Source organism: Amblyraja radiata, chromosome 33, assembly GCF_010909765.2.
Source record: "Amblyraja radiata isolate CabotCenter1 chromosome 33, sAmbRad1.1.pri, whole genome shotgun sequence".
Taxonomy (NCBI): Eukaryota; Metazoa; Chordata; class Chondrichthyes; order Rajiformes; family Rajidae; genus Amblyraja; species Amblyraja radiata.
In genome coordinates this window covers 4,543,361-4,615,449 of record NC_045988.1, presented here as the reverse complement: position 1 = coordinate 4,615,449, position 72,089 = coordinate 4,543,361, and the positions used below count along the sequence as shown (strand labels likewise).

Here is a 72,089-nt window from a genome sequence, read left to right as displayed (position 1 = left end):
GTTATTAAACATAACTGGAGCCTACTTGTTTAAGGATAATGTGATGGCATAGATGGATGTTTGGTTATTTAGATAGAAAACCAAGAGTAGAAACTAATGGATCATTTTTACGAAGACACAAGATACTGCAGATCTGGAATCTTGAGTAAGTGACAATGTGTGTGAAGAACTCAGTGAGTCAAGGACCTGTCCCACTCGGTCGTCATTTGCAACGTCATTTACGCGTCACGACGCGCGCGTGGTGACTCGTACGTGATGCGTGCATGGTGCGCAGTGACGTAGGCAGTGACACGCAGTCGCACGCGGCGCCCCAGGATTTTGGGACGTAAAAAATCTTTGCGCGCAAATGACGCCCAAGTGGGGCAGGCCCTTCAGGCACCATCTGTGGAGAGAAATGGACAGATGATATTTCAGGTTGGGACCCGTCTTCAGAGAATCCCCACCGGAAGCATTTCCCTCCACAGATGCTGCCTGACCCAATGAGTTCCTCCAGCACTTTGTGTCTTTAAACTGAGTAGTTTTCAAGTTGGTAGGCTCTAAGAAGGGTGGCCGTTGTGGTAGTGGCTTTGCTTTGCCCAAAGATTCAGATGAGGGGACCAATGTAATATATCCAGGTTTGCTGATGATACAATGCTGGATGGCAGGATGGGCATCGAGGAGGATTCAGACAGCATTCAGGGGAATGTATGCAGATGGTGAGGTGGATGGAGTGAGGATTCTGGAGGGTGTAGAAAGGTGGAATGAAAAGGTGAGGAGATGCTGGTTGAAATATGGAACAATATGAAGTCATGTATATTTGCAAAATACAGGGTACCTTTCAAACGATGAGAGATGGGAGCGTGTTGGCTTACGATACGATACAATATGATACGATAGAACTTTATTTATCCCAGGAGGGAAATTGTGACTTAAGTGATTTCAGATCTGAGCATCCTGGTACACTATCAGTGAAAATAACCTCATAGGTTCAGCAAAACACAGAAGTGGCCCCATTGCAGAAACGTCCACGTTGCAGGGCTGGAAACTGGAAGTATCCTGAGCTAATTCTGCTACCACCATCATCTACTGTGACCAGTGACGGCTCCCACTGATTGTCGCCGGAAGCTTGCGTCCTTTTCAGGACGGACGATGACAGCGAGGCCAACATTTGTAACAAGATGGACACGAAAGGAGAAGAACACAAAAGTGCCGGTGGAACTCAGCAGGTCAGGCAGCATCTGTGGGGGAATGGAAAGGTGACGTTTTGGGTGGGGTCCCTTACTCACATTCCTTCATGTACAGCAAGCAAGTTGCAAGGAAAATGGTGTGTAGGCCATTACTGGAAGAGAATTTGTGTATTTATGTACAGGCCTGGTCACCATACCTATGGACAGATATTTCTGCAATTGAGAAAGAGATTCGTCAGATTGTCCGAAGAAGGCTTGCGACCCAAAGCGTCACCCATTCCTTCTCTTCAGAGATGCTGCTTGATCCGCTGAGTTACTTCAGCATTTTGCGTCAATCTTCCGTATAAACCAGCATCTGCAGTCCCTACGTACTCACCAGATTGGTTTGTGTGTTGAACGAGCTGTAGAATTATGCTCGTAGCAGAGACGAACAAACTGGGGCTGTACTCTCAAGGGTTAAGATGAACGAGAGCTGATCGCCCGGAAGCGCACAACATTTTTCTTACAGGGCTTGGTAGGAAAGATGCATGTTTCCCTTGACCCTGGTCTCTAAAGCCAGGAGTCAACAGTCCATTAATAAGGAGTCAATCAGAGGAGAAATGATTTCTTCAGCTATAGGGCAGTAAATCTTTGGAATTAACGACTCGTTGGCTCTGGGCTATGTCGCAGTGTTTCTTCAACGGAATGATGAATTTTTAACTTGCTGCAGCCCAGCAATGCAATAATATTAATAAATGCCAAATAATATATGAAACAATATACACACAGAACGTTAATTAAAAAAATACCGCGCAGATATAGGCCCTGCGGCCCACAATGCCTGTTCCAAATATGTTGCCAAGATAAACTAATCTCATCTGCCTGCACATGATCCATATTCCTCCTTTCCCTGCACATCCACCAGTGTTGATGGATGTTTAGATTTTCTACAAATCAGAGGAATTCGATTATTGCAGAAAAAAAAAAACTGTGGTCAAAATCGATGATGATATTGAATGGCAGATCAGGTATTGAATGGCAGGTCAGGGGCATAAGGTCTTCTCCCCTCTTTTGTTCTAACGTCCTTATTAAAGCAAATAGTTTCAGTTTACAATGCTGGAACTGGAAAGCAGCTGGGAATTTGGTGGTCAAAAGTACACTTAACGATTGCTCAATTAATAATCCCCTTAATGTTAACCCTTAGCAGTCGCCTTCAGTTCACCCGATGATCTAAATCGTTTGGTGATCGGCGTTTTCAACAGAAAAATATTTACATGGGTTTGAACAGGCTTTCATGAGGCTGCATATTCTTTGGCTGAGAAACAAACTAGGTAGCATTTGAAGAATGAGATGCGGAGTTATCAGCGACGCATCAGTGGATATTCTAGCACAGTTGTGAAACCTTCTCACCAGAAGGAAAAAGGGATCAATTTTCAGATGTGAAAATTAGGGAGAACTTTTGCAAAATGCAACGTAGACAACACCGACAAGCGAGTGCCATAACATCTATTCTCTTCCGTCATTCTGAGGATCTGCAATGTGTACTAAGGTAGCTGAGAGGTCGGGACTGAAGAGAATTGAATGGGAATGTGTGGAACCAGTTTAGCATTCATGGATTCAGTGTCGTGATGTCATATTGCAACGCTCACCTCCAGATTCAGGGACTCTTTCTCCAGGTAACTGAATCACCCGAACACAACTAGAGAGCAGTGCTCAATTACTATCTATACCATTGGTGACTCTCGGGCTGTCTTTGATCGGACCTTAGTGGCTTTACCTTGCACTAAACGTTATATCATGTATCTCTGCATCACGGTATTGCTCTCATTGTTGCAGATGCTGGTAGATAGACACAGAGTACTGGAGTTAAGGGGCTGTCCCACTTGGCTGATATAATTTGCGAGTTTAGATGTGTTTGAAAAAATGACACGTTGAAGACCTCCTTCGACTATGTTGAAGACCAGCTTTGTCTAGCTACGACTAGTTACGACTAGCTACGTCTAACTTCAGGAAAATTGGACACCGAATAGTGGAGAGTGAAGACGACCTCCTTCGACCTCCTTTGACCTCCCTTCGACTATGATGAAGACTATCTACGACTACCTTCGACTACCCTCCATTATCTACGACTAACATGCCGACCTACTACGACTAAACCTACGAGTAAAAAAAGTATCGATTTTTTACATGCCGACCTTTTTTTACTCGCGGGCATTTTTTAACGTATTGAAAAATCCGTCGCGACCTAGCTGAGGCCTCGAGTACACGGAGACCGCTCTCGAGCATGAAGGAGAGTTACAAAGACCTCCTATGACCTCGTGTCAACCATGCCGCGAGTATGAGTCGAGGGCAAATTCGCCAGAACTCGCGGATTAGGTCGCCCAAGTGGGACAGGTGAGCAACTCTGGAAAAAAAAGATGGCCGACGTTTCAGGCCAGGACCATTCTTCAAAGATTCGAATTCCCAATTTGAAACGTCACCTGTCCTTTTTCTCCAGAGATGCTGCCTGACCCGCTGAGTTACTCCAGCACTTTGTGTCTATCAGGAATAAACCTTACATTTCTATAGTGCCGTTTACATCCTCAACTCATCCTCTGGCCATTTATACTGACGAAGTACCTGTGAGCTAATCTAATGTAGGACACATGGGCATTTACACACAGCAAGATCCCATTAGCAGCCATAAACAAACTGGTGGAGGTCCTGATGCAGGGTCACAACCCAAAATATTGATCGTCCCTTTGCACCCACACATGCTGTTGAGTTCCTCACAGAGTTTTTATTGCTCTAGATTTCAACGCCTGCAGTCTCAGTGTCTCCAAAAAAAAACTGCTATCCCTCAGTAATGTATTTAACAAATGTTGCCTAAGGATTCTAATTAGTGAGTATACAGAAGCTATCCTAATGCTTGTCTGGAATTGTGGCACAGGGTCCATTATACAGGCAACTGAATCATCCTACCACAACTAGAGAGCGGTCCTGAACTACTATCTACCTCATTGGTGACTCTCAGACTATCCTTGATCGGACTTTGCTGGGTTAACCTTGCACTAAACGTTATTCCCTTATCATGCATCTATACACTGTAATAGGTCAATTGTAACCATGTATTGTCCTTCCGCAGACTGGATAGCACGCAACAAAAGCTTTTCACTGCACCTCGGCACACGCGATAATAAACTAAGCTAAAAAAAACCTTCGCTGAGAGGGACTACCTTGCCTTACTTTAAAGTCCGATTCAAAATTTGGATCAGATATTACACGTGGCTTACAGATAGCAACTTCACATCCCATTCACATCTGTTGAAGAGGAATACTTGATAACATAGGAAATATTCCTTTATAATCTGGAAGGGAAACAAATATTTTTGAAACAAATGTATAGACTAACTCTTCAAAACAGAAACCAAAGGACTAATTGTGCATTTGACTACCTTCCAACCATCTATAATGGTAATGCAAATTTCAGAAAATCAACTGATGGCAAGAATATTTGCATTTAAACAAATTGCAGTAGGTCAAACTACTCGCTGTGTTGTATTGGTTGAAATGGGAAATACATTTCTGCAGACCCACAGTGCATTTTGCAGGCTGCAATGTACTCGAAGTTCTGACAAAGTTGCTGGGAATTTTCACAAGCAGAATTGCTTCTTACAAAATAGAGAAAAAAGGAGCCAAATATCTTTTTGATCTTGCTTTGCAAGAATCCCACTATCTGGTCAGCACCATGGAAACTAGTAAGTATTATTCAACTTATTTTTGATAAGGTGCAATAATGCTTGTTAACTGGAGGCACAAGGAACTGCAGATGCTGGAACCTAGAGCAAAACACAAAGTGCTGGAGGAACTCAGATGCTGGCTAACCTACTGAGTTCCTCTGGTACTTTGTGTTTGGGTCGCTAAATGTTTGGAAGTGCAGACTTAGCAAAAAATTTGTTGCTTTTCCATACCAGCTATGTTTCATTCAGAATTTATTCAACTTTAATAACCCACGTGTTTGGTCATTCACTCTAAAGAAGATTGATTACTCAAGGTACGTAGCGTTTATTTATCCTCATTTCCACTTAGAGAAAATGACCCAGATCAAATCTTTAAAATCCCATCCTGAAAGAATGGAAGTATCAGGCTATGGTCTTCATCTGAGTTGACTAAATGGTCCAATCTAAAGCAATGCAGAAAACAATGAAGAAAAACCAACTTGCTTGACATGCAGCAACTATTTTGGCTTCAAACAACCGTAGGTCTTAACTAAGGGCAAAATGAGTCTGAAGACGGTCTCGACTTGAAATGTTGCCTGGCCATTCCCCTCCAGAGATGCTGCCTGACCTGCTGATTTTCACCAGTTTAGAGTTTTGTGTCTCACTCAGGATTCCAGCATCTGCATTTATTTGTGTCTCCATTGGAATAACCTGTTGGGTTGAATTCTGGAGCTACCTCTCGTTATGCCCAGGTGATTATGTGGATGATTAAAAGATATCAGTGGGTACTGACTGGTCGGTCGCGGCATGTTACACAGTAAGGAATTAATAATCCGTGGAAAAGAGTGAGGGGTGGATAGTTGAGAATGAAACTGAAGCAAGCAAACATAAAATAATATTTCATGTGTTTAAGAAGGAACTGCAGATGCTGGAAAATCGAAGGTACACAAAAATGCTGGAGAAACTCAGCGGGTGCAGCAGCATCTATGGAGCGAAGGAAATAGGCAACGTTTCGGGACGAAACGTTGCCTATTTCCTTCGCTCCATAGATGCTGCTGCACCCACTGAGTTTCTCCAGCATTTTTGTGAACCAAATAATATTTAATACCCAGTAAATGAAAAACTGTTATGAATTGTAACAACAGGGATTAAAAACACATGGGGCAGGTGAATTATCTCTCTGTACCCAAGGCTAGATCCTTATACATTTATCTTCTGGATCTCGTTGGTGAATGGGTGAAATTATTGTGAATAAATCTTACTGTAACAGAAAGTCTGTTCGTTGAAGAAAATTATTTCACTTGCTGTGTTCAAAATTCATCTGCATGAATGATCTCGGGCAACTGTTGTGTTCTAGGATGAGTTGACGGAAAAGTGATGTGTAGATGGCAACGAGCTCAGGGTTATTTATTTGGTATAAAACGTGCAATTGTTGAGTGTTGGGCCATAGCTAAGATTTTACTCCTCTAGTATCTTTGGTCCATAGTCACTGCTGCAGGACATATGGATTGTCTTCTGGCCAATCACAGACACCTGTGGTTATACAATCATAACGTGTATCAGAATTAGTTTACCATTAATTCAAAGCCGTTGAACTCAGCTGATCTGATTAATATTTAGCAACAACATTTCTAACCCTTTGCACTTTTAATTCAATGTTGGAGAATTTTGGGGTTTTATTCTGATCTAAATATCTTTGAGTTGGGAGTGCAGAAGTCTTGATCGTTTGGCCGTGGTTTAAAAAAAAGCAAGAATGAATTGAAGATAGACACAAAGTGATGGAGAAACTCGGCAGGTCAGGCAGCATCTGTGGAGAACATGGATAGGTGATGTTTTGGGTGGGGACCCTTCAGATTGATTGTAGGAGGGGGGAGGAGGGTGGGGGAAGCAAGGATTATTGCCTTCCATCAAAATTAAGCTGTTCTTTAGCGCGTTTTGGAATCCAGGCACTGTTTAGTCTGCTCCAACTATGTACTTGAGAACAGCTCACAATGGATCCAGCTCACCTGGATATGTTTTCCACTTCGGTTTGCCTATTCTAGTTCCGTGGGTCACCGACTATACCAGTCCAGTGGTTCATTCACAGATGAATACAGAATGATTGAAAGGGCACAAAGTGCTGGAGTAACTCAGCGGGGCCAGACAGCATCTCTGGAGAACATCGATAGGTGATATTTAGGGTCAGGACCCTCCTTCAGAAGACTCCCATCTGACCCGTTTGAAGAAGTCCCGATCCGAATGGAGCAGCTGGGCTTGTACACTCTGGAGTTTAGAAGGATGAGAGGGCATCTCATTGAAACATATAAGATTGTTAAGGGCTTGGACATGCTAGAGGCAGGAAACATGTTCCCGATGTTGGGGGAGTCCAGAACCAGGGGCCACACAGTTTAAGAATAAGGAGTAAGCCATTTAGAATGGAGATGGGGAAACACTATTTCTCACAGAGAGTGGTGAGTCTGTGGAATTCTCTGCCTCAGAGGGTGGTGGAGGCAGGTTCTCTGGATGCTTTCAAGAGAGAGCTAGATAGGGCTCTTAAAAATAGCGGAGTCAGGGGATATGGGGAGAAGGCAGGAACAGGGTACTGATTGGGGATGATCAGCCATGATCAGATTGATTGGCGGTGCTGGCTCGAAGGGCCGAATGGCCTACTCCTGCATCTATTGTCTATTGTCTATTGTCTATTGAATCCGAGTTCTCCAGAGATGCTGCCTAGCCTGTTGAGATGCTCCAGCACTTTGAGTGTTTTTGTGTATTAACTATCATCTGCAGCCCCTTTTTTCTACTCTATAGAATGACTACACTTTTGTACTAAAGTAGGGGAAACGATTCTCCCCTCAGTTCTCATTCCTTGGTTACTTCATGTCCAAAGGTGACTTCAATGATAAAGCCATCCTAGTGTGAAGTGAGGTGTTACTCAACCATCAGAGTTGTTGAAAACAATATTACCCCCTTGCAAGAACTCGTCGTGGGCAATATCATTGGTAATTATAAGAAGATACTACTAATTATAAGAAGAATACTACTACAGACTGAAGAAGGGTCTCGACCCGAAATGTCACCTATTCCTTCTCTTCGGAGATGCTGCCCGTCCTGCTGAGTTACTCCAGCTTTTTTTGTCTATCTTCAGTTTAAATCAGCATCTGCAGTTCCGCCCTACACATTATTGGTGATTATATTGTCTGCGGATCAGATTTATTTTCCTCGTTGGTAGATGGAACTATGCAGAAAATCACCGTACATTTGGGGACAATTTCACAAATCCACAGAACGAGGAAGACTGACTGGACTTTTGTCCCTTCCATCACGGCAGGAAATGCTAGTCCCACTGTGGTGGATGTTTTATGTTTGATGTTGAATTTCTGCTGTGTATTGTTATCTTTCTTCCTTGCTGGGAGAGGACTGCCCATCCACTCTGCTTACCCTTGAGTAAAACTGCATCATGATGGATGGCCAACACAGCACCACGGTTTCAGCCCCTGGTTATATTACATCAACTCTGGTCAGAGCAAGCACGCTAGCTGGGGACGGAAGAGAGTGGCAGGACATCATAAAGCAGATAGCACCACTCAACCTCAAGTTGGAGTGAAAGCCATAGATAGATAGATAGATAGATAGATAGATAGATAGATAGATAGATAGATAGATAGATAGATAGATAGATAGATAGATAGATAGATAGATAGATAGAAAGTAATTTACTAGGTGCAAAAAAATTCTCAAATCCAATTTCTTTATAATTTACATTATAATGTCTAAAGTTGCTCGATTATGTAAATATGGGGCTTCCAAAAATGCATAGATTTGTGAAGTTTATTGTGTCTAGTGAACGACTTTAATCTGAGTTGATACTGTACTTTAAGATGTGTGGAGTTAGACTGCTCAGAAAATGGTCCACTTGATCTCCTCATCTGATGTGAAACATTAAGTAAAAAACAAGTTTAAAATTTTCACTTGAAATTTAAAGTGCAGGTGTGATTCCCAGATAAATACCTCGGATTGGATCTGAATTGCTAGAGTAGGTAGACACAAAATGCTGGAGTAACTCAGCAGGACAGGCAGCATCTCTGGATAGAAGGAATGGTTGACGTTTCAGGTCGAGACCCTTCTTCGGACTGAGCTAGAGTAATCAATTCAAGATCAAAGGCAGAAAAAATGAAATGAGCAAAGGACAAAGGACATTTATTGTCACACACACCAATTGGTGCAGTGAAATTTGAGTTACCATGCAGCACACAAATAAGATAAACACAACACTATAGAATTTAACATAAAACATAAAACATCCCCCTACAGCAGATTTTTGCTAAAGAGATTCCCGCATCTGCAGTTTAAGGAAGCAACTGGAAAAGGAACATAGTGGTGATGGATTATAGACAATAGAAAATAGGTGCATGAGTAGGCCATTCAGCCCTTCGAGCCAGCACCGCCATTCAATGTGATCATGGCTGATCATCCAAAATCAGTACCCCGTTCCTGCCTTCTCCCCATATCCCCTGACTCCGCTATCTCGAAGAGCCCTATCCAGTTCTCTCTTGAAAGTATCCAGAGAACCGGCCTTCACCGCCCCCTGAGGCAGAGAATTCCACAGACTCACAACTCATTGGGCAGAAGCAAAGGGAAGGTCATCAAATTGCGTCACAAACTTTCTCCAAAATCTCCCAAAGTTCCTGAATCTTCATAATGAGCTAAATGGGCAGTAAGTTGCAATCCATCTGAAGAAGGGTCCCAAAACGTCGCCTATCCATGTTCTCCAAGGATGCTGCTTGACCTGCTGAGTTACTCCAGAACTTTGTGTCTTTCTTTTGTAAGCCAGCACTTTGTTTTTACATTTTATATAGTTCCTGCCAGTGATAGAGTCATAGAATGATACAGCATAGAAACAGGCCCTTCGGCCCAACAACACTAGTCCCACCTGCCTGCATTTGGCCCATATCCATCTAAACCCGTACTACTAAAGTACAGAATATTTCTTTCCCTCTCCTTTATATCTCTAATGGGCCTGTCCCACTTGGCGACTGTCATAGTCGTAGCAGGTCGCCGAAAAACCGGCGACAACCTACGTCATCCTGGCGACAACCTACGACAGCACCTACATCAGGAGAAGTCAAGCTACGTTCATTGGCGTCAAACCCACTGTCGACAAAAAAAATGTCAACATGTTGAAAATTTGGCGCCAACCAGAAAGACGCTACGACCTTTTGAGCGACTGTGGAGACTACTCCCGGCGACCATCGGTGAACATGTAGCGACAAACTAGTCGCCTGTAGTTGCCTAAAATAATCATCTAAGTGGGACAGCCCCTTAAACCTCACTGTCTCTCTGGCTGGTGTCTGAGGTTGAAGCAGAATGTTTGCAACTACCTTTATGTAGCTGGCTGGGCACAATAGCCTCTGATCACCCGATCTCCAAGTCTTCCTATTTTCATCTCCTCTCTACATTTAGTGGTGCATTTAGTAGAGTGGTTGCCTCAAGGCTTCAGTGATCCGGGTTCAATCCCGACCTCCAGTGCGGTCTATTTAGAATTTGCATGTGATCTCTGTCCATGTGGTTTTCCTCCAGGTGCTCAGTTTCCTCCCACATCCCAAAGTCATGCAGACTGGTAGGTTTATTCAAGGTTCAAGGTTCAAATGTATTTGTCACATGCACCCTAAGGTGCAGTGAAATGAATTTACCATGCAGCGTTACAATTCAAGAGTTGAATCAATTAGGTATCCCTTCATGAGATAAAATGCCCACGATATATAATAATAATAATGGATGGGATTTATTTAGCGCCTTTCTAATACTCAAGGCGCTTTAATATATATCACCAACTTGTTCTAAAAATCACAGCTAGCTCAACTATGCATTTCAGATAAATGACACCAGAGTCAGGAACAGCTTCTTCTCCGCTATATTCAGACATTTGAATGGATCTCTCATAAGCTAAGAATGTATTCCCAATCTCTCAATCTACCCTGTTCCAGCCCTTGCACTTTTCAAAATTTGCACTTTTTTAAGTTCATATATTCAGAGGAGCAGATGTAGGCCAGTCATCACATCGAATGTACTCCGCCTTTCAGTTATAGCTGATCTATCTTTCCCTCTCAACCCCCTTCTCCTGCCTTCTCCTCATAACCCCTGACACCCTTGAAGTATCAATGAAGTATCTGTCAATCTCCGCCTGAAAAAATACCCTTTCTCTTTAGACCGACACAAAATGCTGGAATAACTCAGTGGGACCGGCAGCTTCTCTGGAGAGAAGGAATGGGTGATGTTTCGGGTTGAGACCCTGATTCAGATTCCGAGTCTGAAGAAGGATCTCGACCTGAAACGTCACCCATTCCTTCCCTCCAGAGATGCTGCCTGTCCCGCTGAGTTGCTCCAGCATTTTGTGTCTATCTTCGGTGAAAACCAGCATCTGCAGTTCCTTCCGACACCCTTTCTCTTTAGCTGTAACATTCTATTCTGCACTTTGTTTCCTTCCTCTTCTTGCGTGTGCTGCTGTATTCGTGCATGGTCTCATTGGAATCATGTTTTGATGATTTACCTGCATTGCACTCAAAACAGAGTGTTTCACTGTACCCTCAGTACACAATAAACTAATAACTACTATTCCGATAAACATGTAGCAGGTTAAAAGATCGACACTAAATGTGCTCAGACCATTTAATTTTGTCAATGTGGCCATAATTCAGAAAAAACAACAGCTTCTGGTTTCCTCTTATAAACCATAGAAACATAGAATTTAGATGCAGGAGTAGGCCATTCGGCCCTTCGAGCCTGCACCGCCATTCAATATGATCATGGCTGATCATCCAACTCAGTATCCTGTACCTCTCCATACCCCCTGATCCCTTTAGCCACAAGGGCCACATCTAACTCCCTCTTAAATATAGCAAAGATATATTCCAGACATAACGATGGTAAATCAAAAGAGATGATATATTTTACACAGAGAGCGTAAATCCAATAGATACTAGTGTGGCAACAAAATGAAAATGAACCTCCGTATATGTGACAATAAACTGAAGTGAAGTGAGCATTTTGCCAGGTACATGGATAAGATAGGTTTAGAGGGAGATGGGCCAAAAGTAGGCAGGTGGGTCTAGTGCCAATGGGGCATGTTAGTCGGCGTGGGTGGCTTGGGCCGAACGACCTGTTTACACACTGTATGACTCTATGACTCCAAGTTGCTGATTGCATATCTCACAAAAGCCTGAAGCTGTTGCAGCCGGCAATGAATTTCTTTTGAAAGAGAAGTCATTTTCCTTGTAGCCCAGAAGGAGTTATGGATAGGAGTGGGCAATATGTATCAATGTTTTAGAAGGTTAGGAGGTCAATTGCATTTGTAGTCAGAGTTATGGCATAATGTAGCAGAAAAACAGGCCCTTCATGCCAACCAAGATGCCCATCTACGCTAGTCCCATCTGCCTGCGTTTGGCTCACATCCCTCTAAACCTGTCCAAATATCTTTTAAATGTCATTATAGTACCTACAGTATGTCAACTACCTCCTCTGGCAGCTCGTTCCATACACCCACCCCCTTCCATGTGGAAAAGAAATGGCAATCAATAATGTTAGAAATGTGAAATAAGAATAGATAATGTAAGAAATACCGAGCGGGTCAGGCAGCATCCGTGGAGAGAAGAATAGAATCCGTGGAGAGAACAGCTAAAAAGAGCTCTTAAAAATAGTGGAGTCAGGGGATATGGGGAGAAGGCAGGAACGGGGTACTGATTGTGGATGATCAGCCATGATCATATTGAATGGCGGTGCTGGCTTGAAGGGCCGAATGGCCTACTCCTGCAACAATAGTCTATTGTCTATTGTCTATAATTATGTGGCAGCTAAGTTCTGATGAAGAGTCTTTGACTTGAAACGTTAATTCTGTTTCTCTTTCCACTGATGCTGCCTGACCTGTTCCCAGCATTTGTATTTTTTTTAATCAATAGTGGAACTGAACAGATGAATTACCTGCAGCAGAGATGATTACTATCGAGACACATGGAACTGCAGATGGTAGATTACAAAAAGTAAACTCTGTGGATCAGGCAGAATCTGTGGAGGACATGGATAGGTGATGTTTCAGGACAGGTTAAAAGATATGGTAAACTTGGTTTACAATCAGATGTGTGAATATCCTGAACTATAGGAAAAGCTGACTTAAATTGCAGGTATATATTGTACTTACTTGACATGCAGTGCTGTGCATTTACAAGTGTAAATCTTAGAACAGTACAAGGCTCTTCGGCCCACGATGTTATGGAGAGAAGGCAGGAGAATGGGGTTAGGAGGGAGAGATAGATCAGCCATGATTGAAACATAGAAACATAGAAAATAGGTGCAGGAGGAGGCCATTCGGCCCTTCGAGCCAACACCGCCATTCATTGTGATCATGGCTGATCATTCCCTATCAATAACCCGTGCCTGCCTTCTCCCCATATCCCTTGACTCCACTAGCCCCTAGAGCTCTATCTAACTCTCTCTTAAATCCATCCAGTGACTTGGCCTCCACTGGCCTCTGTGGCAGGGAATTCCATAAGTTTACAACTCTCTGGGTGAAAAACTTTTTCTCTCACCTCAGTCATAAATGACCTCCCCTTTATTCTAAGACTGTGGCCCCTGGTTCTGGACTCGCCCAACATTGGGAACATTTTTCCTGCATCTAGCTTGTCCAGTCCTTTTATAATTTTATATGTTTCTATAAGATGCCCCTCATCCTTCTAGACTCCAGTGAATCCATTGAATGGCGGAGTAGACTTGATGGGCCGAATGGTCTAATTCTACTCCTATTCCTTATGATCTTATGATGTCTGTGCCGAACATGAGACAAATGAAACTAAACCTCTCTGCCAGCACATGATCAATTTCCCTGCTTTCCCTGCATATTCATGTCATTTAACTCATGCCGGCTGTCAGATCAACAAAGCAGGAGTTGTGCGATGTTAGATATAGTGTAAGTTTAGTCTCATGAGTGTTTAGGCAATCCACTGAACGTAGACATTACATTTAGTATTTAAGAAGGAACTGCAGATGCTAGAAAATCGAAGGTAGACAAAAATGCTGGAGAAACTCAGCGGGTGAGGCAGCATCTATGGAGCGAAGAAAATAGGCCACGTTTTGGGTCGAGACCCTTCTTCAGACTGAAAGTGGTCTGAAAGTCTGAAGAAGGGTCTCGACCCAAAACGTCGCCTATTTCCTTCACTCCATAGATGCTGCCTCAAGCCCCTGTCCCACTTTCACAACCTAACTGGCGACCTCTGCCGAGTTTGCCCTTGACTCATACTCGCAGCATGGTCACCAACAGATCGGAGGAGGTCGTAGGAGGTATTCGTAACTCTTCCTCATGCTCGTGAGTGGTCTCTGCGTACTCGTGGCCTTAAATAGGTCGCGGCGTTTTCTCCAGCCTGATAAAAAATGTCCACGAGTAAAATAAAGGTCAGCATGGAAAAAATGGATACTTTTTACTCGTAGGTAGGTCGTAGGTAGGTCGTAGTAGGTCTTGATGGTAGTCGTAGGTCGGTAACTGGCCTGAGAAAAAAAATGCAAACATGACATCATTTTATCATGTGATCATTTCCACTCGTAGCTAGTCGTAGTTGGCTTAGGTGTGGAAGACAGGTCGAGGGGGACTCGTAGGAGGTCGTAGACATAGTCGTAGGAGGTCGTAGGAGGTCTTTTACTTTGGCGAGCCAACACGACCTTGACATTTTTTTCAACTCGTCTAGGGTCTTCTAAACCCGTGGATTAGGTCGTCCAAGTGGGACAAGGCCCTTCACCCGCTGTGTTTCTCCAGCACTTTTGTCTACCTTACGTTTAGTATTGTTTTCTATCAAGAGGGAAATTATTTTTGTTCGGTAATTAAAAAATTAGCCAGCTGAATAGCAGAACTCACTTACACAGGACATCCTGTTGGTTCTGGGCTCCCGAAAGGTAAATGAAGGAAGACTATTATTTTTATGAAGCTCATAGTCATCTACTAAAGGAGTGCAGAGAATGTTTATTCTTGGTTAGTAACGGCAGTAGTAAAAGTGGAAGAGGAATTGTAGAAACAAAGAATGCTGATTTATACCGAAGATAGACACTAAGTGCTGGAGTAACTCAACGGGACAGGCAGCATCTCTGGAGAAAAAGGATGGGTGATGTTTCTGGTCGGGAGCATTCTTCAGACTGGTGGAAGGTGGATTTGTGCAAATGGAGTTAGAATATGATAGAGAAGGAAGTGACAACCTAGTTCTCTTTCATTAATCAAAATTGGATCATGAAATGCCGATTCCCGACCTCTTCCCTACTCTCCTGCTCAGCGGGAAGGGAGAACCAGCTGGAATACTGCATGGAGTTTCTTGGTGAGATAAGGAACTGCAGCTACTGAAATAATGAACAAAAACACAAAGTGCTGGAGTAACTCAGTGGGTCAGGCAGCATCTGTGGAGGAAATGGACAGACAGGTGCAGTTTCAGGTTTAAAGAAGAATCATAGGTTGGTGAATATGTGGAATTCATTGCCACAGATGGCTGTGGATGCCAAGTCATTGGGTGTTTTTAAGGTGCAGGTTGACAGATTTGTGATTAGTACGGGTGTCAGGGGTTATGGGGAGAAGGCAGGAGAATGGGGTTGAGCGGGATAGGTAGTTCAACCATGATTGAATGGCGGAGTCGACTTGAAGGGCCGAATGGCCTAATTCTGCTCCTATCACTTATGAACATTTGAACATATCAGAATTCTACAGTCTCCATTGTTTCCAATTCTCTCTACTCTTGTTGACTTTCTTGAGGCATCTCCTCCCTTTGGAGATAGAAATGTTTAAGAATATTTTAACTGCAATATTGTTTAACTGCAGATACTGGAAAAATGGAAGGTAGACAAAAATGCTGGAGAAACTCAGCAGGTGAGGCAGCATCTGGTGCCTCACCCTGAAGCGCATTCAATCCTGAATTATTGTCAGAGGCCTCCTCACCCGCTGAGTTTCTCCAGCATTTTTGTCTTCCTTTGAAGATAGAAATATAATTTGTTTCATAGAAACATAGAAAATAGGTGCAGGAGTAGGCCATTCGGCCCATCGAGCCTGCACCGCCATTCAATATGATCATGGCTGATCATCCAACTCAACCAGGCGATGTTACATAATATCATTACTCTCCAAGTTGAGAAAACTACTCGAAGTTCTATATTTAGTAAAGTTGGTTTGGCCAAGCCTAGAGTTAGCAAATGCTGCAGATGCATAAAGGTGATGAATTGTAACAGAAACCCATAATTACCCTGGGTGACCTGCTGTGATACAGCAATGTTGCAAAGTCTCTGATCCTCCACTGGAGTCGGCTTGATGGGCCGAATGGCTTGATTTTGCTCCTAAAATTTCTGAAATTATTAACTTATGAAAACATCGCCTACCCATTCCCACCACAGATGCTGCCCGACCTGCTGAGTTTCTCCAGCATTTTGTGCTTTGTAAGAATTTGCTTGTTGTCTATTGAAATGAATCATTGTCAGACTGGGAGCTGAGAGACTGACTTGCAGCGCAGTGCATTTACCAGGCTTGGAGTAATATTATATCCTCTTCCATGTAATATAATATCCACTTCCATGTCCATAAGAAGAATAGCGAGTCGGGAATAAGGCACGACTAAAGAGCATACACGCCGACTGAATGTAAACAAAGAAGTATTATGTCCAAATTTGCAAGATAAATCCGACCCGCACAGATTTGACATTGTACTTATTGTTTACTTTCCCCTTCTCAGCAAAAGCGCACTTATTCTCAGTAAATCCATGTCGCCGGAAAAATATTCCCTTTTGTTTCTCGAATGTGTTCTACAACAAGTACCTTAACATAGACCGCCCTGATATTTGAATAAAGTCCTTAACAAACAATCTCCAGGTGCGGGCGGTGACCAACTGCAGTAGCTCAGTGTGCTCTGCCTTTAAAGGATGCTTTGTACCTCTGCATGCCCTTCACAACCTGCTGAGGCCAACGTCGCAGAACAAAGGTGCCTAATAATAAAATGTTTTTTCCTGATCTATTTCCCCCTTTGACTAGTGAGAGATCACTATCGGTCTGAGGTCTCGACCCGAAACGTCACCCATTCCTTCTCTCCAGAGATGCTGCCTGTCCCGCTGAGTTACTCCAGCATTTTGTGTTCCCCTTTGACTAAATCCGTTCTTTGCCGTCTGAAAAATCGATTTTGCAGCGTGCTACCGAAAAGAGTGATTACTGCATTAGCTGCAAAAGGAAATGACCAGCTATAGTTTGCATATGATTCATTGACGATTCCTGCAATATCTTGCCATTTGTTTAACCTTTGGTTTCTGACAGTATTGAATGACTGATCAGAAATGTAATACAATGAAATATTAAGCAGCCCTCTGATCTCTGGTTCCTACTGTAAACCATTCCAAAACTATCCATTCCGATCTTTCAGCTGCTCTTTTAACTAGTTTAGTTTATTGCCACGACTATCGAGTGAAACGCTTTTGTTGCGTGCTAACCAGTCAGCGAGAGACAAAACATGATTACAATCGAGCCGTTTACACTGTATAGATACATGATAAGGGAATAACGTTTAGTGTAAAATAAAGCCAGTAAAGTCTGATCAAAGATAGTCCAAGGGTCACCAATCCGGTAGACAGTAGGTTCAGCACTGCTCTCAGCTTGTGTCATTTGCTCACAAACTCAGCATCCCATCTGTTGCTGAGCTCAGCTTCTCTGCCCCGGCACAGTGGTGCAGCGGTAGAGTTGCGACTTTACAGCGTCAGAGATCCGATTCATACGATCATAAGATCATGTGATAGAATTAGAATTAGGCCATTTGGCCCATCAATTCTACTCCGCCATTCAATGATGGCTGATGTATCTCTCCCTCCAAACCCCATTCTTCTGCCTTCTCCCCATAACCTCTGACACCACAAGAATCTATCAATCTCTGCCTTAAATATATCCATGGACTTGGCCTTCTCAACCTTCTGTGGCAAAGAATTCCACAGATTCACCACCCTCCATTCGATCCAGACTGCGGATGCCGTCTGTATGGAGTTCGTACGTTCTCCCTGTGACCGCGTGGGTTTTCTCCGGGATCTCCGGTTACCTACCACACTCCAAAGGCGTACAGGTTTGCAGGTTGATTGGCTTGGTATAACTGTAAAACGTCCCAAGTGCGCGTAGGATAGTGTAGGTGTGTGAGGATCGCTTGTCGGCGCGGACTCAGTGGGCCGAAGGGGCTGTTTCCGCGCTGTAATCTGGCTACGATACTCGGGCGTGGGATGGGATTTGCCGGCTCCGGCCAGGCTGGAGTTCCAAAGCCCCGGTCGCAGGCGGGCAAATTCAACCCGCCGATCGGCGAGGAAGTCCCGATGAGGTCAAGGTCGGCCGCCTTGCCCGGCCTAGGCACCACGTTTTCAGGGGGACTTCCGGGGGGGATTTCAAGTGCGCTCTCGGAAATTTGTCCAATTCAGGGAGGTGCCGGACCACCAGTTGGTGGTGGAACTGCACCATTGTAACGTAAAGGGTTAAAACAGACATCTCTGTTAAAATATGCTCATCTTACTCATCGAGCAAGAAGCCCCATTTGGAAAAAGAATGTGCTCAGGAAAATAATTTTGCTCACTTGAAAGAGCTTGTAAATCATGAGGTCTCAGATCATACAGCCTCAAGGACTAAAGTGGTAAGACAAGACAAACTCGTCTTCCCACAGACATAGATCCGATATTTAGCTAAACGTCAGGGCGGCACAGTGGCTCGGCAGTAGTTCTTGCTGCCTTACAGCGCCAGAGACCTGGGTTCGATCCTGCTTCGGCAGTCAGCACCAGCGAGAAGGAACACTTCTGAACACCAGGCATCCTCATGAACTTTAGAACCGATGGTTTGGGTGGATTAAATTATTAAAAATGAATGCATTATTTTAAAGCATGGCAAATATATTTAGCTTAATAATTTACAGTGCTAATAAGAAAAAAACATTTCAACTGGCACAAATACAACAAATCCCATTGTTTGCAAGAGGAAATAGCTTCAAAAATAATGCTACCTACGAACACCTTTCAACTGCAGCTCGATGCCCCGGTTAGCTGCATGCGCAGGTGTTAGGATTTAACACAAAGTTCTGGAGTAACTCAGCAAGTCAGGCAGCATCTGTGGACAGGTGAAGTTTCGGCTCGGGACTGAAGAAGAGTCTCGATCCAAAACCTTACCTGACTATTCCCTCCACTGAGTGACTCCAGCATTTTGTGTTTTGCTCAAGATTCCTGCATCTGAAGTTCCTTGTGTCCTCTTGTTATATTTGGTTGTGTTATAGAACCAGCCCATTGATGTTAAATGGTGTTAATGGGAAACATGCCTGGGCCCACACTACAGCAAACCTCGATAATCTGGAAAATTGGTTTAGTTTTATTTAGTTGAGTTTAGAGATACAGAGCAGAAATAGGCCCTTCGGCCCACTGAGTCCATGCCATCCCGTGATCCCTGTACACTGGCACCATCCTACACATTTGGGACAATTTACCTGCAAACCTGTACGTCTTTGGAGTGTGGGAGGAAACCGGAGCACCCGGACAACCACCCACACGGTCACGGGGAGAAGGTACAAACTCCGTACAGACAGCACCCGTGGTCGGGATCGAACCCGGGTCTCTGGCGCTGTGAGGCAGCAACTCTACCCCTGCGCCACCATGCCATCCGATGATGTTTAGATGGTGATGCCTGTGTAAGATTTACATAACTACCAGATGTTAATTTCTATTAATACCAACATGTACCTTTAATTCACTTGTTTTGGAGGTAACACAACATTGTAATAGGTTTTCCACAGGACCTGGTAAGAAAGGGAGCACTGGAATTAGGGTCCCAGTAAGTTGGGAGGGATTGCAAGAAGCATTTGTACATTATCCCCATAGCTGATGCCAAACCATCAGGATTTCAGAATAGCCAGATAGGAGTTATCAGGCTTGGATAGAGTGAATGTGGAAAGGATATCTCCACTAGTGGGAGAGTCTAGGACTAGAGGCCACAGCCTCAGAATTAAAGGACGTTTCTTTTGGAAGAAGATGAGGAGGAATTTCTTTAGTCAGAGGGTAGTGAATCTGTGGGATTCATTGCCACAGAAGGCTGTGGAGGCCAAGTCAATGGATATATTCAAGTCAAAGATTGATATATGCTTGATTAGGATGGGTGTCAGGGGTTATGGGGAGAAGGCACGAGAATGGGGTTGAGAGGGAAAGATAGATCAGCCATGATTTAATGGCAGAGTAGACTTGATGGGCCGAATGGCCTAATTCCGCTATCATTTATGAACATGAGCTTATCAATGACAGAGAGGCAGTCAGCACCTGCGAGAAGGAACACTTCTGAACACCAGGCATCCTCATGAACTTTGGAACCGATGGTTTGGGTGGATTAATAATTTACAGTGCTAATAAGAAATAACATTTCAATTGGCACAAATATAACAAATCCCATTGTTTGCAAGAGGAAATGGTTTCAAAAATAATTCTACCTATGAACACCTTTCAACTGCAGCTCGATGCCCCGGTTAGCTGCATGTGCAGGTGTTAGGATTTAACACAAAGTTCTGGAGTAACTCAGCAAGTCAGGCAGCATCTGCGGACAGGTGAAGTTCCGGCTCGGGACCTGAAGAAGAAGAAGAGTCTCGATCCAAAACCTTGCCTGACTATTCCCTCCACAGATGCTGCCTGGCCCGCTGAGTGACTCCAGCACTTTGTGTTTTGCTCAAGATTCCAGCATCTGCAGTTCCTTGTGTCATCTTGTTATATTACGCTGTGTTGTAGAACCAGCCCATTGATGTTGAGTTTGTGTTGAGTTTAGTTTATTGTCAGTGAAAAGCCTTCGTCGTGTGCTAACCAGTCAGTGGAACGATAATACATGATTACAATGGAGCCGTCCACAGTGTACAGATACATGATAAAGGGAATAACATGAATAACGTATAGTGCAAGATAAAGTCCAGTAAAGCACGATCAAAGATAGTCCGAGGGTCTCCAACGAAGTAGATAGTAGTTCGGAACTGCTCTCTGGTTGTGGTAGGATGGTTCAGTTGCCTGATAACAGCTGAGTATAAACCGTCCCTGAATCTGGAGGTGTGCATTTTCATACTTCTGTACCTTTCGCCCGATGGGAGAGAAAGTTTAGAAGAATGAAGAGTGTCCTTATTGAAATGTGTAAGGTGCTAAAGGAGCAAGTCACAAAATGCTGGAGTAACTCAGCGGGTCAGACAGCATCTCAGGAGAAAAGGAATAAGTGACGTTTGTGGATCGAGCCTCTTCTTCAGATTAAAGCAGCATGTCAGGGTGGATGTGAGTGGAGCAGTCATGCTACCTACGTTCAATCCTGACCTTGGATTCTGACTATGTGGAGTTTGCACGTTCTCCCTGTGACCACATGAATTTATCTGATTATTCCAGTTCCCTCACAAAGACATTGTAAATAGTGGATCGGTGTGTGGTAGAAACTGGGGAGAGTGTGGGGAGAATAAAAAGCAATGGGATTGATGTAGGATTAGTGTAAATGGGTGGTTGGTCGTTGGCATGGACTTAATGGGCTGAATGGCCTGTAACTGTGCTGTATCTCTCTATGGCTCACTAAAAATATTTAATGGAAATATAAACCAGATATTAAAACCCAAAACACAATTGTGTGCTTGAGATTGTAAAATGTGAAATGCTAAAGGGGCTGTCCCACTGCGGCGACCTAATCCGCGAATCCAGAAGAGTGTCTTCGACCTTCAAGCTCGAGGGCACTCGCCTGAAAAACCTCGAGCTGGATCGACCGTCAGCGATGAAACCGCGAGCTGGATCGACCGCGTGCACACACACGCACACACAAACACATCGCAAACGCGGGGGCCAGGGAAAGCGGGGGAGCGCTGTCTGAAATTCACACCCGCGATGAAGAGGAAGGTAAAAGCCGACTGCACAGTGTACGGTAAGTCCTTTAGAGAGCGCGGGGGCTTGGGGGGGGAAGAGAGGGGGAGAGAGGGGGAGAGAAGGGGAGAGAAGGGGAGAGAAGGGGAGAGGAGAAGGGGGGGGGGGGGGGGAAGAGGGGGAGAAGGATTGGAGACACTTTTAAGAAGCCAGACAACTTATAATAAAGTTTAGCAGGCATTTAAATTACCGGCCGGTTTTCCTTGGTCCTGAAAACTCCAATGAGCCAATTAAAATGCCTGGTCAGCGTAGGTGATTGCCTACGGCTGCCCTCGACTGCTTGTAATTACATAGCGACCCCACTCCACTTCACTACGAGTTCGAAAGAACCATGCTGACCAATTTTTACTCGTGGAAACATTTTCAACGCGCTAAAAACATTTACGCAACCTAGCTGAGGCCGCGAGTATGCGGGAACTTCCCTCGAGCATGAAGGAGAGTTCCAGTGACCTCATAGGATCTCCTGGGACCACGTGTCGACCATGCTGCGAGTTTGAGTCAAGGGCAAACTCTTCTAAACTCGCAGTGTAGGTCCCCGCAGTGGGACAGCCCCTTTAGTATTAGGGTTGTAAGCATGTTGCCATTTATTGTAAAGGGAACAAAAAAAAAGAGTATCATGTTTCTTAAAATGCTTCATTGCCCAAGCGCTTCATTGCCAATTAAACAGATTTGAAGTTGAGGATTGGAACCTTATAGCACGGGTGGCACGGTGGTGCAGCGCTTGCAGCAATTGCTTGCAGCGCCGGAGACCCGGGTTCGATCCCGACTACGGGTGCTGCCTGTACGGAGTGTGTATGTTCTTCTCCGAGATCGTTGGTTTCCTCCCACACTCCAAAGCCGTGCAGGTTTGTAGGTTAATTGACTTGGTAAATGTAAAAAAAAATAGTTCCTAGTGTGACAATAGACAAAAGACAATAGACAATAGGTGCAGGAGTAGGCCATTCGGCCCTTTGAGCCAGCACCACCATTCAATGTGACCATGGCTGATCATCCATAATCAGTATCCCGTTCCTGCCTTCTCCCCATATCTCTTGACTCCCTTGAGTGTAGGATTATATTAATATGTGGGGATCGCTGGTCAGTGTGGACTCGGTGGCTGTTTCCGCGATGTATCTCTAAACAGAACTAAACACAATGAACAAAACTGCAATCCACTATATTTCTTACCTAGTTTTACCAAATGTGTGATTTTCTACCACATCGAAGAACCTCACGTTGAATTAGACACAAAATGCTGGAGTAACTCAGCGGGACAGGCAGCATCTGAAACACCACCAATTCCTTCTCTCCAGAGATGCTGCCTGTCCTGCTGAGTTACTCCAGCATTTTGTGTCTATCTTCAGTTTAAACCAGCATCTGCAGTTCCTTCCCTCACATTGAATTCATTACTTTCAATTGCAATAAGTGATTTATCTTTCTTTGGAGCTGGAATCCTCTGCTGAGAACACAATCATTTATTCATTTAGAAAAAAAACTGAAATGAGTTTATTTTATTTTATCCCACAACAGATTCAGGAGACAGACTTCATTGTGTGAATCGATTTTATTGAGAAATAGGTCTAAAGTTTATGGAGTAAGGAAGGTCTTTAAATGACATTAATTATTTTAACACACCTTTCTTTGAACAATAAACAGCGCACAATAACAAAAGAGACGGCATGAATGCTCAGACTTCTGTAAAGGGCTCACCTGGTGAATTAACCCCGTCATTGCACATATTCCACCGCATCACAAGAGGTTATGGTGCTTCCAGTAATTGGAGAGTCCAGAACCAGAGGGCACAGTCTCAGAATGAAAGGACCTACCTTTAGAGTGGAGAAGAGAAGGAATTTCTTTAGCCAGAGGCTGGTGAATCTGTGGAATTTCTTGCCACAGACGGCTGTGGAGGCCAAGTGATTGGGTAGTTTTTAAACGGAGATTGAACACACACTGAGCTTTTATTTCTCGTTTATCATATTGTTTACAGTGTACTATGTTTACATATTCTGTTGTGCTGCAGCAAGTAAGAATTTCATTGTTCTATCTGGGACATAGGACAATAAAAAACGCTTGGAGAAACTCAGCGGGTGAGGTAGCATCTATGGAGAGAAGGAATAGGTGATGTTTCGGGTCGAGACCCTTCTTCAGACTGACTCGGGCTCATCAGTCTGAAGAAGGGTCTCGACCCGAAACGTCACCCATTCCTTCTCTCCATAGATGCTGCCTCACCCGCTGAGTTTCTCCAGCATTTTTGTCTACCTTTAATTTTTCCGACATCTGCAGTTCTTTCTTAAACATAAAATACTCTTGACTCTTGATAGGTTCTTGATTGGAAAAGGCGTCAAAGGTTACAGGGAGCATTCAGGAGGACGGAGTTGAGGAGGAAAAATAGATCAGCTGTGATTGATCGGCGAAGTAGACTCGATGTGCTGAGTGGGCTAATTCTATTCCGATGTCTTATGGTCTGATGGTCGTACATAGTTCAGTTCAGGATACTTTAGTGGATTACCTATGAGATGAACTGATAGCTATGCAGATGTCAGTGGCTCTATTACTGGAAGATGTCTGGTGCTGAAGTTAAAGCTAATTAAAATTTGTCAGGTGTGGTTCTGACCCATCAAAATCAGTTCTGGAATTGTTTGGAACTTGTGCGATCGTCTTGGTTGATCTTGCAGCGTGGAGAATGTGACCTCCTTCGGCTGAGTGGTGAACAAGGGCAGTGTGTGAACACGATGGCTTTTGATTACATCGCTATTTAAAGGGGATTAGACACAAGCACACACACTGTGATAAACCCGCAGTCAAAACCTCACATGTCGGTCCCTAACACATATTTATTCAATCATATCCATTCATTCAACAATACAAAATTAACTCATCCCGTGATATATCACATTAGGCAAATGATTGAAACTATTTTGTGTGGTAGGGCAGCTGTATTTACTACAAAGCAAACTTTAAAAGGTCTATCATCCAGAATTATTTGTTCCTTTGGACACTAGAGCCATGAACACTCTAGTGTACATTATGTGGCACTAATCAAACTCAAGACCAGACAAGAGAATCAAAGTTATATAGAACTTATACCACTGAGAGGTTGAAGTAAATCACAATTAAAACACAAAGTATTTGTGCTATAACTCACTCCAGGATAAGTGCCAAAGACAACAACCTGACTGCTCAACACCCAGCTTGAGATCTAAATATTCCTTTGGTTTATGTTTCATTCGCAAGAAGAAGAAGGATAAGCGCTCAACTAAGAAAACCAAGCCCAAAGCCAAAGTATCATCTAACTATCTAACTGAATATACCAACTCATACTAAGGACAATAATTAAAGGGGCTGTCCCACTGCGGAGACCTAATCTGCGAGTTTAGAAGAGTTTGCTCTCGACGCAAACTCGTCACGTGGTTCTAGGAAATCCTATGAGGTCACTGGAACTCTCCTTCATGCTCGAGGGAAGTTCCCGCATACTCGCAGCCTCAGTTTGGTAGAGGAAAATTTTTCAGCACGTTGAAAGTTTTTCCGCGAGTAAAAATTGGTCGGTATGGTTCTTTTGAACTCGTAGTGCAGTGGAGTGGGGTCGCTATGTAGTTACAGGCAGTCGAGGGCAGCCGTAGGCAATCTCCTTCGCTGACCGGGCATTTTAATTGGCTCATTGGAGTTTTCAGGACCAAGGAAGACCGACCGGTAAGTTAAATGCCCGCTAAACTTTATTATAAGTTGTCTGGCTTCTTAAAAGTGTCTCCACTCCTTCTCCCCCCCCTTCTCCCCCCCCTTCTCCCCCCCCTTCTCCCCCCCCTTCTCCCCCCCCTTCTCCCCCCCCTTCTCCCCCCCCTTCTCCCCCCCTTCTCCCCCCTTTCACCCCCCCCTTCTCCCCTTCTCTCCCCTTCTCTACCCCTCTCTCCGCCTCTCTCCCCCTCTCTACCCCCCCCGCCCCCCCCACCCTCTGCGCTCACTAAAGAATTTACCGTACACTGTGCAGCCGTCTTTTACCTTCCTCTTCATCGCGGATGTGAATTTCAGACAGCGCTCCCCCGCTTTCCCCGGCCCCCGCCTTTGCGATGGGTGTATGTGTGGTCGGTCGATCCGGCTCGCGGTTTCATCGCTGACGGTCGATCCAGCTCGAGGTTTTCCAGGCGAGTGCCCTCGAGCTTGAGGGTCGAAGACACTCGCTGAAAGGTCGCGTCAGCGGGACAGGCTCTTAACTCTGCCGGCAAAAAACAGTTACCTACATGTTAAACGGCTCTTAAAAAAAACTAATCATATAGATGCAAGTATTACGGAACTTATGGGCCGGCCCAGCTGAGAACGTGAGCAGAAAGGGAAAGGAGATTAATGTCTAGGAAGGAACTGCAGATGCTGGTTTAAACCGGAGATGGGTACAAAATGCTGGAGTAACTCAGTGGGTCAGACAGCATCTCTGGAGAAAAGGAATAGGTGATGTTTTGGGTTGAGATGATGGGTTAGGATGAAGGTGCATTAATTCCTGCACTGTTCTTTGTGCCGAATTGTCTGCTTTTCAATGTTGCAGTCTGTGGAATTGTTGGTGATCATTGTTATTCTTCTCAGCATAAAGTGACATCCCTGCTATGCTTATTTATCACTGTGAGGCGAATAGAACTTCACAACTGAACATTATAAATATAGACACAGAAAGCCAATGATAAAAAAATAACTCACAGAAAGACCCTCACAATGTCCGACTGGCTCCTCCGTAACTGAAGACATTCTTATGCCGACCCAAAGAACTGCAGACGCCAGTAAATGCAAAAAGTGCTGGAGGAACTCAACGGGTCAGGCAGCATCTCTAGAGAATGGGACGCTTCATCAGAAACTGACTCCAGTTCAATTTTCACCAGCGTGCATCTGAATCCCATGTCCGACTCCAATTGTTTTTCTTCAAGCTCCGGATTTATCTCTTTATGTGTCTTTGTAGCTTACACATGTAATTTTCTCTCTGCCTCATGTTGCCAGGAGTTGATCCGCATCCATCATCTTCATAAATGCTACTCTTTGTCTCATTCCTAAGATCAAATAAGTCACTGCGATTAACATAACCAGAAATATATTACACCTAATGTAATTGTCATGCTGCTGACAAGCTTTTAATATTGCACAATTCTTAATCTTTTCACACCTGCATCCTTCAAGTATTCTATCTCATTGGTTGGAGTCAGTGGATACGGTCTGATTAGTATAATCTTCCCACAGTTTGCTGAAACTTGAATTGCCTTTAGCAAGTTTTTTCTCACTTGCTGGCGTGTATAAGCAACCAATTCCCTTTACAAACGTGCAAAGATAATTCTTTGCTGAAGAAGTCTGAAGAAGGGTTTTGGCCTGAAACATTGCCTATTTCCTTCGCTCCATAGATGCTGCTGCACCCGCTGGGTTTCTCCAGCACTTTTGTGTACCTTCGATTTTCCAGCATCTGCAGTACCTTCTTAAACACTAAATGCAAAGATAATGTGTCTGCCTTCTGCTCAAAGAGGTGGGAAAAGGCCATCCATCCCCTCCAGGCTAGCCTGCCATTCAAGGTGATTGTGCCTGATCTGTTTTCTGACTCCTTTTACCTGACCTTTGGCAGGAATTGAGTGCAGTATGTGACGATATTTGTCACATTTCTATCTGAGCTTCATAGACTTTGGTTAATCCAAGGCATTCGCCTTGGGTTAACCAACGTCTACGAAGCTCAGATAGAATTGTGACAAATATCTTCTGGGAATACTGTACTCAATTTCAACTCAAATAACTTGGAGATTAGAATTAGAATTAGAATTAGAATTAGAATTAGAATTAGAATTAGAATTAGAATTAGAATTACCTTTATTGTCATTCAGACCTTATGGTCTGAACGAAATTTCGTGCCTGCAGTCATACATACAATAATACAATAATAAACAACAATAAACACAAATTAACATCCACCACAGTGAGTCCTCCAAGCACCTCCTCACTGTGGTGGAGGCAAAAATCTTAGGGCTGCAGTCTCTTCCCTCCTCTTCTCCCTCTGCGCTGAGGCGATATCCCCACCGGGCGATGGCACAAACAGTCCCGCGGCTCACCGAACCCCGCAAACGGGCCGGCTCAAACACCGCGGCCCGGGGTGGTCGAAGCTGCCGCCCTCCAGTCCAGCGGATGCAGCCGCTGGCCCGCGGCTGAACTCAGGTCACCACCGCCAGAACGCCGTCCCAGCCACCAGAGCACCGTTCCAGCCGCTAGATAATACTTACTATGACATTCCTTTCAATTGAATCTGTCTGTATGATCCGAAACTTCAATCTACACATGCTCATCAACTGTAATGTTGCCCTTATATTCCAAACCTAATATTTAACTAGGGTGTTTAGAAGGATGAGAGGATATCTCATTGAAACATATAAGATTGTTAAGGGTTTGGACACGCTAGAGGCAGGAAACGTGTTCCCGATGTTGGGGGAGTCCAGAACCAGGGGCCACACACAGTTTAAGAATAAGGAGTAAGCCATTTAGAACGGAGGCGAGGAAACACTTTTTCCTCACAGAGAGTGGCGAGTCTGTGGAATTCTCTGCCTCAGAGGGCGGTGGAGGCAGGTTCTCCGGATGCTTTCAAGAGAGAGCTAGATAGGGCTCTTAAAAATAGTGGAGTCAGGGGATATGGGGGGAAGGCAGGAAAGGGGATGATCAGTCATGATCACATTGAATGGCGGTGCTGGCTCGAAGGGCCGAATGGCCTACTCCTGCACCTATTGTCTATTGTCTATTGTCTATTGAATCTGTCTGTTTGATCTAAAACATTAATCTACACATGCTCATCAACTGTAATGTTGCCTTTATATTCAATTCGCAATCTCCAAACCTAATATTTAACTATTGCCCTACTTTAGTTTAGTTTAGAGATACAATGCAGACCAGCACCGGGTCCATGCCACCCAGCGATCCTCGTACACTATCCTACACACTAGGGATCATTTACAATCTTTGCCAAGACCAAATATCCGACAATCCTGCACGTCGTTGGAGTGTGGGAGGAAACCAGAGGTCTCGGAGAAAACCCACGCAGGTCACAAGGAGAACGTACAAACTCCGCACAGACAGCACCTGCAGTCAGGATTGAACCCGGGCCTCTGGTGCTGTAAGGCAGCGACTCTACCGCTGCGCCACCGTGCCGTCCTATGCAGCTACCGAATATTGGATGCCACCTGTGGAACCTTTCATCCCCAACTCTGCCAAAGACGAGCGGGCTCAGCTTTAAAGTCAGAGGGGTAAGGTTTAAAGGAGATGTGCTGGAGAAGCTTTTTCCACAGAGGGTTCTGGGTGCCTGGGACGCACTGCAGTTGGAAGCAGTTAAAACAGTCGCATTGTAGTAGGCTTATAGATAGGCTCATGGATAGGCTGGAAATGGAGGGTTTTGCAGGCAGAAAGGATTAATTTGGCGCAGGTATTTGTTCTATATTCTAACTTCTTCATAGTATTGGAACCTGAGGGGCAATTTTTTTTCACACAAAGTTTGGTGAGTATGTGGAATGAGCTGCCAGAGGAGGTAGTTGAGGCAGGTACAACAGCAACAGTTAAAAGACTTCTGGACAGGTATGTGGATTGGAAAGAGGGATATCGGCCAACAGCAGGTATTGGGGACTAGCGTAGATTGGGGATCTTAGCTGGCATGGGCAAGTTGGGCTGAAGGGCCTGTTTCCGTGCTATATGATTACATGACTGTTGAAAAACATAACAAGTAATGCTATAAAAGGTCACAAAAACCATGCTTTGAAAATGTCACAAAGTGCTGGAGTAACTCAGCATCTCTGGAGGACAAGCCCGGGTTGCGTTTCGGGTCGAGACCCTTCTTCCGTCTGATGCCGTGTGTCGTATATTAACCAGATCTGCAGTTCCTTGTTTCTACTTGATGTTTTAAAACATCTTGGCTCTTATGGTCTTTTTGGGAGCCACGTGAGTGGATGTAACCCTTCTTGGGAAATGGCACATTAGTAATGTTAGCAGAACGCTAATCGGTGTGCCAAAAGTGGAGAGGTTTAGTAGGTATAGGTTAGACAAGGAATAAATAAATTATACAAGGAAAATAATTTTACAAGCTAGCCGTCAGCAATTAGCGTGGAAATCTTTTATTTCCAAGTTTTATTTAATGGTGTTTTGCCTCTGGAAATATATCGTTAAAATGATGATAGCTGAGCAAATGGTTTCACAATCTCTGTGTCTGCTGGGAGTGTTTCATCTGCTGACACCTGGAGTTTTATCGAATGTTGTTGAATTAAACATGTTCTGCAACTGTGGCACCTCCTGCTTGTTAACACAATAAACAATTAGAACTGGCCTCTCTTTATCTGGCATCGAACCGAAAGCCGCAAATGCAGGAAATCTGCAATAAAAACAGAATCAGACAGGTACTCGAAATTTCAAAATACTGGCCTGTCAGTTGAACAGACATATATTAATTGATATAAATTTTTAATGGCACACATCATTTTGCTCATTGCATTTACCGGGATGTTTAAATACATGATCTATTTTTATTGATGATTGCTTAAAAAAATATACACATCTCAGTGTAATTCATCCACTTTGTTACTGTGTATATTGTCATTCACTGCACACAAAGGTGTTTTGAGCAGTATGGGTTGCAGCCAAATGGCATGCAATTTGTACTGAAGCCTCGAGCTCCCACTCCAACAGTTAACATTTTATTGTCTAGGGTCCTTATGAGTTTCGCCTGCAGCGGGTACATAACAGAGCGCTCTGTAATCTATGGGCTGTTCCCCAGGAAGCTGCAACTGTTGCCGCAAATCATTAACTCGGTGAAATGGGAACGTTCTTCTTAGAGAAATTCGGCATGTCACCGAATATTAGACGGCACGGTGGCGCAGCAGCGGTAGGGTTGCTGCCATACAGCGCCAGAGACCCAGGTTCGCTAGATTTAAGAGGGAGTTAGATGTGGCATTGTGGCCAAAGGGATCAGGGGGTATGGAGAGAAGGCAGGTACGCGATACTGAGTTGGATGATCAGCCATGATCATATTGAATGGCGGTGCAGGCTCGAAGGGCCGAATGGCCTACTCCTGCACCTATTTTCTATGTTTCCATGTGTCTATGTTTCTATGTTCGACCCTGACTACAGGTGCTGTCTGTATTGAGTTTGTACCTTCACCCCGTGTCCGGGTGGATTTTCACCAGGGGAAGAAGGTATAGGACGTACAGGATTTGTAGGTTAATTGGCTTGGTATAAATGTACATTCTCCCCAGTGTGTGTGTAGGATAACGTTGGTCGGCGCGGATTTGGTGGGCCGAAAGGCCTGTTTCCGTGCTGTATCTCTAAACTAAACAAAAACACTCTAACAAAACTTCTACAGATGCACTGCAGAGAGTATCCTGACTGGTTGCACCATGGCCTGGTACGCCACTTTCATTAGACAGGAATTCAACAGACTGAAGAGAGTACCCGGTCCATCACTGCCACAGACCACCCTGCATCAAAAGTACCTAGACCAGGTTCTGCCTTAAGAAGGCGTCATTTATCATCAAGGATCCCCAACATCCGGCCCTCTCTCACCGCTACCATCAGGCAAGAGGCACGGAAGCCTGAAGTCCCACACCATCAGTTCAGGAACACTGGCGTTCCTACTACTATCAGGAACTATGATCCGACCTGCACACCTCTGATCCCACTTTGACAACCGAACACTGCAGACCACCCCTTACACTTCCATGAACTTGTTTTCTAATCATATATATTTGCAATAACATCTCGGGGTTTTTTTTTGCCCAGTCAATTTTCTTCTCACTCTCTTCTAGAATTTATGTGTAACTTATGTGTTTTGTGTGTTCCCTGAATGTATGTGCCTGTTGCTGCCGCTGCAGGCAAGATTGTCCTTGTACCTGTGACTGATCGTACTTTTGGAGTCAAGAGAGTTTAATGCCATATGTACTGACAATAATGAATCGATGAAATTCTTACTTGTAGACGCAATATACATAGAGAACACAAAAAACGTGCAAGAAACAATAAATTAAAAACTCCAATACTAATGCAACCAAAAATAGTCCTTAGTTCATGGTTGATGTTGTGTGGCACGGTGGCGCAGCAGTAGAGTTGCTGCCTCACAGCGCCAGAGACCCGGGTTCGATCCTGACTACGGGTGCTGTCTGCATGGAGTTTGTACGTTCTCCCCGTGACCACGTGGGTTTTCTCCAGCTGCTCCTTCCAACATTCCAACATTCCAAAGACGTACAGGTTTGTAAATTGTAAGTTGGCCCTAGTGTGTAGGATAGTGCTAGTGTATCACTGGTTGGTTTGTAGGTTAATTGAGTTCTTTAAATAATCCCCAGTGTGTAGGATAGAACTAGTGTACTGGTGATCATTGATTATTGCGGACTCGGTGGGCTGAAGGGCCTGTTTCCACGCTATATCTCCAAACTAAACTAAACTAAACTAATCTAAACTAAATTAAACTGGTGACAGATACAAAATGCTGGAGTAACTCCACGGGACAGGCAGCATCTCTGGAGAAAAGGAATCGGGGACGTTTCGGGTCGAGACCCTTCTTCAGATTGAAGTAAAGTTCAGACTAAACTGATGTTAAGCAATGTTCACAAACCTGGTGGCCACAATTTTCAGACTCCTACATCTTCTTCCCGATGGTGGGAGTCAAATGAGAACATAGACAGGATGATGTGGGTCTTTGTTGACACTGGCCTTCGATTTAAACCAGCATCTGCTGTTCTTTCCTACACGTCAAGTCTTTGGGTATTTTTAAAGCGGAGATTGACAGGTTCTTGATTAGTACGGGTGTCAAAGGTCATGGGGAGAAGGCAGGAGAATGGGGTTGAGAGGGAAAGATAGATCAGTCATAACTGAATGGTAGAGTAGACCCGAATGGGATAATTCTTCTGCCATGACATGAATGTGAATGGGTTTGTAAGTCTCAACGCTTCTGCTCAGAATGGGGATGGATCTGACTATAAGACATTTAATGGGGCCTTTGGCAACACAGGGGGGCGTTCCCGAGATGGGCCCATGGGATTAACACCTAGGGTCTGCTTGCAGGACACCTCATTGTACGCACCAATGTAAACTATGCATGGCACTCTCAGCTGCAGCTCCTCCAGCCTGCAGGTCTCTGGAGTGTGGGAGGAAACCGGAGCACCCGGGGAAAAGCCATGTGGTCATAGGGAGAACATGCAAATCCCGTACGGATGGCACTCGTAGTCTGGATAGAGCCAAGGTCTCTGGCGCTGTAAGGCAGCAACTCTACCGCTGCGCCACTGTGCCACCATCTCAGTACCCTTTAATTGGGAACCTGTGAATAGCCTTTTCACACAGAGGTAGTGGAGGCAGGTAATACAGCAACGTTTAGAAGACATTTGGACAAGTACAAGGATAGGAAAGGTTTAGAGGGATATGCGGCATACACAGGCAGGTGGGACTAGTTTAGATGTGGCATCTAGGTCGGCATGGGCAAGTTGGGCCAAAGGGCCTGTTTCCTTTATAGGAAGGGCTGTATGACTCTATGACTGTGACTCTAAGGCACTTCCCCAAATTCGCACAATCGTCTTGACATTAATGCAAGACAGAAACAAGTAATTTTCATCAAGTTATTGAAACAAGTGGAGTTTGTACGTTCTCCCCATGACCACGTGGGTTTTCTCCGAGATCTTCGTTTTCCTCTCACACTCAAAGGACGTACAGGTTTGTAGGTTAATTGGCTTGGTCTAAAAGTAAAGGCCTTTGTTGGTGGCTAGCAGTCAAAAGGAGATCGGGGGAATTGTGGCAGGGCTTCAGATTACATTCGCTGAGGTCGAATTGGAACGCTCCACTTCACGACAAGCCTCAGAATGGCAGAAGTGGTGTGAGTAGTGAGGATGAGGAGAGTTGGCCCAAGAGGACAAAGCATTGTTGAGGAAATCGGAAACATTTCTAGCTGGAGAGCTGGAGCTCTAGAAAACAAGATGGCGGCAGAGATGTGTGGCACGGTGGCGCAGCGGTAGAGTTGCTTCCTTACGGTGCCAGACACCTGGGTTCAATCCTGACTACGGGTGCTGTCTGTACGGAGTTTGTACGTTCTCCCCGTGATTCCATCTCTGGAATTCTCTGCCACAGAAGGTAGTTGAGGCCACAGTTCATTGGCTATATTTAAGAGAGAGTTAGATGTGGCCCTTGTGGCTAAAGGGATCAGGGGGTATGGAGAGAAGGCAGGTACAGGATACTGAGTTGGATGATCAGCCATGACCATATTGAATGGCGGTGCAGGCTCGAAGGGCCGAATGGCCTACTCCTGCACCTATTTTCTATGTTTCTATGTTTCTATGTTTCTATGTGATCGCATGGGTTTTTCAGAGATCTTTAGTCTCCTCCCACACTCCAAAGATGTACAGGTTTGCGGAATAAGCTTGGTACAAATGTAAAATTGTCCCTAGTGTGTGTAGGGTAGTGTTAATGTGCGGGGATTGCCGGTCGGCGTGGACTTGGTGGGTCGAAGGGCCTGTTTCCGCGCTGTATCTCTAAACTAAACTAAACAAACACCCTCCTCCACCTACCTCTGTCTCTCTCTTGATCTCGCTCTCTGCCCACAAACAGGTGACTGTGCAAAAGGTGCAGAGCAGGTAATTATATTAGCATGTAAATAAATTTTCGCACCTGGCCTGTATCTGAAGTTTCTATGCAGCATTTGCCCTGCACTGGCCTTCAATTCCCTGGCTTAGTAAGAGATAATTATTCCACCGTTCCCTCTCCTGCTTGACTTCTCGTTACCCTTCACTGAAAAATAAGATTACATTTAATCTGAGTTGCGCTGATCACAACTACGTATATTGTCCCATCTCCAAATAAATTTGCTCCTATATTTGTATGTGTGCACTACATTTGCTTACATCTTTGTTAATGTTTAAATGCTCAATGCCACTCACAGCCAGTGCCATTCAGAGCAGGATTCCAGAGGGAAAGGGCTCTCGATCATCAAGGCGTTGAACCATTTCAGATTTCTATTTTATTTTTTACTATTTAACAGTTCCATCGGATCATTCGAGACGCGTATATCAGGGGGTTCGTGTCAAGCATACCGTTAAAGATTTGCTGGCAGAGAAAAGGTCACGGCAGACTAGCGGCCCCTTCAAGTACAATGTAAGTATGAGAATGGATGCACTTTGTTTCATTGTACGGTAATATCTGGGTGAAATCTTTCCGCAAATCTCCTGCTAGCTGCCTGGTTCATTTAAATCTCATATTGGGTGCGTCTAGATGTTAAAACTGGAAGAACACAAAAAGTTAAAACCATCGTCTTAATTTATGAATCCTTAACCTGAAAACATTTGGAGTAACTCGGCGGGACAGGCAGCATCTCTGGAGAGAAGGACCCTTCTTCAGGCCTCCAGAGATGCTGCATCTCCCGCAGAGTTACTCCAGCATTTTGTGTCTACAGTGTAAACCAATCCCTTCCTCCACCCGAAAACTAGTGTTCTCTTTGCTTTATTTCATTTCTGAAGAATTGAATTTGAGATTACAATCCTGAAGGTGTTTCGAAGTGTTTGTCGGTGTTTCATGAGAGCAGTTAACTAATTCAGAGAGTTGTAGAATTGGTCTGGAGAGAACAGAGATCGTTCAGCCCATCGAGTCCATGCTGATTCCTTATGAAGCTAGTAATATCAGCTCCAATACCCCACCCTCAGATCCTTTATCTCCCAAATAATCCGTCCGATACCCTTTCTAAAGGTACGATTGATAGTTTCCACTACTTCACACAGTCAGTTTCACATCTTGACTTTTTTCAACCTTAAACAAAGAACCCTCACTCCTCCTCACCTATTTTGCATCAAATGAAAAATCAATTAAGATTACATAGTTATAAATCCAAAAATAAGAAGTAAAAGAACGACTTTCAACTAATTTACAAAATACACATTAAATTATAATTTGTATTAAATGTGAACTAAAATATGTTTTAAGTCATAAGATCATAAGTAATAGGAGCAGAATTAGGCCATTCGGCCCATCAGGTCTACTCTGCCATTCACTCATGGCTGATCTATTCCTCGTTCCTCTCCTGCCTTCTCCCCATAACCCCCGACACCTATCATATCATAGATAAACTGAAATTTTTAATTGATAAATGAATAATATAATTGGATTGGAAAGGGTGAATAATTATTTTATTTGACCTGCGCAATTGTATATTAGAGATGATCGGGAAGGTCATAACCAAAGAGTTGAGGGACTGTAACTTGAGGCGAAAGTCTCTTTAAAAAAAACGCCTCACCGTCAGAGCATTTAAGCAGTTGGAAGTTTTTATCTAGCTCCATCTTCTGAGTTCAAGCTTTTGATGAATTAATTTTCATATTTATCACAGCGAGCCTGTGATGCATGCAGTCCCTGTACCAGGAAACCGAGCTTCTCGCAAATGACATTCAAATTTCTCCGTGAAATTTGTTTGTCCCCTCCCAAAGGCTAGTTTACTGGATCAAGATACAGGGTTTGATATGCAAACTTCACGATGATTACTCAGAATAAGAAGGTCAAAATGTTGCCCCAAGGAATTTATATCTCGGGGTCTCTTGCCAATGTTTTATTGTCAAGAGCATGTGGAAATACAGGTTGTTCATGGCACAGATGGATGGCCTCCAACTGTTCCAACTACCATTCCTTGAGGTACAGCAGGATGGTGATACTGTATTCCTTCAACCCAGGTTGGTGGGTGTATGGAATGAGCTGCCATAGGAGGCAGGTACTATCGTAACGTTTAAAAGGCATTTGTACAGGTACACGATAGGAAATTCTTAAGGGGTTGGACAGGCTAGATGCAGGAAGATTATTCCCGATGTTGGGGAAGTCCAGAACTAGGGGTCACAGTTTAAGGATAAGAGGGAAGTCTTTTAGGACCGAGATGAGAAAATCATTTTTCACACAGAGAGCGGTGAATCTGTGGAATTCTCTGCCACAGAAGGTAGTTGAGGCCAGTTCATTGGCTATATATAAGAGGGAGTTAGATGTGGCCCTTGTGGCTAAAGGGATCAGGGGGTATGGAGAGAAGGCAGGGATGGGATACTGAGTTGCATGATCAGCCATGATGATATTGAATGGTGGTGCAGGCTCGAAGGGCCGAATGGCCTACTCCTGCACCTATTTTCTATGTTTCTATGTTTCTATGAAAGGTTTAGAGTGATACAATATGTGCCAAACGTAAGCGGGTGGGGCTAGTGTAAATGTGGCATCTTGGTGAGCATGGGCAAGTTGGGCCGAAGGGCCTGTTTCCGTGCTGTCTTACTCTATGGCATAAGGCACTTCCCCAAATTCACACAGCAGTTTTGCCATTCATGCAATATAGAAACAAGTCATTTTCATCAAGTTATTGAAATATTTAGACAGGTACATGGATAGGACAGGTTTAGAGGGATACGGGGCAAACACAGGGACTAGTGTAGACAGGACATGTTGCCTAGTGTGGGCAAGTTGGGCTGAAGGGCCTGTTTCCACTCTATGACTCTATGACAGTCAGTTAGCTGAAGAAACAGCGGAGAAAAACTTCCATTCCAATCATGGCTTTAGGATGCCACGGAGTGCATCTCAACCATTAAACGAGTTATTGACGTTAGTCCCTCTATCATCGATCTGTACCTGTGGAAGGTTGTATTGTAATCATGTATTGTCTTTCTACTGACTGGTTAGCACGCAACAAAAGCTTTTCATTGTAACGTGGCAATAAACCAACTAAACTAAACTAAACTAAACTAAACTAAACTAAACTAAACTAAACTAAACTAAACTAAACTAAACTAAACTAAACTAAACTATGGGTAGACAAAAATGCTGGAGAAACTCAACGGGTGAGGCAGCATCTATGGAGCGAAGGAAATAGGCAATGTTTCGGGCCGAAACGTTGCCTATTTCCTTCGCTCCATAGATGCTGCCTCACCCGCTGAGTTTCTCCAGCATTTTGGCCTACCTTCGATTTTCCAGCATCTGCAGTTCCTTCTTAAACTAAACTAAACACCTAGATGGTGGGTGCCTCTAAACTTCGAAAGGGGTGGAAAGCTGAATCACTTTGAAAGAAAGTAAGTTTTAGATTTCTATAGCTGCATTCAGGCCATCCCAAAATACTTTACAACCAATACATTACTTCTGAAGAGTGGCCACTGTTGTAGAGTATGTTGCTATGCCAGATGACTTGTTGTGGGGACAATCAATGTACATAATAAGATGCAACGATATTTCGTTCAGACTTGCATTTGTTGGTGTATTTTTGAATGACAACAAAGTCTTTGATCGATGGATTGAACCGGTTTGCACACAGACAACTGTCACAAACCTCCATGCATTTCGTTGTCTCTGTACTGTACACTGCACAATGACAATAAAGTTTGAATCTGAATCTATATCTGAAAATCCACACATTTTTGGGCTGTGGGAAGAAACCGCAGCAAATGCGTGAGTGTGTTAAGTCGATTGGCCTCTCCAAGTTGCCCCTAATATGTTGGCAGTGTTTGAAAAAGTTGGCTAACGTAGAATAACATGGGTTTATGTTGGGTGCCCCGGTTTCATCCCACAGTCTGAGAGTGTGCAGGTTTGTTGGTTAATTAGCTTTGAGTGTGTAGGGAGTGAATGAAAAAGTGGGATAATATCGAACTAGTGTGAATGGGTGATCGATGGCTGGCGTGGACTCAGAGGGTCACAGGTCCTGTTTTCATGCTGTCTCTCTAAACAAAACTAACCTGGGCTTCCTACTTGCTCGATAGATTCTTAATGAGGTCAAACCTGCTTTGCCGCCTTAGGTGAATGCAAACAGGAGCATGGCAACGGTGGTCAACTGGATAAATGTTGAGTAGTGACCAACATTCATCTCGTTGAAACAACATTGCAACAAAAATGGTGACATTGCTGTTAATGACAGTTTGTGTAAATCGATTGCCATATTTGGTGTATTGATTGAGATACCATGAGTTGGAATGGTAATGTAGAGAGGCCGAGGAGGGTATATGTGGGGAAGGTGTGGTGGTTGCGTCCACATGGCATGTCCAAGGATATGCGTGTGCATGTACACGTGTGCGTTAAGTTTGGTCTCCAATTTTCTTGGACTTGCTTGCCATAGTTTTTACCATCTGTCTCTGTCAAGACCATGTGATTCTTGTATACAACAATTGTGAGTGGTGGGTAGACAGGACGAGCTGCTAAAGGAGGTAGTTGAGGCAGGTATTATAACAGCATTGAAACGACACTTTGGGCAGGTGTATGGATGTGGAAAATGATTGGAGGCATGTGGGCCAAAAGCGGGCAAATCGGACCAGCTCGGATGGAAGATAGACACAAAATGCTGGAGTAACTCAGCGGGTCAGGCAGCATCACTGGAGACAAGGAAGAGGTGAGGTTATGTGTCGAGACCCTTCTTAGATGGGCATCTTTGGCGGGATGGACAAGTTGGGCCGAAGAGCCTGTTTACATCGTATATGACTTTATGACAATCAGTCCATGTTAAAATAATTCATGTACAGGTATCTTCCACTGATTAAAATACTAGAGAGGAAACAACTTATCATCAAACAATGGGGTCTGGACAAGGAGAAAGGGTATAAGCTGAGGATGTCAGTCCTGACAATATTTGCAACGGCTCCTCACATCTGATCACACAGAGTTTTACCAGAATACATCAATTAGAGTGCATTAGCTAGAAGAAGTCTTTGGACAAATTTGGATTGTTCGGGACATGGCAGACTCAGGGGAGACCTGATAGAGGTATAAAGAATTATGAGAGGCATAGACAGGGTAGACACTCCGAACCTTTTTGCCAGGGTGGAAATGTCAAAGTCTAGAGGACATAGCTTTAGGTGGAGATGGGGGAATTTAAAGGAGATTTGAGGGGGAAAGTCTTTTATACCTTGAGTTATGGGTCGCAAGAACAAGCTGCCAGGAGTGGAGGTGGAGGTATATAAGACAGTGGTGTGTAAGAGGCTTTTACACAGGCATATCCATATGCAGGGAATGGAGGTATATAGATTATGTGCAGGCAGAGCAAATTAGTTTAAACATAGAAACATAGAAAATAGGTGCAGGAGTAGGCCATTCGGCCCTTCGAGCCTGCACCGCCATTCAATATGATCATGGCTGATCATCCAACTCAGTATCCTGTACCTGCCTTCTCTCCGTACCCCCTGATGCCTTTAGCCACAAGGGCATTAACTTGGCATTTTGTTTGTGCCAAAGGCTTGTTCCTACGCTGTACTACATTCTACGATGATTTGCAAACTAATTTAGTTTAGTTTAGAGATACTGAGCAGAAACTGGCCCTTCGGCCCACCGAGTCCGCACCGACCAGCGATCCCCACACATTGACACAAGCCTATACCCACTAGGGACAATTTTACACTTATACCAGGTATACAAATGATTAAAATGATTATCATTGTTTCACCATTAGTGGTTCCAACTCCTGCTGTGGCCATTCATCCATTTGCACCTCATTTTATCCAGATTAGTGTTAAATTTTGCCTGGTTTGCCAAAGATTCCGAAAGTAATGATTTTGTTGTGTTAAAGATGCTTTGTAATAATTTTATTTGTGTATAGAAACAGATGCCATATAATAATTTTATTTGATTAAAGATTATACAGGCGGCACGGTGGCGCAGCGGTAGAGTTGCTGCCTCACAGCGCCGGAGACCCGGGTTTGATCCTGACCACGGGTGCTGCCTGTACGGAGTTTGTACGTCGCGCGGGTTTTCTCCGGGTGCGTCGGTTTCCTCCCACACTCCAAAGACGTGCAGGTTTGTAGGTTAATTGGCTTCAGTAAAAATTGTAAAGTATCCCAAGTGTGTGTAGGACAATTAGTGTACAGGGATTGCTGGTCGGCACAGACTCGGTGGGCCGAAGGGCCTGTTTCCACGCTCTTTATCCAAATTAAACTAAACTAAAAAATACAAACAATTCTCAAATAATTATCTTCGTCATAAAGATCAGCAGCTTCATACTTCATATGGTAAATTCAGAGACTCGCTGTGTTTATCTTGTGTTTTGCATATCACCACGATACTGAGAGCTGCCTTTTTCCAGGTAAACCTAGTCACCATGTTGTCTTGTTTTCTTAATTTGTAAATTAATTTTGTAACGCCCTCGCTACACTCCTGCTAATTCTCCCGGGGGCTCTCTTTATTAAGAATGTCACACAAGAACCTTGTTGTTTGTGTCAGGGCAGTGAAGGAGGAAATGCAAGAGATTTTCCAAGTTGCCGTTGGTCTCCAGTTCTAAACATCTGTGAAATGTTTGGATAATCAAAAAAATCATCAGGGCATATTAGAACAGAGAACATAGAACAGTACAGTACAGCACTGGGATGGGCCCACAATGTTTGTGCCCAACAGGATGCCAAGTTAAACTGATCTCATCTGCCTGTGTATGATCCATATCTCTCTATTCCCTGCATTTCCATGTGTTTATCTAAAAGCCTCTTAAAATACCACTAACATATCTGCCTCCACCACCACTCTTGGCAATGCGTTCCAGGCACCCTGTGTAAAAAAACTTGCCCTGCTCATCTCCATTAAACTTTCCGCCTCATAGCTCTAAAGTTGGACATTTCCACCTTGGAAAAAGGTTCTGACTCTGTTCCATATCTATGCCTCTCGTAATGTTATATATAGAGCTGCTTCATGACTTCCAGACTCTTACATTCAATGCCCCTAGCAATGAAGAGAAGCATACCATACACCTTCTTTACCACCTGTCTAAAATATCTCTATATAGCTGTGAACTGACCAATTTATTCTATTCATCCTTATGTATTCACCAAAGTAAAACACCCCAAGAAACTTCACACGGGCTTACCAAAGAAAACTTCACACATATGAGGACAGGTGATCAGAAACTTGGTCAAATATTGGAGGGTATGGTGTATGGGTGGAGACTTCAATGACTTGATGTGATACCATATTGATAACAGCAGATTGTCCACACAAAGTTCCTGTAACACACTAAACATTGCCCTTCAGGTGTAGGGAGCAACTGCAGATGCTGGTTTATAGCAAAGATGGTGGGTCTTATAGATTGAAACATAGGCTGATCATCCAACTCAGTTTCCAGTACCTGCCTTCTCTCCATACCCCCTGATCCCTTTAGCCACAAGGGCCACATCTAACTCCCTCTTCTTGTAGGTTTTTATTAGTGGGTCAGGCAGCATCTCGGGAGAAATGGAATAGGTGACGTTTCGTGGTGGAACGTTACCCGTCTGAACAAGGGTTCTGACCCGGAACGCTACCTCGTGCCCTCCTGATGCTGGCTGGGGAAGATGCAGGCGGGCCATGCTCAATATTGAGCTCATGTTCATGTTCTATGTCCACGGGCCATGTTTCATATTGAGTTCTCATTGTATTCTGGCCGGCACCAGCCGCCATCCTCGTCTTTCCCACGAGGTTGAGAGCAACGGGTCTGAGCAGCACCCACATCTCTCTCATCAGTATCCACCAGGTGAGGTGGCAGGCAGCATGGATTCCAAGGAATAGGTGCTGGCTGCCATCTAACCTGTTCGATGCTGATGAGGGAGATGGGTGCAGCTCAGACCCATTGCTCGCAACCTTCTCGAAACTTCCTGCTACTAGTAGCCATTGTTCTCACCAGTACGGTGAGCAGTATCAACAAGATGGCACTAGAGTGTGTCGCTTCCTTGCGTGCTGCTCCCAGAGTAAGATTCAACGTCTGATACAATCACTCCACTTTTTTGAATCTCTTTTCTACCTGTAAATCCAGCACCATTTCAATAGACAATAGACAATAGGTGCAGGAGTAGGCCATTTGGCCCTTCGAGTAGGCTGATCGGCCCTTCAAGCCAACCCCGCCATTCAATATGATCATGGCTGATCATCCCCAATCAGTACCCCATTCCTGCCTTCTCCCCATAACCCCTGACTCCGCTATTTTTAAGAGCCCTATCTAGCTCTCTCTTGAAAGCATCCAGAGAACCTGCCTCCACCGCCCTCTGAGGCAGAGAATTCCACAGACTCACCACTCTCTGTGAGAAAAAGTGTTTCCTCGTCTCCGTTCTAAATGGCTTACTCCTTATTCTTAAACTGTGTGGCCCCTGGTTCTGGACTCCCCCAACATCGGGAACATGTTTCCTGCCTCTAGTGCGTCCAAGCCCTTAACAATCTTACATTTCCATGTGTTCCAATTATATTCTCTCTCTGTCGCTTCCCCTTTCACTCTACCTATTGCACTTGAGTTTGACTTGATTGTATTTATGTATAGTATTATCTGATCTGATTGATAGCATGCAAAATAAAGTATTTCCCTGTACCTCAGTACATGTGACACTAACGAATCTAAACCTAAATACTGCTCAAAATATTTCTTGCTCCCATCAGACTGATCAGATAAAATTACGCTATTTTGTCAATAGTTAATGTCTGTTTATTTTTGTAGAATATGCTGTTTGGTTGCCTGGCTGTTCCTATCTTCCTCTGCCATTCATTTTCTATTTGGATCTTAGCCAAGTCTTCAAACCAAATAATCAATGTTTTTAATCTTAAGCTTTTTCATTCCATACTTTTCCATTGTCCTTAATATTTTCCCATTAACAAACTCATCAGGAAGGCTGGCTCCGTCCTGGGGGTGGAGTTGGATTCACGGGAGGTTGGTCTTGGAGGGGAGGATGCTCCTCAAACTGCGGAGCATCCTGGACAATACAGCTCACCGCCTCCGTGACACACTGGTCAACCTGAGGAGCACTTTCAGCAACGGACAGGTTCCACCAAGATGCAGCACAGAACGCCACAGGAGATCCTTCTTCCCCGTGGCTATCAAACTGTACGACTCCTCACCCTCTTATGTTGTGGGGTAGACCGAGACTGACTCCCCCCCCCCTCCTCATCCCCACCCTAACCTTTGCACATCCCCAATCCTTTCCACTTGTCACTTTAATTTCATGTTTCATGTATTTTGTGTTTATATCACTGTTGGCAGATTAATTTCCCTCCTGGGATAAATAAAGTTATATCGATATCATATCGTATATTGCTTCATTTCCATTTTCTAATTCCTACCTTACGTAGTCTGAAGAAGGGTTCCGATCCGAAATGTCAGCCCTTCTTTTTCTCCAGAGATCTGCCTGACCCACTGAGTTACTCTTGCATTTTATGTCCATGCTACCTTATACATCTATATCATCTATCTATCTATCTATCTATCTATCTATCTATCTATCTATCTATCTATCTATCTATCTATCTATCTATCTATCTATCTATCTATCTATCTATCTATCTATCTATGTATCTATGTATGTATGTCTATCTATCTCTATCTATCTCTATCTATCTATCTATCTATCTATCTATCTATCTATCTATCTATCTATCTATCTATCTATCTATCTATCTTATAATATTAAAATTGTTTGTGTGTGTGTGTGTTTCTGCCTGTCTTGTGGTTGCCAGCCTGTGGGTGCCAGCCTTTGATTCGTTGCTACGCCAACACCAGACCCCACAAACCCCCAGATTTTTTCAATTTCGGTAGAGATTTCACTTTTCATTCAAAGTATCCACTCCTCATTAAATTTTGTCGTGTTTATGTACACATTTTTTATAAAATCCTTCCCCCCCCCACTCACTCATTTTGTCGCCTCCTGCTGGCCAGCGACCATAACGGCTGCTGGCGCCCGCCTCTCGCCTCACAAAGACGCCATTTAAAAACAGCCGCACTGCTGAGTGCTCGAATCTTCAGTTGGAGGACCACGTCTCCCGTGGGGGCTACGGGTAGGGAACGGCTGCGTTGGGGGAGCAGACCCAACGGGTCTGCACTTGGTCTAGTATATATATATTTTGCGTATGAGCGAGGCTCACATGTAATTCACTAATGCAACCCTGTCGCTACCCAGCAGAAAAATGTAGAAATTGGAAGTATTTGTAAGCAGGAACACGAAGAGAAACACTTTGCATTTATATAGCACCTTTATCAAAGTCAAGGTCGGCACGGTGGCGCAGCGGTATACTTACTGCCTTACAGCGCCAGAGATCCACGTTCAATCCTGACTACGAGTGCTGTCTGGAGCCACATACATACACAGTTTGTACGTTCTCCCCGTGATCTGCGTGGGTTTTGCCCAAGATATTCAGTTTCTTCCCACACTCCAAAGACGTACAGGTTTGTAGGTTAAGTGGCTTGGTATAATGGTAAAATTGTCCCTAGTGTGTGTAGGGCAGTGTTAATGTGCAGGGATCGTTGGTCAGTGCGGACGCTGTGGGTTGAAGGGCCTGTTTCCACGTTGTATCTCTAAACTAAACTAAACTAAACTAAATTAAACTAAACTAAACTAAACTAAACTAAACTAAAGTGCCCCAAGAAACTTTTCGCTGGGTTATCAGACAAAGCTTCACACATAAGAATGTACCAGGGCAGGCGATCAAAAATGTTGTCAAAGTGCAATTACTATACAGCATCTTCATGAGGGGTGTAGAGTCTTGTATGGGAATTGGATGAAGTTCCACATAAACAATGGCCACTTGGTCTAAAATATGCTTTTTAAAATGATTTTATGATTGGGTTGCAATGTTTTTTTACAGAGCACAAACAGTGAGAAGAATAAAACTTGGCCTCAACGCCGCAGTTAAATCATTTTGTTTAAACCAAGATTAGCCTGAAGATTCTTGGCGAGGTTCCTGTTTGTTAAACTAATGCATGCAACCATGTACCGTACTTTGGCACGTACATAGAACATAGGACAGTTTGCACAGGAACAGGCCCTTCAGCCACAATATCTGCATCGAGCATGATGCCAAGACCATCTATTATCTGCATGCACAATCCAAATCCCTGCATTCCCTGCAAATCCATAGGCCTATCCAAAAGCCTCTTGGATATTACTATAATTTGTGGCCCGTAAGAATGCACTTTCTGCAGTAATCAACATGAAGCAAATCTCTTGCAAATGCATTTCATGCGTTTATGCCAACAATTTAGACATAGAGTCTTACAACAGGGAACAGACCCTTTGGCCCAATTTATCCACACTGACCAAGATGCCACATTTATGCTGTAGGAAGGAACTGCAGATGCTTGTTTAAACCGGATAGAGACAAAAAGCAGGAGTAACTCAGCGGGACAAGCAGCATCTCTGCAAAAAAGGAATGGGTGACGTTTCGGGTCGAGACCCTTCTAAGCTGGAGTAACTCAGAGGGACAAGCAGCATCTCTGGAAAGAAGGAATGGGTGAGGTTTCGGGTCGAGACCCTTCTAAAGTCTCGACTCGAAACGTCACCCATTCCTTCTCTCCAGAGATGTTGCCTGTCCCGCTGAGTTACTCCAGCTTTTTGTCTCCAGCTACATTTATGCTGGTCCCATTTAGTTATGTTTGGCCCAAATCCCTCAAAATCTTTCCAATCCAAATTATTTTAATTTTAGTTTTAGATATACATCACGGAAACAGGCCCTTCGGCCCATCGAGCTCGCACTGACCAGCGATCCCCGCATGTTAATACCACACTACACACAATAGAGACAATTTGACATTTATACAAAGCCAATTAACCTACAAACCTGTACGTCTTTGGATTGTGGGAGGAAACTGAAGATCTCGGAGAAAACCCACGCAGGTCACGGGGAGAGCGTACAAACTCCGTACAGACGAGCACCCGTGGTCAGGTTCGAAACCGGGTCACTGGCGCTGTGAGGCAGCGACTCTACCCCCACGCCACCATGTCGTTTGTACCTTTATTGTACCCACTTCCTCTGACACCTCGTTCCTTATACCCACCACCCTTTGCGAGAAACAACGCCCTCTGGGTTGTGGCATCAACTGTGAAGATGTCCACATTGAGAGGATCTAACTTTGACACTGCTTGCGTTACCTTAGTGACTACATTGCAGAAGTTGCTTCATTTGCTGTAAAGGGCTTTGGGGCATACTCACAGGAACATAAGAGGTGCTATCGAAATGCAAATCTTTATTTGTTTTGTTACAAGATTAAAAGCTTAGATACTTTAAGTTGAATGAAGGGATGGTATCATCAGTCTGTACTCCCTTTGGAGGCCAACTTTGCAACCTGCTGTATTTTTCGGCTAAGTAGCACTTTGCAATCTGCTTTTCTTTTCTATTTCCAGCAGCACTTGCGAGCACTAATTTTCTTCTAAATAGACTGCACACTTCAGGATGTGTTTTTCTCTACCAGACTGGAACACTTGCAATGTGACCAGAGCAAATTCAAAGCTCATCCAGGTCAGGGGCAGCAGAAATCCTCACTCTGGTGCATCAGCCCCAGCTCTGCAACCCTCCTTATCAGTCTGGCTCACCTGAATGCCCACTAACTCACGGAGATTTACGCTGGCTGCCCAGGTCCACCTTCCTCATGTTGGGTGATTCCTCCCCTACTTAGATAGAAGGTCATAAGGGATAGGAGTAGAATTAGGCCATTCAGCCCATCAAGTCTACTCCACCATTCAATCATAGCTGATCTATCTCTCCCCCCTAACCCCATTCTCCTGCCTTCTCCCCATAACCTCTGACACCCGAACTAATCAAGAATCTATCTGTGGTAGACAAAAGTGCTGGAGAAACTCAGCGGGAGCAGCAGCATCTATGGAGCGAAGGAAATAGGCAACGTTTCGGGCCGAATCCCTTCTTCAGGCCGATGTGGGGGGGGGGGGGGGGGGGGACGGGGGACGGGGAGAAGAAAGGAAAAAGGAAGAGGAGGAGCCCGAGGGCTGAGGAAGAGCTGAGAAGGGGAGGAGACAGCAAGGGCTACCGGAAATTGGAGAATTCAATGTTTATGCCGCTAGGGTGCAGACCGCTAGGGTGCAGACTGCGCAAGCGGTGAAGAAGGGTTTCGGCCCGAAACGTTGCCTATTTCCTTCGCTCCATAGATGCTGCTGCACCCGCTGAATTTCTCCAGCACTTTTGTCTACCTTCGATTTTCCAGCATCTGCAGTTCCTTCTTCAACACAAGAATCTATCTATCTCTGCCTTAAATATATTCACTGACTTGGCCTCCACAGCCTTCTGTATATGTATCCGTATATGTATATGTAACCAAGTGCTTATATCTAGTGATACTTGTACTGAACTGTGTACACAAATTAATTTCACTGTAGCTCGGTACATGTGACAATTAAAGTACCATACCATACCTACTTCAGCTCACCTGTCGCTGAAATTCTCTTCCCATCTTTGTTACTATGAGTCTCAACCACTCCAACATGCTCTCATTTAATCTCCCCCATTCTATGGTGCATACGACTGGGGTATCCCACCCCCAGGCTGGCCACACTGGGACCTTGCAAAGCTCCCAAGGATAATTGTAAGAAACAGCATGGAAATAGACCCTTTAGCCCGATGAAAGTAGACACAAAATGCTGGAGTAACTCAGCGGGACAGGCAGCATCTCTGGAGAGAAGGAATGGAGCTCCAGCATTTTGTGTCTACCTTCGATTTAAACCAGCATCCGTAGTTCTTTCCTACACACTTTAGCCCAACGGGTCCATGCCGACCATCAATCATCCATTCACACTAGTTCCACATTATCCCACTTTTGCAATTTAAGGTCTTTAAAACCAAGGGGCTGTCCCACTTGGGCGACCTAATCCACGAGTTCTGGCGAGTTTGCCCTCGACTCGTCCTTGCAGCATGGTCGACACGAGGTCGTAGGAGGTCTTCGTAACTCTCCTTCATGCTCGAGAGTGGTCTCCGCGTACTCGAGGCCTCAGCTAGGTCGCGGCGTTTTTTTCAATATGTTGAAAAATGCCCGCGAGTAAAAAAAGGTCGCCATGGAAAAAATCGATACTTTTTTTACTCGTAGGTTTAGTCGTAGTAGGTCGTAGTAGGTCGGCATGTTAGTCGTAGGCAATCGTGGGTAGTTGAAGGTAGTCGAAGGTAGTCGTAGATAGTCTTCATCATAGTTGAAGGGAGATCGGAGGGAGGTCGAAGGAGGTCGTCTTCACTCTCCACTATTCGGTGTCCAATTTTCACGAAGTTAGTCGTAGCTAGTCGAAGCTGGTCTTCAACATAGTCGATCGAGGTTGAAGGAGGTCTTCAACATGGTCAAAAGCGGTCTTCAACATGTCATTTTTTCAAACTCTTCTAAACTCGCCAATTAGGTCGCCCTAGTGGGACAGCCCCTTAATATTGTACTAATATTGTACTGAGCCTTCCAAAACTCAGCATCTGTGTTCGTTTGATGGCGCTCCTGTGCCCTGTGCTATTCTGATGATGGTGTTAAAGGAGCTGTATCAATGGAAGCAGATATTGCTGTTGTAGGGGCAAGATATGCTGCCATACTCCTTGCATTACTGTCGCCCCTAGATACATTGGATGTGCTGCTTGTCTCATTTGGAAGGAATAACAATACTGGATTCAAACTTTGTTGTTAAGGACTAAAATCTAGTAGTTATCTACAGTGTTCTCATCAATAAACCTCTCTGGAGCATTTTGTTGTCGAGTTGGGAGACGATCATTAAAAGCTGAAAATAAAAAAAAACTGCAGATGCTGGCGATCTGAGATAAAAACCGAAGGTGCGCTTTAACCCTGGCACCTTCCGTGGAAGGAGAAACTGTTAATGTTTCAGCTCAATCAGCTTTCGTCAGAGGTGGGGCTGTTCCCAAACCCGTGCTGTGATGCATCTCAATAAAATGCTTTCTATAGCGCATCTGTAGGAGTCGGTGAGAGTTCTTGGGGACATTTCAAACTTCCTAAGCCTTCGAAGGTGTTGGTGTGCTTTTATGGCCATTGCTTCAATGTGGCTAGTCCAGGACAGAACTGTGTATTTATTCCTCAGAACTTGAAGCTTTCAACCATCTCTTCTTTGGCACCCTCAATGTATATCAGAGTGTGTGCATTATTTCGCTTCCGGAAGTCAATCACAATATCCTTTGTCTTGCTGAAGAAGGGTCTCGACCCGAAACGTCACCTATTCCTTCGCTCCATAGATGCTGCCTCACCCGCTGAGTTTCTCCAGCATTTTTGTCTACCTTTAAAGGGAGTGTTATCTTGGCACTATGTTACGAAGTTCTCAATCTCCTCCTTGTACTGAAATGTTGTGAGGACCATATAATGTTTGATCTTGCAAAGGTGATTGCACGGGATATTGTGGATAGGAGGTTGCGAATCTTCTTCTTCTTGCGAATGAAACATAAATAAACCAAAGGAATAGTTAGATCTCAGGCCGGGTGTTGAGCAGCCAGTTTGTTGTCTCTGTTGGCGTCAATGTCTGCCAGGCCCTGACTGAGCTCCATTTGGTGGGTGGTAGAGCGGGCACCCAGAGATGACATGGTTGTCCTGCTCCCGCATTCACAGGCTGGGCTCTGGCGGAGCCCCCCCATCTCCGGTTGCAATGAGGATCATGTACTGTAATCAGAAGCCTTAATGCCCCTGTCCCACTTAGGAAACCTGAACGTAAACCTCTGGAGACTTTGCGCCCCACCCAAGGTTTCCGTGCAGTTCCTGGCGGTTCCCGGAGGTTTTTGTCAGTCTCCCTACCTGCTTCCACTACCTGCAACCTCCGGCAACCACCTGCAACCTCCGGGAATCACACGATCTTAAAAAACTGATCTTAATAATCTTGACCAGGTGGTTGTACAATGAATCTGATTCTCCGGCATTCTTGAGAAGAGGACTAATCCATCGGCATTAGTGTTGTGTGCCTGCAGTCCCACCCTGTGTACTTGGCCCTTAACATGCCCACTAGATAGGCCAAACATTCATTCATTTGTAAGTGGGCAATCACTGCCTTCTAAATAAAAGTTAAGGGCATGATGTGTTTTTTAGTTGAGATTAGTAATACAACATGGAAACAGGCCCATCAGCCCACCGAGTCCACACTAACCATCCATCATCCATTCTCACTCATTTTACACCATCCCACTCTCTCATCCACTCCCTACACACTAGGGACAATTTGCAGTCGCCCATTAACCTGCAAACCCGCAGGTCTTTGTGTTGTGGGAGGAAACCGGAGCCTACGCTGCCACAGGGAGAACTTGCAAATTCCACACTAACAGTGCTGGAGCCAGTACACAGTTCAGGGTCTCTGGTGCAGTGGGGAAGCACCTCTACCAGCTGCACCACCATGCCAACCTGCTGCACCACTGCACTGCCCTATTTGGTATTTCCATGAGCCATTTCATATCTTTGCAAGTACGATGTGAATTTGGATGTGTGCATGCTCACTCTGAGTTTCAGCCCCATCAGTGAGGGTGTTCCTGTCCGTGGAACTGCAGGACAGGATGGGAAATGCATTATGGAAAACCTGTTTTGCCTTCAGGATGGGCCAGAAGCATCCTGTACGTAGTCAATGTTACTTCTCCAGTGTACAGTCACTTTCAAGGTGTTGTCAATTCAACCTAACTCCCAGAGGCAGGAAATTATACAAAGTCGTGCTTCCATCGTCATTGATTATTGGTCGAATATCGCCCAGACTTGTATTGTTTTCTCTGGAATCATGAGAGGCATAGATAGGGTAGAGAGTCAGAACTTTTTTCGCAGGATGGAAAAAGCATCTACTGAAATCTAAAACCAGAGGGCATAGGTTTAAAATGAGGGAATGATTTCAAAGCGATCTGAGAGGTATGTTTCTCACACGGTGGGTGGTGGATATATGGAAGGAGCTGCCAGGGGAGGCGGGAATAATCACGCTCAATAATAATTTCAACATGTACGTGGATGGGAAAGATGTAAAGGGATGAGGGTGAAATATCGGCAAATGGGTTTAATGTGGATAGGTATCTTGGTCGGCATGGACGAATTTGGCCAAAGTACTTGTTCTAGTGCTGCCTAACTATAAATCTATAAACAAGTGGCTCAACAATTACTGCTGCTGCCTCAGTTCCAGTGAATTAGGTTCAATCCTGACCTTGTGTGTTGTCCATGTGGAGTTTGCATGTTCTCCCACTGTGGGCTTCTTCCGGCTGCTCCGGTTTTCACCCCCCACATCCCAAAGAAGAGCTAGTCGGTTAATTATTCCACAGTGACAAAAGTTGATGGTCATTTGAGACATGTAGAGTCATAAAGTCATACATACAGCGTGGAAACAGGCCCTTCAGCCCTTCTTGCCCACGGCGCCCAACATGAGACAGACTGAATTGTGGGACAACAGGGATAGAAGAAGGGGGAGTGATGGGAGCTGGCTTGGACCCAAAGGTCTGAATGGCCTTTATCTGTGTAATAGATATTCAATGTAACAACAATTTGCATTTGTAAAGTACTTTTAACATAGTAGCACTGGAGTTGACACTATTCATTTGGAACACTATATCGATGTTACACAAAAATGCTGGAGAAACTCAGCGGGTGCAGCTGCACCCGCTGAGTTTCTCCAGCATTTTTGTGCACCTTCGATTTTCCAGCATCTGCAGTTCCTTCTTAAACACTATATCGATGGTCTTGGATGGATGTAGAAAATCCCTCGGCATTATTTAATGGAATGAATACAAGGCTCCTGGCAGTGAGATGCCGTGCCAGAGTGATGTCTTTGTCTGGGGAGCAGGCAGTGTATGACTTTGATGCCATGTTACGGCATTACCACTGCGACTACTCTTCGAAACTCGCTCTCCGATGCATGAGGACCAACCTAACGTTGTGAACAGCACCATACCAACGCAGAGCTCTCTCTCTTTCAATACAGGGGCGCCGTGATCCAAAATATGACATCGACCCGCATAAGGAGATATTAGAACAAATGGCCAAAAGCTTTGTCAAAGAGGTAGGTTTTAAAGTCGTCTTAGATGAGGTGAGAAGCGACATGGTCCTAAATGATCCTAATTCCAGATCCTTAGAGTCATAGAGTCATACAGCATGGAAACAGGCCCTTCTGTCTAACTTGCCCATGCCAACCAACATGCCTCATCTACATTAGTCCCACTTGCCTGCATTTGGCCCATATCCCACTAAACATACCCTATCCATATACCCGTCCAAATGCCTCAACTACCTCCTCTGGCAGTTTGTTCCATACAACCACTTTATATAAAATGGTTGCCCCTCAGGTTACTTTTATAACTTTTCCCCTCACCCTAAACTTATGTTTGCTGGTTGTTGATTTGCCTTCTTTGGGATACAGACTCTGTGCATTTACTCTATCTATTTGACTCATGATTTTATACACTTCTATAAGATCATCCCTCATCCTCCTGTGCTCCAAGGAATAGAGTCCTAGCCTGTTCAACCTCTCCCTGCAGCTCAGGCTCTTGAAGTCTGACAACAACCAGGGGCCACACAGTTTAAGAATAAGGAGTAAGCCATTTAGAACGGAGACGAGAAAACAATTTTTCTCACAGAGAGTGGTGAGTTTGTGGAATTCTCTGCCTCAGAGGGCGGTGGAGGCAGGTTCTCTGAATGCTTTAGTCCAAGAGGTAGTCCAATAAAGCCCGATTAAAGATAGTTCAAACATGTTGAAGGAAGTAGATGGGAGGTCTATACCACACTCTAGCTGGTGAGAGGATGGTTCAGTTGCCTGATAACAGCTGAGATAAAACTAGGAAGGGCTGGAATAATTACAGCTGGATACAACTACCACAGGATATTAGTCATTCAGCCAGTCTGTGTAAAATTTAATGATTCAATGATTCAAAGATACTTTATTGTCACCTATACCTATGTACAGTGAAATATTTTGTTTTGCATACAGCCCTGTAAAATTATACCGCAGACCTCACCTGGGCAGTAAACGAGTCACCACATTTCTGGTGCCGACAAAGTTACAAAAAGTTAATCGAACAGTTTTATCTTCTGCCTGCTGCCGCACGTGGCAGCAGGCAGCCCCCCGCCCGCCTCACCCCCTTCCTACTACACCTTCTTTAACAGACCCCCTGTGGACTCATTCGAAGAGTAATGCGAATTGGTTGGATCTGACCCAGTAAATATTTCTTTGATAAATGTACAATCTTGATAGGTGAAGTTGAGCTAGAGTGCAACGTTTATTATTGCCGCCTGTACCGAGATACTTTGCAAAACTTTTGCACTGTTCCTCAGTACATGTTACAATAATAAACTGCACTAAACCACTCCAAATTGAACAGCCCTATCACCTTTCTGAGATCCTAACCCCATAACATTTCCTTCACTTCCAACAACAACTTGTATTTATCTAGTTTCTTTAACATCACAAAAATGGTCTGTTGCACTTCAGAAAAATATTATCAAACCTAACTTATTGTACTTAATATCTTCCAAAATCAATCTTTCATGTGACCCAATACATAAAGTTTAGTTTAGTTTAGTTTAGATATACAACGCAGAAACAGGCCCTTCGATCAACTGAGTCCACGCCGACCAGCGATCCCCGCACACTAACACTGTCCTATACGCACTGAGGACAATTTACAATTATACCAAGCCAACTAACTACAAACTTGTGCGTCTTTGGACTGTGAGAGGAAACCAGAGATCCTGGAGAAAACCCACGCAGGTCACGGTGAGAACATACAAACTCTGTACATACAGCACCCGTAGTCAGGATCGAACCTGGGTCCCTGGTGCTAAAGCAGCAACTCTACCGCTGCGCCACTGTGCCGCCCACGGTTGGAGTTTATTTTGTGTAATGTTAATATTTCTAACCATGTCCTCAATCTATTCTCTCTTAAATGCATTTAGAGATAAATATGTGAGATTAAAGCATTCACACTAATCCAGGAAGTGGAAGTTGAGGAATTGAGTGCCTTATCCTGAGGGAATCTAGCAACGATCCTGTGACTGCTTCACCCTGTTCGTCCTGGTGGCTGGTGTTGACACTTAGTGGATGGCCTCTCCCCAAGCCCCCGCCCATAGTCCATGGAACTCCCCTGGTGAATCCAACATTAGCCGGGCTCTGGGTTCATTTAGTTCAAGAGAGTAGAACATGAGGCAAATACCTTGCCAGCGTTCCCGGAGCATGCAAATTCTGAAGTGTGTTTGCATAAGAATTATTCCGGAGGAGGAAGGGGTAGAGTTCGCGTTATAGGGAGTGAGTAAGATGTCATTGAGGCCAACTCCTTCTGCATTTCATCTCTTGTTTCTCATTTTGTGGGGAAGTGTCTAAAATCATGAGCGGAATAGATCGGGTAGATCGCACAGAGTCTCTTGCCCAGAGTAGGGGAATTGAGGACCAGAGGACATAGCTTCAAGGTGAAGGGAAAAAGATTTAATAGGAATCTGAAGGGTAACCTTTTCACACAAAGGGTGGTTGGTGTATGGAACGAGCTGCCAGAGGAGGTAGTTGAGGCTGGGACTATCCCAACATTTAGGAAACAGTTAGACAGGTTCATGGATAGGACAAATTTGGAGGGATATGGACCAAACGCTGGCAGGTGGGACTAGTATAGCTGGGATATGTTGGCCGGTGTGGGCAAGTTGGGCCGAAGGGCCTGTTTCCACACTGTGTCACTCTATGTCTCTAAGAGTGATCATCAAGAGGAAAGTGTACAGTAAACAGCAGGACCTTTAATAAAGATTTTGGGGGTGCAAATCCATAACTCCTTGAAAGTGGCAACAGAAGAGGTCAGAGTGGTCAAAGAAATACACTGAAGATGGGCACAAAATGCTGGAGTAACTCAGCGGGTCAGGCAGCATCTCTGGAGAAAAAGAATGGGTGACGCTTTGGGTCTGAACCCTTCTTGTTTGTTGCTTGCTTGTTTGCAGGGGTCTGGGCATGGGTATAAAAATGTCTCACCATTGTAGTGAGACCAGGCAGGTTGAGCGAAATGGTTTTTGTTCACAAAACACAAACAAAAGCTCGTAATACCTCGTACCTAGTCTAGCTAACGGATACCGCTCCTGCCGATGCGTGGAGCGCTAATTACTAACTAAAAGCCCGTGAACGTGCCGCCACACCTAGTATCAGATTTGTATCAAACTTTGACAAGACCACATGGAGTATTATGCTCATTTCTGGTCACCCTACTACGGGAAGGGTGTGGAAGCTATGGAAAAAGTGCGGAAGAGATCCTAGATTGGAGTCTATCCGTTATAAGGAGATTTTGGACAAACGTGGATTGCTTTCTATGGCGTGTCAGAGGCCGAGGAGAGACTTGATGGAAGTATATCGAATTAAGAGAGGCACGGATAGTGTTGGTGGTTTTTTTCCAGGGTGCAAATGTCAAATACCAGAGCAAATAATTTTGCTGTGACTTGTCACATGTGACAATAAAGTGTTCATTCATTCATTCCGAGGTCAATAGACAATAGACAATAGACAATAGGTGCAGGAGTAGGCCATTCGGCCCTTCGAGCCAGCACCGCCATTCAATGTGATCATGGCTGATCATCCCCAATCAGTACCCCGTTCCTGCCTTCTCCCCATATCTCCTGACTCTGCTATCTTTAAGAGCCCTATCTAGCTCTCTCTTGAAAGTATCCAGAGAACCCGCCTCCACCGCCCTCTGAGGCAGAGAATTCTGCAGACTCACCACTCTCTGCGAGAAACAGTGTTTCCTCGTCTCCGTTCTAAATGGCTTATTCCTTATTCTTAAACTGTGGCCCCTGGTTCTGGACTCCCCCAACATCGGGAACATGTTTCCTGCCTCTAGCGTGTCCAAGCCCTTAACAATCTTATATGTTTCAATGAGATCACCTCTCATCCTTCTAAACTCCAGAGTGTACAAGCCCAGCTGCTCCATTCTCTCAGCATATGACAGTCCCGCCATCCTGGGAATTAACCTTGTAAACCTACGCTGGGCTCCCTCAATAGCAAGAATGTCCTTCCTCAAATTAGGGGACCAAAACTGTACACAATTTGGTCATTGGTTTAAGGTGAGAGAGGGAAAGATTAAAGGAGATGTGCGGGGGAAATTTTTACACAGAGAATGTGCTGTCAGGGTAAGTGTTGGAAGTGGATACAATGGCAATGTTTACAAAATATGTGAACTGACACAGGAACAGGCAGGGAATGGAGGGATGTGGACCATGTGCAGGTAGATGGGATGACTCTAGATTGGCACCATGATCAGTGCAGACATAGTGGGCCGAAGGGAAGCAAATCCCAGGCCTTTTATCGTGTTTGCTTGCCTTTGCTTTTTTGCAGAATGTCCATCTTTGGTCAAATGAGAACTGTCTCGTTTAAAAGAATGAGGAGTTCAGAAGTGTTGCTGAGGAGAAAATCGATGTAGTGCAAGACTCTGCCAGTTTGATGCCTTGCTCTAAGTTGTACATAGAAACATAGAAACATAGAAAATAGGTGCAGGAGGAGGCCATTTGGCCCTTCGAGCCAACACCGCCATTCATTGTGATCATGGCTGATCGTCCCCAATCAATTACCTGTGCCTGCCTTCTCCCCATATCCCTTGATTACTGATCAATTAGTTGAGGCAGGTACAGTAATAACATTTCAAAGACACTTGGACAGGTACATGGATAGGGAAGGTTTGGAGGGACATGGATCAAATGCGGGCAAGTGGGACTAGCTTGGTTGGGCCAAAGGGCTTGTTTCCATGTCCTATGACTCAATGAACTGCAAGAATATGCCACTGATTGCATTATAATATCTCATTATGTTTGCACAATAAACTTTTCATCTCCTTCCTCTTCAGACAGGAACCAACTCTTCTCAACCATCACCTTATGTCCAAATGTCTGGTAAGTGGGATTTTCTGCCATATATTTGCAAGATAAAAGAATGCAAGGATTTTTAGAATATGGTTAGGGGACTTTCTTCTTGCTTCCCTCATGAGGTTGTCTAAACCGTTACACAAACTAACAGTAACCATTCACAAAGTACAAGGCAGTGTTTAGTTTAGTTTTTAGTTTACAGCGCTGTATTTAGAGATACAGCGTGGAAACAGGCCCTTCGGCCCACCAAGTCCGTACTGAACAGTGATCCCTGCACTTTAGCACTACCCTACACAAGCGAGGGACAATTTTACAGTTACACCAATCCAATTAACCTACAAACCTGTACTTCGTTGGATAGTTCAGTTACCTGTAACAGCTTCAGTAACTTGGTCTCACCCTGACCCCCAGTGTGTCTGTGTGGAGTTTGCACGCTCTTCCTGTGACCATATGGGATTTCTTTGGGTGCTCCGGATTCCTCCCACATTCCAAAGATGTGCCGGTTGGTAGGTTAATTGGCTTTTGTAAATTGCCCCTAGCGTGTAGAATGTAAAAGTTGGATAAGATAGAACTAGTGTGAATGGGTGACCGATGGCCGGTGTAGACTCGGTGGGCCGAAGGGCCTGTTTCCGTGCTGTATCTCTAAAACTAAACTAAAACAGAATCTTGAATTCTCTACGATGCCTCAAACTAAATGTAGGAAACATAGAAACATAGAAACATAGAAAATAGGTGCAGGAGTAGGCCATTCGGCCCTTCGAGCCTGCACCGCCATTCAATATGATCATGGCTGATCATCCAACTCAGTATCCTGTACCTGCCTTCTCTCCATACTCCCTGATACCTTTAGCCACAAGGGCCACATCTAACTCCCTCTTAAATATAGCCAATGAACTGGCCTCAACTACCTTCTGTGGCAGAGAATTCCAGAGATTCACCACTCTCTGTGTGAAAAATGTTTTTCTCATCTCGGTCCTAAAGGATTTCCCCCTTATCCTTAAACTGTGACCCCTTGTTCTGGACGTCCCCAACATCGGGAATAATCTTCCTGCATCTCGCCTGTCCAACCCCTTAAGAATTTTGTAAGTTTCTATAAGATCCCCCCTCAATCTTCTAAATTCTAGCGAGCACAAGCCGAGTCCATCCAGTCTTTCTTCATATGAAAGTCCTGACATCCCAGGAATCAGTCTGGTGAACCTTCTCTGTACTCCCTCTATGGCAAGAATGTCTTTCCTCAGATTAGGAAAAACAATGATATTTGGAAATGGATTAAGTCCTTTGGTTCAATGATTTCTAAAGCCAATGATGGATTTCTATTACCAGTGATGGCCCCATAAACTGCAGCATTGTGTGATGGTAATTAATGATGAGTTTCATTGCTGGTTGTAGTGAGTGCTAACACATTTCGTATCTATTTGCATAGGTGCCCAAGTTATACCCAGCTACTATGGTGTTAGAAGACCGTATCTATCAGATTCCGACTTGCCTCATTGCCACTCATCGAAGCAGTACTCAGCGGACGTGTACTCACCTTCAATGGGCAGCAAGTCCTTTGGATGTGACGCACCGGCGATATCTGGTTACCCGCACCTCTTCGACCCCTACATTGCGGAAACGTTCGGAGATTTCCGGGCGCCGACGTTCCCATCCGGACCAAGTTCCATTTTCACGCCTCAGCCTCTGACACCCCTCATTCCTCCGTACCCCAATGAGGCATCCCATTTCCTGTTGGTACGTAATTACCCACCTTGCCTCTTATTTGCGGCTTGTGCCCCTGTCCCACTTAGGAAACCTGAACGGAAACATCTGGAGACTTTGCGCCCCACCCAAGGTTTCCGTGCGGTTCCCGGAGGTTGCAGGTGGTTGCCGGAGGTTGCAGGTAGTGGAAGCAGGTCGGTAGACTGACACAAACCTCCGGGAACCGCACGGAAACCTTGGGTGGGGCACAAAGTCTCCAGAGGTTTCCGTTCAGGTTTCCTAAGTGGGACGGGGCATAAGTAAGCGAAATGTGTAGGAAGGAACTGCAGATGCTGGTTTACACCGAAGATAGACACCAAATGCTGGAGTAACTCAGCGGGACAGGCAGCATCTCTGGAGAAAAGGAATAGGTGGCGTTTCGGGTCAAGACCCTTCTTCAAAATGAGTTAATCCACCATTTTGTGTCTATCTTCGGTCCTAGTAAGCACCTACTTTGACCAAAGGTTTTGGAATTTGTGCTTGAACTGAGTGTGAAATCTTGTAGAAGAATTCAAACCCGGGACTGCTGAGGCACGCTGTATATTTTAATGTCACCTGGGAATGTGGAGCTCGGCTTTGGTAGACTTCCTTCCCAGATATTAGCCATGATTGAATGGCAGAGTAGACCCGATGGGCCGAATGGCCAAATCCTGATCCCTTGACACTTGAGCATGTTAGATGCCCTAGAATTATGGTAAACAAATAGAACCAGGTAGTAACTCAGCGGGACAGGCAGCATCTCTGGAGAGAAGGAATGGCTGTTGATAAACAACACAAGACAATAAACTAAACTAAGCTAAGCTTTGAGGGAGCTACATTACAAGTTTTGGCCTTCGTTCGAGGCCAGATATTGTTGCCTTTCAATGAAATTCTCCATCAGAGAACACCTCTCTAGCTGCGAGACTATGCAGAACATAGAACAGTACAATCTCTCCAGATTCCTTCCATCCAGAAATGCTGCCTGTCCTGCTGAGTTACTCCAGCATTTTGTGCCTACCATAGAACAGTACAACTCTGGATAGAAGGAATGGGCGACGTTTCAGTCGGAAGAAAGGTCTCGACCCGAAACGTCACCCATTCCTTCTCCCCAGAGATGCTGCCTGTCCCGTTGAGTTACTCCAGCTTTTTGTGGTCTATCTGCGGTTTAAACCAGCATCTGCAGTTCCTTCCTACACAAAGTAATAAATGTGATAAGTGATCTTAATGCAAGATGAGTAGCTGGTTAGTGGGTTTTGTATAGATATAGCTGGCATGAAGCAACAAAATAAAAATCAGTATTACTGGTATCTGAAATCTAAAGGCTTTGCTGCCTTCCAAACAAAAATACTCCCACCAGAGAAAGTTCCTCCGACCTGTAACTGAATGGCAGCCAGAAACTCAAAGCCATTAGTTAATCTGGTTTAATAGGATTAACCCTGAGGGAGGTGAACAATGAAAATACTGTCGAGAAATGTGATGGTGATTCATTTATGCCAAGCAGAAACATAATGCAGAAGCCATAATCATTTTTTGAGAACGCAGGGGCTGTAAATCTGCAAATTTCTACTCTAATGTCTTGCTGAATATAAATTCTGCAATTGAATAAACTGCACTGTGCCAGAGTAATTGAAGTGCCGAAGAAACGTTAATGGCTCCAGGCAATATCATGAAGTGTTTTTAGATATACAGCACATCCTTCAATATATTTTAGATACTTAGAAACATGTTGGCAGGTGAATCAGGTCTGACGAGATTGGTAAATACAGTTTATAGCCTTACTTTGTACCTGTGTGTCCAAGTCACTTGTAGAGAGCGACACACCTGTTTAACGTGGTGCAGTGGCTGGGATATTCAAATACCTACCTGTACAATTTATTAATTGTCAAGAACATTCTGCACATCCTGCCCTAAGTCATCAGGTAGCCAATTATAAGAATTCTCTCATTGCCGAGTTTAGAAACCACATCAAGGGGATAATTGAGCCTTGATAATTAACAGTTGAAGCCATTACAGTTTTACAGTTACATCGAAGTTACAGGACAAAAACATCCCATTTATCTGGCTCCCCTTCACTGAACTATTGCTTAAAGACACAGGGACAGGTTGAGTAGACTGGGACTCTATTCCTTTGTAGCGCAGGAGGATGAGGGGTGATCTTATAGAAGTGTATAAAATCATGAGAGGAATAGATTGGGTAGATGCACAGAGTCTCATGTCCAGAGTAGGTGAATTGAGGACCAGAGGACTTAGGTTTAAGGTGAAGGGGGAAAGATTTAATAGGAATCTGAGGGGTAACTATTTCACACAAAGGGTGGTGGGTGTATGGAACAAGCTGCCACAGTAGTTGATAGAGGTTGGGACTATCCCAACATTTACAAAAAACAGTTAGACAGGTACATGGAGAGGACAGGTTTGGAGGGTTAGGGATCAAAGGCGGGCAGGTGGGAAATGTTAGCCGGTGTGGGCAAGTTGGGCCGAAGGGCCTGATTCCACGCTATATCACTCTATGACTCTATGACACACGGAACTGCAGATGTTGGAATCTTGCGTGGAACACAGAGTGCTGGAATAACTCAACGCGGCAGGCAGCATCTCCGGAGAACATGGATAAGGCGACATTTTGGTCACAACAGCACACTGACCTCAGTGTGGTACAGTGGTGGAGTTGCTGTCTTACAGCGCCAGAGACCCGGGTTCGATCCTGACTACATACAGAGTTTGTCAAAGACGGCAAGGGTTTTCTCTGGATGCTCAGGTTTCCTCCCACATTCCAAAGACGTGCAGGTTTGTAGGTTAATTGGCTTGGGTAAATTGCCCCCTAGCGTTATAGGATAGAACTAATGTATGGGTGGTCGATGTTGGTCGGCACCGACTCTGTGGGCCAAAGACCTGTTTCTCTAAAAAACACAACTTAAACTAAACACTATAAAGCATTCTCACTCTCACTATTGAGTCAGAAGATTGTGGGTTCAAATCCCACTCTGGAAACATAAGTACTGCAGCATTGGCAGTACTGTCTTCTGGATGAAAGCTGTTTATTGTTTCCCACAGACAACAATGTCAAGTCAAGTCAGGTTTATTCGTTACATACACATACAAGATGTCCAGTGAAATGAAAAGTGGCAATGCTTGCGGATTGTGCAAAAAAAACTACAAAACAGAATGGAACAGAATCACATTTTCACATATTACATATTTGTGGGGGGAAAAAAAAGAAAAAGAAAAAACAGCAATTTAAAAAAGACATCACACAACAGTAAATTGGAACAGTAAAATGTGCGGCACAGATCAAGTAGAAGATCCCTTTCCACTATTTAAAAGTTAGATCAATAGTCTTAAATGCCCCTGTCCCACTTAGGAAACCTGAACGGAAACCTCTGGAGACTTTGCTCCCCACCCAAGGTTTCCGGAGGTTGCAGGTGGTTGCCGGAGGTTGCAGGTAGTGGAAGCAGGTAGGGAGACTGATAAAAACCTCCGGGAACCGCACGGAAACCTTTGGTGGGGCTCAAAGTCTCCAGAGGTTTCCGTTCAGGTTTCCTAAGTGGGACAGGGGCATTAGTATCCTGGCCACCATTTTGCATTTTAATCCGTGTTATTAAAATAGATCTTGATCATATTGCTGTTTGTGGGAGACACTATTCATGAAGATAGCACAGTCAAAGCCCTTTTTCCCAACTTGGCCTCGTCAACCAAGTTGCCTCAGTGACCATGTGCCACTTGCCTGCATCTGGGCCATATCTCTCTTAACCTTTCCTATCCACGTACTCGGGATGGCGGGACATTCATGTGTTGAATGAATGGAGCGACTGGGCTTGTATACTCTGGAATTTAGGAGGATGAGAGGATATCTTCAAGTCAAGTCAAGTCAAGTCAAGAGAGTTTATTGTCATGTGTCCCAGATAGGACAATGAAATTCTTGCTTGCTGCAGCACAGAGTATTGTAGGCATAAATACAGATCAGATCAGTGTGTTCATATACCATAGAATATATATATACACACATAAATAAACAGATAAAGTGCGTTATAGTTCAGAGTTTGTTTGAAGTTGTGTTTAATAGTCTGATGGCTGTGGGGAAGGAGTTATTCCTGAACCTGGTCATTGCAGTCTTCAGGCTCCTGTACCTTCTACCTGATGGCAGCGGAGAGATGAGTGTGTGGCCAGGATGGTGTGGGTCCTTGATGATGCTGGCAGCCTTTTTGAGGCAGCAACTGTGATCGGTCCCCTCGATGGACGGGAGGTCAGAGTCGATGATGGACTGGGCAGTGTTTACAAATTTTTGCAGCCTTTTCCGCTCCTGGACGCTCAGGTTGCCGAACCAAGCCACGATGCAACCGGCCAGCATGCTCTCCACTGTGCACCTGTAGAAGATTGAGAGAGTCCTCCTTGACATACCGACTCTCCGTAATCTTCTCAGGAAGTAGAGGCGCTGATGTGCTTTCTTTATAATTGCATCAGTGTTCTGGGACCAGGAGAGATCTTCGGAAATATGCACGCCCAGGAATTTGAAGTTCTTGATCCTTTCCACCATCGACCCGTTGATATAAACGGGACTGTGGGTCCCCATCCTATCCCTTCCGAAGTCCACAATCAGTTCCTTGGTTTATCTGATGTTGAGGGCCAGGTTATTGCGCTGGCACCATATGGACAGTTGCTCAATCTCTCTTCTATACTCTGACTCGTCCCCATCAGTGATACGTCCCACAACAGTGGTGTCGTCAGCGAACTTGATGATGGAGTTCACACTGTGTCTGGCTATGCAGTCATGAGTATAGAGTGAGTACAGCAGGGGGCTGAGCATGCAGTCTTGAGGTGCTCCCGTGCAGATTGTTATCGAGGATGACACATTTCCACCAATACGGACAGACTGTGGTCTGTGAAGGAGGAAGTCGAGGATCCAATTGCAGAGGGATCCGCAGAGATCTGAGAGTTTGGTAACCAGCTTGGAGGAGATGATGGTATTAAATGCCGAGCTGTAGTCAATGAATAACAGCCTGATATATGAGTTTTTGTTGTCCAAGTGGTCCAGAGCGGAGTGGAGAGATGATGACCTTGTAAGAGGTGATGGCATTCAAGCCCCGCCACAGTTGCCGAACATCCGTCTCATCCTCCAGCTTGGAGCAGAAATCCCTTTTGGCCTTTTTGACGGCCTTACCATCTTATTGAAACATATACGATTATTAAGGGATTGGACACGCTAGAGGCAGGAAACATGTTCCCGATGTTGGGGGAGTCTAGAACCAGGGGCCACAGCTTAAGAATAACGGGTAAGCCATTTAGAATGGAGACGAGGAAACACATTTTCACCCAGAGAGTTGTGAATCTGTGGAATAGATTTTGTTGGTTAGGCTTCTGTAGATTGCCCCTAGTGTGTGTGATGCAAAAGTGGGACAACATAGAACTGAGTGATCCATGATTGGTGTGGACGTGGTGGGCTGAAGTAAGTAAGTTAATTGGCCAAGTATTCACATACAAGGAATTTGCCTTGGTGCTCCGCCCGCAAGGGCCTGTTTCTACGCTGTGTCCCTAAATAAATTTAATTTATTTTTTAAAAGCTACGTTTCAGGTCAGGACCTTTCATCAGAGAAGAGTCCCTACCCGAAATTATCCACGTTCTTCAGGGTTGCTGCCTGATCTGCTGAGTTACTCCAGCACTCTGTTCATTTCACTTGTAAACCAGCATCTGCAGTCCCTTGTGCCTAACCTGTACTAATCCCATGTTCCAGCAGTTGCTCCATAGCTTTCTACTCCTTGGTGATTCAAATGTTCTCACAGATGCCTCTTAAACAATGTGATGTCCTCAAATGTTGAAACGTTTCGTAATGCCACAGAAGGCTGTGGAGCCCAAGGCAATGGATATTTTTAAGGCAGAGAGATAGATTCTTGATTAGTACGGGTGTCCGGGGTACACGGGGAGAAGGCAGGAGAATGGGGTTGAGAGGGAAAGAAAGATCAGCCATGATTGAATGGCGGAGTAGATGATGGGCCGAATGGCCTCATTCTGCTCCTATCTCTTATGAACCTTATGAATGTATTCTTGATTTGTTCAACAGAGAGATTCGTGGGAAAGTGTGCAAGAAAACGGCAGCCAGAGTGAGACGATCTGCGACCTCCAGCAGATGCAGACGTCGCCGAATGACTGTCCATCGCAACACCACGGCAACCACGCCCTGCCTGACACTGACTCTGCCTCTCCAGCCCAGTACAAGAGCGCTGGGCGCAACAGCAACGGGCCCGGCCCCAGTTCCCAGCCCTACTCTCTGTACCCGCTGGACGAGATGCACTTCGGCCCCGGTTACCCATCCACCTCGGCGTATGGCTGCGCCCCCTTCATGACTGTAACCTCCGAGCTGGCGGCCAAGTCCCTCCATCTCACGTCCGAAGACTCGTCCGACACCCCCGCCCCATCCATGCTTGACATGTCGCCCTGGGCCAAAGAAGAAGCCGGCACCAGCTGGCCTTTGTATGAAGTCAGGCGGTCCTACTGAGGAGTCTTGGTTGCCTGCTCAATTGTAAAGCTAGTTAGATGAAGGGCTGGAGATGTCTACATCAAGTTGTAGTGGGCTTTCTGTCAGGGAGAAATCATTAAAATACGAATACACTTTTAATCTTGCATTAGGAACGGACTTGTGATTGTTGGACAAATCTGGTGCAGTCATAGAATATGAAGTAAATAGTTTAATCAGACCAAACGATGTGGCGTAAACTCATTTGAATGTTATGGGCCTTTCATGGAGTGAAGTCAATGAACACAGGTAAGTGAGCCAGGCTTGGGACGATATTTTACACAGGGACATTAGAGATTCAAGATTCAAGAGAGTTTATTGTCATGTGCCCCAGATAGGACAATGAAATTCTTGCTTTGCTTCAGCACAACAGAACATAGTAGGCATAAATAAATACAGATCCTAGAGGCTGAGAAGATGTTGGCCCTCAAGGAGAGAATGGGGGGGTTTGTAGGTATAATCTCAGGTTAAAGGGCCACTCATTACGGACAGGAGTCAGAAGATATTTCTTCTCTCAACAGGATCATGAATCTTTGGAATTGTTAATACAAGTGAGATGGGAAGACTCTCTGGGGTTGAGATATATATATATATTGAATATATTCTCTCCAGTGGATGTGTTCAAGGCTGGGATAAAGTGAAATGTAAATCGAGGCCTATGGGGCAAAGGCAGAATGGAGTTGAGGCCAAGGTCAGGTCAGCCATAATCTAACTAGACTGTGGAGAAAGGGCCACTGAAGGCCACAGAGCTAACTTCAACTCCTATTTCCTGGGTATTTAGTTTAGTTTAGAGGTACCGTGCGGAATCAGGCCCTTCGGCCCATCGTGTCTGCACCGACCAGCGATCAGTGCACATTAACACTATCCTACACACACTGGGGACAATTTACATCGAGACCAAGCCAATTAACCTACAAACCTGTACATCTTTGGAGTGTGGGAGGAAAACAAAGATCTCAGAGAAAACCCTCGCAGGTCACGGGGAGAACGTACAAACTCCGTACAGACAAGCATCGGTAGTCGGGATCGAACCCGCGTCTCTGGTGCTGTAAGGCAGCAACTGGACTGCTGCGCCACTGTGCCACCCACATTTTGTTAATCCTGTGGGACATATTTCCAACAATCGGCTGGTAGACAACTCAGTGTCATCATTCTCCAAGTCCAACATCTTATGCTCAACCATGAAGTATGAAGTGAAGGCAATGTGTTAAACATTTCCGTGCTAACTAACATCACCTTTCCCAATGGAATCAGAATCTTCCCACCCACCTGTTATCTGACAATAATCTTTATTTTTTAATTTCCTGCATTGGGGCATTATTGGCAAGGGTAACATTTCTTATCCATCGCTGATTAGCCTTGAGAAGGGTGTGAATGAGCCTACACTTAATTGCTAAACCCATACGTACTTTCTGCACATCCCAAAGGGAGGACACCCTTAAAGAAGCCATTCTCTAGATGTGAAATCTCTCATGTAATAGTAATCTTCAGAAGTAGTAATCTTCAGAAATATTTAGAGTTGTGGTTAGCTTCGAAAGTTGGCTAAGCTGGCAGTATGACTGAAATAGAAATCTTCATAACAATTCTTTTAAAAGTTTTCAATTTTCAATTTTCAATTCTTTTACTCTTGATGATTTGATATCTACGCCCATGTTATTGGTCAGTATTCTCCTGAGAGTAGTTAAAGCCATTTCCCACAATCAACAGTTCAAAATCAAATTACCACCCAGAACGGTGGTCATGGTGGAGCAGCAGTAGAGTTGCTGCCTTACAGCGAATGCAGTGCCAGAGAACCATGTTCGATCCTGACGACGGGTGATGTCTATACGGAGTTTGTACGTTCTCCCCGTGATCTGCGAGGGTTTTCTCCGGGATCTTCGTTTTCCTCCCACACTCCAAAGACGTACAGGTTTGTAGATTAATTGGCTTGGTAAATGTAAAAATTGTCCCTAGTGGGTGTAGGATGGTGTTCATGTGCGGGAATCGCTGGTCGGCGCAGACCCGGTGGGCCGAATGGCCTGTTTCCGCGCTGTATCTCTAAACCAAATTAAATTAAACCAAAAAGACAAATTCATAAACTAAGTGATCTCTTCAGTGGCACTTACCGGAGGTGACGGATGTATGTACTGAGAGTAACTCCCTTCCTAACCATTTCAGTCAGAATGGTTGTGTTCAGAGAGCACCTCCTGCATCGATGCCCAATTTGATACTGCAAAAATTCTTAAAATTCATTACAATTGTTAGATTTATGATGAAAAGTGATGATAAATCTATGACTTAGATCTTCTGTATATAGTGTTCAAGCACATGTGTAATTAATGAAGGAGAATAAACATGTTTATCAAAAGAAGTTGTTGAAGTGGCTCATATGGAACATCACACACCACTGATTTAGTTTTAATATCTAAGACAGACACAAAATGCTGGAGCAACTCAGCGGGACAGGCAGCATCTCTGGGGAGAAGGAATGGGTGACGTTTCAGGACAAGACCCTTTTTTAGAAGGTCCCCTCCCATCCGCCTATCATGGACTTTTCCCGTAAAGCCAAGGCTCTTAACTGCTTGAGTGAACACATGATGTGGGTCCTGGCATTTTTGAGCACATATCAACAAGGTTTGCAGACCTTGCACTCAAGAAAGTACCTCTCTGTCCTGGGCCTCCGCCACTGTCAGAGTGAGGCCCAACACAAATTGGAGGAACAGCACCTCATATTTCGCTTGGGCAGCTTACAACCCAGCGGTATGAATATTGACTTCTCAAACTTCAAGTAACTCTTGCTTCCCCTCTCTCTCCGTCCCTCCCCCCATCCTAGTTCTCCGACCAGTCTGACTGTCCTCCTGGTTAAATTTTACATTGTATGCCTCGTTGTCACCTTCCGCTAGCTAACAATGACCTATTCGCCATGATCTGTCCCCTTTGATCTCTCGTTTTCACACCTTACCCTTCCATATCTCTGGTTTCCCTCTCCCCCGACTCGCAGTCTGAAGAAGGGTCTCGACCTGAAACGTCACCCATTCCTTCTATCCAGAGATGCTGCCTGTCCCGCTGAGTTACTCCAGCATATTGTATCCATCTCCACCTTCGGTGTAAAGCAGTATCTGCAGTTCGTTTCTTCACAAGACATATATAGCCTTAAAAAGAAGATAGAATGTGTTTTTAGTAAAAAATGCTGGAGAAACTCAGCGGGTGAGGCAGCATCTATGGAGCGAAGGAAATAGGCGATGTTTTGGGCCGAAACGTCGCCTATTTCCTTCGCTCCATAGATGCTGCCTCACCCTCTGAGTTTCTCCAGCATTTTTGTCTACCTTCGATTTTCCAGCATCTGCAGTTCCTTCTTAAACATAGAATGTGTTTGTGTTCATTCCAGTTGCTGCTGTTCCCATTCTCTATTTTGCATGGTGCTCCATCTGGTGTCAACATTCAGAACTGCTACAAATTGAACTAATTATGGGGTAATCTAATTGAGATTTGAAGATCTCTATTTGAATCTAATAACTCAGATTTGAAACCACTGGGTCAATCAATACATATTTTCCTCATTCACCTTTAATTTGTTGCTATCGTTCTTTTTCATGAACAATGTCATTCAGACTTAAATGTGATTTAATGTTCCAAGAAATGTATTTCAATTCCCTTATTACACATTTGCAATAACATGACTGGAAACTAGAAAGGAAACTGCCGATCGTAACAAATTATTTAATTGTCAAGAACATATTCTTCGACCTTTCTTTCTCTCCAGATAGTTATACATTGACAAGTGAAATGAAATCCAGCCATGCTCTGCAATAAAATCTCGTTGACTAGTGCAGCAGGTGATGTTAGCACAAGGGGGAGCATTTTACCTACTTGCTGTGAAAAACAACATGCATTCCTTTGACTCACAAGTTTAATTTTGATTAGACTTAAAAAAAAAGATGCTTCCTCTCAAGAGCTGAAAATAAGGTGTGACTATTCCAATAACATTAACATTTAAAATATAGTTCGATTGGAAGCTCCGATTCCTCTCCCTTTTTCAATATAATTTACCCTTAACCATGCTGTTGAGATTAAATCCACAGATAGACTTAAAACCGTGTTCATTGGCAGATAGTAGTGTGTTATTGGAATTTTTTTAGTTTAGATTAGAGATACAGCGCGGAAACAGGCCCTTCGGCCCATCGAGTCCGCGCCGACCAGTGATCACCCCGTACACCAGCACTATCCTACACACTAGGGACAATTTACGATTTTAATTCAATTAACCTACAACCCTCACGTCTTTACAATGTGGGAGGAAACCAGAGCACCTGGAGAAAACCCACGCAGTCAAGGGGAGAACGTACTAACTCCATATAGACAGCACCCGTAGTCAGGATCGAACCCGGGTCTATGGAGCTATAAGGCAGCAACTCTACCGCTGCGCCACTGTGCCACCCTCTTAGCATTTTATTAGCATTATTAATAATATAACATTACTGCATAATGTAACATACATTATCAGTATTTTTCATATTATAATTTAGGCTGTTGATTTAATCAGAATTAATTTTAAATTTATAAATAAAACTGAGTTTCTTGTGTTTTAAAACACTAATGGAATTACTGATACTTTTGATTAATAAAAAAGGAAAACATATTTTATTGAAGAGATGGGGAAGTGGAGGGGTGGGGATAAAGAGGAAGGAATGGGGAGAGGAGTGTGAAATGTGGAAGGTAGTGAGTGGGGCAGTGTAAGGGTTATAGATTGTGGTCTAAAGGGCCTGTCCCACTTGGCCGTCATTTGCGCCTCATTTACGCGTCATATGTAAAATAGGTCGGCGCGACATCGTGCGCAAATCAGCGTCATCATGCCGTCTGGTGCGCGTGACGTCATTAGAATACCCTGCGGCGCGCGGCAACGCATGGTTACGCACTGTGACGTAACCATGCGTCACCATGCGATACACGTGAGACGTCCAGCACGAAATCCTGGAGCGCCACACGATATCGCGCGCAACTCCACATTCCTCCACGCCCCTCCATGCGCCCGTCCCGCGCTACCTACACGCTACCCGTCCGTCACAACGCGATGACCACATTTTTGGAGATCGCGTAAATGGCGCGCAAGTGACGGCCAAGTGGGCCAGGCCCTTTACTTCCATGAGGGTGGATGTTCTCAGCTCAAGGAACAAGGATGTAGAAGTGGTTTGTGTTGGGATTAAATAATAAAGGCTAGAGGATACTTGAGGAAGTGACTGATCCCTTAACAGTAGCTACACAGTAGGACAACGTGTACAATGGTTACAAAGAGAGGTAGAATGGTAATCATGGGGTAACTGAATTCACATATAACTTGTAAAATCAAATGGGCAAAAATCAGTTTAGCTTAGCTTATTTTTAAGAAAGAACTGCAGATGCTGGAAAAATCGAAGGTAGACCAAAATACTGGAGAAACTCAGCGGGTGAGGAAGCATCTGTGGAGAGAAGGAAATAGGCAACGTTTCGGGTCGAGACCCTGCTTCAGACTGATGTCGGTGAGGGGGGGGGGGGGGGGGGGGGGGGGGCGAGAAAAAGGAAGGAAGAGGCAGAGACAGTAGGCTTGTGGGAGAGCTGGGAAGGGGAGGGGAAGGAGGGAGAAAGCAAGTTTGGTTTATGGTCACGTCTACCGAGGTACAGTGAAAAGCTTTAGGGAGCGGAAAGACAATACAAGATTACCATAGAACCATTTACAGTGTATAGATGCATGATAAGGGAATAACGTTTAGTGCAAGGTTAAACCAGCAAAGGCCGAACAAGGATAGTCCAAGAAAAATAGCTATGATGAGAAGTTCACAGATTGTTTTTGCGATGGTTTCTCAGAGGCACCCAAAGAGCAGGCTACAGTAGGATTAGTGTTCTCTAAAGAGCCAGGTTTGATTAATGACTTCATTGTGAAGGCACTCCTAAATTTACTTTTAGGGAGAGAAGAATGAGCAATATTTTAAACTTTTAGCAGGAATAATGGAAGTGAACAGACAAAGTAGATTAATGGATTATGGATGCATAAAGCTGGAGTGACTCAGCGGGACAGGCAGCATCTTTGAAGAGAAGGAATAGGTGACGTTTCGGGTTAAGACCCTTCTTCAGATTAACGGTAAGAAAGTGGCCGATTCGGGCGCTCCAAGCCGTGGAGTGTGTTCCATCCGTCCCGACGTGGGAGCTTCGATCATCCCGACGAGAGGGATTGTACATCGGGCCGCCCATAGCGCGATTGCAGAGGGTCAAGGCCCCAAACACGGGTGAACAAAAGGAGCAAGACTGACAACTTTATTCCCTTCCATCACCATGATAACTGTGGTGGATGCTTATGTCAAGTTATATCATTCTTTTAATTGTGTTGTGTTCTTTTAATTGTATGGCTGCATGGCAACTCAAATATCACTGAACCTTAATTGGTGCGTGTGACAATAAATGTGAATCTGAATTTGAATTTGAATTTGAAACTGGGAACGTCACCAGGATTTCTCATCAATGCCCATCTCCATCAATTGTATCGAATGGCGGAGCAGACTTGAAGGGCCGAATGGCCTCATTCTGGCCCTATGTTTTATGATCCGATAAACTTTGCTGTAGAAAATGCCTCCTGGATAGTATCCACAGCACATATTACTCTTTTGAGGAATTCCCATAATTTAATCAAATATGATTTATTTTGAAATTTGCATGGTGTCCT

The 72,089-nt window shown here is 44.5% G+C and overlaps 1 protein-coding gene across 1 annotated transcript; it reads left to right on the top strand.

The window, feature by feature from the left end:
* Positions 1-18,082: 18,082 nt before the first annotated feature.
* Positions 18,083-65,810, top strand: c33h11orf53 (chromosome 33 C11orf53 homolog). The gene is made up of 5 exons (XM_033049526.1): positions 18,083-18,278; positions 34,701-34,843; positions 57,176-57,221; positions 58,618-58,925; positions 64,964-65,810. Exons 1-5 carry the CDS (start codon positions 18,083-18,085, stop codon positions 65,396-65,398), a joined length of 1,128 nt encoding a protein of 375 aa, XP_032905417.1. The 3' UTR covers positions 65,399-65,810.
* Positions 65,811-72,089: the final 6,279 nt, after the last annotated feature.

What these genes read in the sequence shown, in the direction of transcription:
- c33h11orf53 (XM_033049526.1), top strand. Translation starts at nt 18,083, where the DNA reads ATGGGATTTGCCGGCTCCGGCCAGGCTGGAGTTCCAAAGCCCCGGTCG. An exon ending in GCGGCCCCTTCAAGTACAAT is followed by an intron (nt 34,844 to 57,175) that starts GTAAGTATGAGA and finishes CTTCCTCTTCAG; the next exon opens with ACAGGAACCAACTCTTCTCA. An exon ending in ACCTTATGTCCAAATGTCTG is followed by an intron (nt 57,222 to 58,617) that starts GTAAGTGGGATT and finishes CTATTTGCATAG; the next exon opens with GTGCCCAAGTTATACCCAGC.